The 72,089-nt window shown below is 42.1% G+C and overlaps 3 protein-coding genes across 5 annotated transcripts in view; 2 read left to right on the forward strand and 1 right to left on the reverse strand.

The window, feature by feature from the left end:
• The first annotated feature begins 545 nt into the window (after nt 1–545).
• Nucleotides 546–43,013, forward strand: lingo2b (leucine rich repeat and Ig domain containing 2b). 3 transcript variants are annotated; one of them, XM_047611913.1, is made up of 3 exons: nt 546–840; nt 28,766–28,915; nt 39,628–43,013. In XM_047611913.1, exon 3 carries the CDS (start codon nt 39,671–39,673, stop codon nt 41,537–41,539), a length of 1,869 nt encoding a protein of 622 aa, XP_047467869.1. In that variant the 5' UTR covers nt 546–840; nt 28,766–28,915; nt 39,628–39,670; the 3' UTR covers nt 41,540–43,013. The 3 variants fall into 3 exon arrangements, with proteins under 3 accessions (XP_047467869.1, XP_047467867.1, XP_047467868.1); XM_047611911.1 differs by lacking the exon at nt 28,766–28,915; XM_047611912.1 differs by lacking the exons at nt 546–840; nt 28,766–28,915 and adding an exon at nt 36,858–38,042.
• A 20,038-nt stretch (nt 43,014–63,051) lies between these two features.
• The window catches only part of c9orf72 (C9orf72-SMCR8 complex subunit), a 17,682-nt gene continuing 8,644 nt past the window's right edge, over nt 63,052–72,089 (forward strand). Inside the window, exons 1-6 of the mRNA XM_047611773.1 lie at nt 63,052–63,216; nt 64,364–64,845; nt 66,224–66,319; nt 66,949–67,013; nt 68,841–68,913; nt 69,558–69,674. Of these exons, the coding sequence (XP_047467729.1) occupies nt 64,399–64,845; nt 66,224–66,319; nt 66,949–67,013; nt 68,841–68,913; nt 69,558–69,674 (798 nt within the window). The 5' untranslated portion in view covers nt 63,052–63,216; nt 64,364–64,398. The remainder of the gene's footprint in view (nt 63,217–64,363; nt 64,846–66,223; nt 66,320–66,948; nt 67,014–68,840; nt 68,914–69,557; nt 69,675–72,089) is intronic.
• Nucleotides 69,687–72,089, reverse strand: part of LOC125024099 — a 4,612-nt gene continuing 2,209 nt past the window's right edge. The window contains exon 4 of the mRNA XM_047611774.1: nt 69,687–72,089. This exon is cut by the window's right edge and continues 483 nt beyond it. Coding sequence (XP_047467730.1) covers nt 71,693–72,089 — 397 coding nt within the window. The 3' untranslated portion in view covers nt 69,687–71,692.

The raw sequence follows: 72,089 nt of genomic DNA on the forward strand, positions 1-72,089 counted from the left end.
AGTATGACCCACTGAGGGTATGTCACACCACACTATTCGTCCACTTGTATCGAGTCTTGGGTTTGTTACTGTTATTTTTTTTTTTTATACAGTTTGGTCCAGTTTCCACAAAAGCTCCATGCAACGCTCACTTAGACACCTGAGAGTGTTGACATCCCTCATTCATTCATTTTCTGCAACAGCGTGTTTAGAGGGTCACTGGGGGCTGGAGCCTGTCCCAGCTGTCATTGGGCGAGAGGCGGGGTATGCCCTGGACAGGTCACCAGCCTAATGCAGGGCTAACACAGAGACACTCACACCTACGCCAGTTTCGAATCACCAGTTAAACTAATCAGTGGTATTTCTGGCTAGGCTTCACCTGCTAGGTAAGGTCAACACTCCATGGTGCTGGACTTATTTTATGCTTTTATTTTGAAGGCGAGGCCATCCTAGCCCATCCATAGCCCCAGCCGCTGCTGGCTTGACGCACCACTCTCTCTCTCTCTCCATCTCTCTCTCTCTCTCTCCATCTCTTTCTCTCTCTCCTCCCTCTCTCTACACGCCGTCTTAGCGCGGTGCCGATGCCTCGCTCAACCTGGAGACGCCGAAGGGAAGGATGAAAACCGAAGAGAAATCCTGATTTAAAATAAAATAAATTAATAATAATAAGAAAGAAGATTAAAAAAGCTGTTTTTATAGAGGTAGTATTTTTTTTCCATGGAAGACAGAGTGGAAGGAGACCAACTTAGAGAGGGGATTGCATTCACAGTCCGCGCAAGTGCGTCTTAGAGTGTGCGCCTTGGACTCCCTGTGATGGGAAACGTGAAGGTGGATTTTGGGATGTGGAGGAGCAGGTAAAAGGTAAGACTCGCAACACTTCCTCTCCCAGCAGCTGCTGTAAAACTACCAGCCCCAGAAACGGATGACTGAAATATTTTGGAGCTGCCGCTGCTGTCAGTGCGTTGCCAAGATGAATGAAAATCTCTCATGTTCACGACTCGCTCATTAACTGGCTGTTAACTCGCGGGAGAGAAAAAAACAAAAAGACACTTGGTTTCATCAGCAGAGGTGTATAGGCGTTGTCTGTGCAGGAGGTGTTTTTTTTTTTTTTTTTTTTTTTTTTGGAGGGGAGGGGAAGTGGATGCGAGGAAATCACATAAATATATAAATAAATGAGAAAGAACAAGAGACCTGATGAGGTCCCCGTGAGGTCTGTGTTCGTGATGAATGAAGGCAGAGCTGTGCCACCGTTTGGGAGGTGATGTGGTTGTTGAGGGATGAATGGGAACTCATCTGTGTGACTTTTTTTTGCGTGTGTGTGTGTATTTTTTTCAGAAACTGTTCAGGGTGAATGGATGAGTTGACGCCTGTGGATGTGGGAAAGAAAATGAATCTCCCCCCACTTAAGATTGTTGCAGCACGCTGGATAACATGATGACACCGACACACTTTGGTTCGATAAAAATCCTCTCTGAGCGAGGTGGTGGTGATGGTGCTGGTGGTGTGGTGGGTGACACCATATGAAGTTGGCAGCCGGTGCTCAGCTGTGAGTCAAAGAAGTGGCCCTGCAGCAGAGGAACAGTCCCTTTTTTTTTCATCTTTGCACCCTCCTTTCTCTCCCTTTTTTGTGGTCCAGGATATCTAAAAGCCTGCGGGGATGATGTATAGTGTAGATACATCCTTTCATGCGGATGAGTGCCTTCCCAAAAAAAAAAAAAAAAACACCTCACTTTACGCACTCCTGTCCTGACCTCAAGTATGAGAAACAGGAGTGAATTATAAATGAGTTATGCTCCAGCCAAGGGACTCTCCAGCCACTGCCTCTTGTCTGACTTCCGTGGCCATTAATTGAGGCTGTACGGCAGCCTGATTGTGTGCAAATTTAATCTGGCCCTCCCCATTTTCATAATGGAGAGCAAAGTTCTGAGGAGATGGCCAGAAAATGCATTTGTAAGCCATATCTGGAGATAATTAAGTAAATTGGGAAGGAAACGAGGCAGGAAATAGTTTGGTGACCTGTGGCAAATAACTGATCACAAACATGGAGTTTAAAGGTAGGTTTTTTTGTTTTTTTTTTAGAAGTTTGTCACGTGATGAATGCGTTCAGGTGTCAGGGAGGACTCCTGTTTTTTTTTTTCGACAAGTGCCGCCCCTGCTGTCTCCGAGCAAGAGGGATGCTAATGGACGAGAAAGAGAAGAGGATACAGGCGTTACCGCTGCAAGACTGAGAGAGAATGCGTGTGTGTGTGTGTGTGTGTGTGTGTGTGTGTGTGTGTGAGAGAGGCGTTTCCATGGCAACCTGTCAGGGGTGTGTTTGGTCCCCGGAGACATTGAGGAACAGAGATGGGGGGGGGGGAAGAGAGAAAGGATGAGAGATGAGAGGAGAGGCGAAAACTGTTTCTCGTAAAGGGAGAGAAGGAGGGAGGGGATGGAGGAGAGGGTGGTGGAGGGAAGAGTGAAAGGTGGGATTGCCCCCCTCCCCGCCACCTCCTTTCCTCCCTCCTTCCCTCCCTCCATCTCCCACCTCCCGCCCCTCAACCTTCTATTGTCTGTTTTCTCCAAACCTGGCAGGGTTCTCTCCGTCCTCGCACCACTTCCTCTGCTCACTTTGAAGTAGCGGGCAGGGCTTGTCGTCCCTCTGTCACCTGGGAGGATTTCACGTCGATTATCAAGTGCATGGAAGTGTCCAAACTTGCTTGAGCGTCTTCCACTGACGTTCCTGTGTCTTAATCGGCCGCGACAATGCCCAAATTCTTGACTACCACAGCCTCTTGTGCTTGTCGCTCGTTTCTGAGTTGACGTCTCAATCCATGTAACTTCGCACAAACCAGCTGGTTGCTTTTTGCCACTTTTACTTCCATCACACGGTGCCAGTAATTTAGAGGAGCAGTGCCAGTGTTTGGGTTTTTCAGTACGTTTATGGCGTTAGAGCTCCATTTTACTTTGACTGCCTTCTTTTCTGGGTATTAGCTACCATTACATTAGAAATCCAATCAAACCAAATGGAAGTGCCCAGGAATAGATGCCAAAAACTCTGGAACTGACAAAGTAAGAATGTTCTCATAAAAATACAAATCCCACATGTTGCGGCAACAAGTGTGGACTAAAGACATTGTTTTATTTCTGTGTTGACAGCAGATAAGGAAGAAAAATGAGGGGAGAGAGGTATGCACCAAAGTTTCCCAACAGACTTGATTCAGGAAGGTGTGTGGCGAGGCGAGATTATTATTACATCAACAAGACAAGTCATGACAGAAGAGTTTTTAAAGGACCATTGTGTAGGATTTAGTGATGTCCATTAGCAGAAAGCTGCGTATTAGTGCATAATCACTAGGAACTAATGGACTGTGTGGTGTTAGGACCTTTGCATGAGCTTTTTCTTATATATGCAGGGAATGAGTCAACAGTTCAGGCTTTCATCAATACGCAATATGTGATAACAAGAATGCAGTACTTGTTAGATTGAACTTGGCAAGTTGGACACTTATCCATTGTGTAATGGGAACAGCAGCCTACTTGATGGCGCCAGCAAAATTCATTTTGTGATACCTATCTATCCAAAACTCAGTCAAGTAACCTCCTGATGCATCCTTGATAAAATGTGTGTGACATTCGGCTTGTGCGTGGTTCTGTGCATATTTTGAGTTGGCTCACTACTTCAATGAATAACCAAACAATAAAACAGTTATCAATCCCATGCAATTCCCAATCTCGCCAGTAGGTGGCATTGAACTCTATGCACAAGCCCTTTAAAATGAAAAAAAAAAAATGGCCACAATTTATTTAGTGAATGGAAATAAAAACAGAATTAAATTTATATACGGTGGTATGACAGTATATACATATATATATATATGGTTTCAAATGGTGTCAGCTTATTCTGTACCAAACTAAAAAGAACTAAAATCGATCCACTTTAATTATTATAAGTATCAGAGAAGCTGTTCTCCAGATACTAGGCTACACATTGAACACAGATGCTGAACATAGTAATCCGTATAACACACACTGATGTAATCCAGTTCATTTGTCATTGTTACCCGGTCGCAATTGATGAATTTTACAGCAAACCTCTGATCAATCACGTTGATTCTCAATGAAAGCCTGTAGTATGTGGGCAAATTATGAGACAGTCAATATCCTGGAGGGGTGTCAACCTTCTTCTTGGGATATTTGCATGCATATGATCTCGTTCTGCCACAATCAGCCATCCCGACAACAATAAACCAGCAGCTGAACGACACCATTATTACCACAAGGATTTGGCAAATTTACACAGAGCGACATTAATTGCTCAATAATTACCCTGCGAATCTTAATTTTTCTACTGCATAAATAATTAAGCAAATGTTGTTCAGCTGCAGCTCTCAAATCCCGGTTGTATGAGTGTCTCACCAAAACACAAACACAGTATATTACTATATAAGGCAGCACTGGACTTGACATTACCAAGTGGGTCCATAATAAGTCAAATCGAGTAACACATCACAATAGATTATAGTGGATTTCATGCATATTGTGAGTGTCTGCTTGCGGATTTTAATATTTAAACCCTGAAATATTGTTGAATTATGTTGAACAGAAACAACTAAAAATGCCATGGCTCCAAATAAAATGCAAATTGTATCATAATTTATTCAGATGCTTACCTTCGGGTTTCAGATATGATGGTAGTAACTGGCCTTCAGGTCACTGGGCCTTAAGGGATCTGCATGTTTATTGTGAGTGGCAAAAAAAGTCTCCTCTGACTTAATGTGACTTCACATTGGAGAAGATATGGAACGTAGAATACGGCTTGTACAGTATCTGTCTTATAATATACTGTAAGATTCTGAGCATATTTGGTCCCTGTGGTGAAATATCAATAGGTATAAATATCTTTTACGACTGGACTTCAAATTAAAAGGCTCTGTAGCTGTGAAGGTGCAGCATAGAGGACTATTAAGCGCAGAAGAAGGTGGAAGCAACAGGTAATGAACAGAGAATGAAACGGAGAAGTAAAGAGGCTTAATGATAGCGCTCATGCAGACGTTTTGCAACATGGTAAAACAACCGACTTGAACCGTCAGATGTGCTATACGAATAGATTTAATTCACAGACGTTTAAATAAAGACAAAAGATTAAGAAGCAGCAGGCAACACGCGACTAGCGTGACAGAGCAGGGGGTCAGAATGATGAGACAGTATGGCGACTTGATGAATCTCCACGCCCCTATTATGAATACAGATTCGCCCAAAGTAACAGGACGGTGAGCTCCCTCCAGCGGCACATTAGGGATTCAGCGAGCTACGGAGCGCTCGGTTGTTATTGGAGACGAATTTTTAGTCTGACATGGAAGACAAGGCTAGTCTGTGGGGCCCTTTCGCTGGAGTGTGATTAGCATTGCAGATGCAGGCTTCTGTAGGCGGCCGTTTCAACAAACTCAAGGCCCCCCCCCCCAACCCCCCTCCCCTCCTCCCCCCACTCCGGCCATCTCCTGCAAATGATTAAAATGTAACAGTGGTGCGTGGGAAACACACAAGAGCAGAATTATGCTGCAACACTCAAAAGAGCCTATTTTTTGCTCAGCTGTTGATGTTGCGCCTCCTCCAGCGCGCACTTCTCTCGCTCTTTCTCTCACACGTAAACACACACAAGGGCTCGACCCACATGGGTTTTTTTTTTTTTTTCAATGCCAGAGCCAAAATTATCTCGAAGCTGCCAACAGTAGCTACGGCTTTATTTTCTGAGGGGATTCAGTATCAAGAATTAATGTGGGAATGTGAAAAATAAATAAATAGATAAAAGGAAATTCTCAGTTCTTTCCTAGACAAAAGACAAGTGAGTGGTGGGGAACTGTGTAGAAATCACACCGCTGAAGCTTTTAAATTATCCTGACAAAATGAATGATCATAATGACTGACATAATTATAACAATTATCACAATACTAAACAGCACAGTTCATAATGACAGAGATAATAATGACAGCGCCGTCCTCATCCTTATATAATCCAGATCCATTCAGGCTGTTGGCCTCTCTCAGACAGCCAGCATAGTATTGGCCAGTTTTAAAGTAAATATGTGATCAATCAAACTCCACCAGACCCGTTAGTGTTGACAACCGTAAGAAGCTGATTCTTAATGAAAGCCTGTAGTATCAGAGCCATTTATCAGGAAATCAATACACTGTACTGGTGTCAGCCTAGATGAACACACACACACAGGAACACAACATAAATCCACTGCTACTGCAGGTTACAACAGCTCCTTCCATGAATGTGCTAAATGTAACTAATCTTGAAAAGATGTTTTCCCTTTCTTAGGAATTTCTGCCCTTTTCAGTGATTTATCCACAATAAAGCCCCTTCAACGCACCGCGAAAATACCGCATCGTCCTGGGTCATCCGTTGATCCAGGCCAGAAAATCCTGTGAAAATGCACTGTTCTCTGTGTGAAAGCGGTATAAGTTAGCTACCAGTTGGTTTTAGCACACAACATAGAAAAAACATGCGTACCTAAAAATGTTATGCATGTGCCACAGCCTGAAAGTGAGCCAGAATTTCTTTCTGGAGTCACTCTTTTGGGAAAGGAGTGTGCCCTGGCAAAGATCAAAGCCAATAAAATTGTTTGGGTTGGGCTACGAGTGGTAATGCACAGAATGCCATGGACTGTATCTTGTTTACAACAAAATGGCTGCCATTAGAAGTGAGATGTTTAGTTTCCAATATTGTGTAGTGGAAATAGCTTTAAAGGACTAACTGCCATAAGTGATTATGACATTTGTCTTGTTGCTCAAATTAGTTGTTTTACTATCCAATTCCCTGTGGAGGTATTTTTTTTCTCTATATCATTTGAAACACTCTACATAATGAAATCCAAATGGCATGTTACCGGTAAGATTATCTCACAATTCTTTTGCTCAAGTTAATTAAATTTAATTTTCAATTAGCAAGAAAGTTAGCACATGCTGTGGCATTGCTAATTCACAAAGCTCATTAGCTTGTTATAGAGTTGCTGAAAATATAATTTCAAGTAACTCAGTAACGTCCATTATATTAGATTAGCTTCAACATATAGAGTGAGTTTAACCGACTTAGTGTGTTTTCAGTGACTAACATGATTAGAGATATAAGGAATAAAATGTTACACATTTCTGTTTATGGCCTACATTAGTGTATTCACTTAATAATTTGCGTTCAAGCCGTACAGTCTCGGAACTGTACAGCTGATCTGTGACCGGGAAAGCTATCCTGATCACAAAAGACTCCTCTCACCCCCTCCACCACTGCTTTCAGATGCTGCCATCAGGCAAATGCTATAAGGTTCCACTGGCCTGGAAAAACATCTTTTAAAAAAAAATCTTTCATCCCCTCTGCAATAACCACACTTGACAAACATAAATAGACACATGCTGCTGTTAGCAGCCCCCTCCTTTGTTGAAGGCAGTGTGATTGTATGCATTTCTTTCTCTGTTTTATAATGTTTGTTGATGTTTTTATGAGCCTGTCAAAGACGAATTCCCGTCACTCGTGACAGACAATAAAGTTTATCTTATCTTATCTTAGTTTTAGCGTGCAATGTGTTACTCCTCTGTGACTAAACGCTTGAATAAGTAAATACTTTGCACTGTCAGAACGTTGTAAGAAAAGCAGAATCAGCCAGTTATGTGGCTGCAAGCTAATAGCTAGCTAATAGCTAGCTTTAATACTAACTCAGTAATATAATTATTAAAGATCATATAACAGGATAAACTGGAATATAAATATAAATATACTTATGTTCATAAAATATTGTGATTGAACAGTAGCCTATTGCTGCACTTCTTGCAGATTTCTGGCTTATTCATCAATTCATTGACAGTAAAATGTCACACGTCATGCCCTGAAGACAGTCCTGCAGTCCTGAACAGTGTCGACTCACTGCAGCGCACTGCATTAATAAGTTATCAGGTTATTTGTTGCCCTAATGCAAGTCAGTCATTTTTGTCCTGTACGGCAGCAGGCTATAGACCTCAGTCATCAGGGCTCCCGGTTGCCGTGGCGACTGACTGAAAACTCCTTTGAGGCGCTAAAAGTCAAAATGTTTATAAGTGTCTGTCACTCTCGCTGCTATATTTAAACATGTTCTGCTCCCAGCAATGTCAAGAGCACATAATGGCGCACATCCTTCCCATTGAGAAATGAGAAAACACAGCAACAGGCAGGTCCCCGGAGAACGCACTCCTGTAAGAGACGCCAGTAAAATGGGAAAAAGGCTTTCAGCACAATGGAGTTCTCAGGTTAGCGTGGGTTTCCCCCTCCTCTGGCGCTGAGGCATACCCAGAGGATGTTTGCCATTAGATTATTATTTTTTCTAGATAATTTAAAAGCACGGGCTATAAAAGGAACACTAAATTCATCGACACAGTAGTGCAGGTAGGTATTAGAGATATTCTGTTCCCTATGAATTTAATTTTCTTGGCCTGGTTAATGAGGAGTGTTAGCTAATGAAGAGTTTCCTGGGTAATTAAAGACCTAAATATCGAAAAATGACACAGTTTAAGAATGTAACAAGTGTTTTGTTAGACCACTATAATTTATACCCAGTATCTCAACTTAATTAGACTTAGCCAAAAAGCTACAGTAGCAGTGGCCTGAAAAATGAAGCGGACATAACCTGCAGTTCCTTGAATGGCCACTCGAGGCCCCAAAAGCCTCAGTGTTAAAATGCCAAAACTAAGAGCTGAAATAAACACGTTTTTTGATCTCCATAGCCAATTTTCTAGGGCACACACAGTTTTATTTTACAACCCACAATGACAATAAAGTCTCCTGTGTCGTAAAGTCCTGCATAATTAAGAGCATGGCTGCTTTGAGAGACAAGTTGGTGCCCTCAAAGTTTGCTAGCTGTCCATTGCCTGACAAGCAAGAAAAATAGAAAAAGAACACTTCACAAACTCACTCAAGATGTGAGATGTTTGAGTCTTGTTTATATAAATCTCTTGAAAGGGGATTGTATTCTGGTCTGCTGGTCTACTGTTTTTTCCCTTGTGCTGTTTGGTAAACTCTACTGGTTTTTGCAGCCTAAACACAGGGTGTGGCCACATCTAGTAACAGGTGGATTCTCTCACAGGTCGCTAGCTGTCTTCCATGGCCTGTCTCACCTCCATTTGTTTTCTCATTTTTGAATTAACTAGGAGATGGTTGTAGACTGGCCACCGCCAAGATGGCGATGACCGGAGCCACCATACACTGAGCTTCAAATCTTCTTTTCAGGGATCCAGTGGATAACGTCATGGGGGACTCGTAAAATGGATGGTGGATTTGTAGCAACACTGTGGGCTATACTTTTCTTAACTCACTAGCTGAATTAGTAGTAGTTTACAGTGGTAGCAAAATAAAGTCCTTTTACTTTAGTGACATTAGCAGTAACTTATAGAGGGAATTCTATTGAAAAAACATATTTTTGGCCATTAGTTTTTTTAGTTGAATCTAGTATCTGGAATTAACAGCAACCACAGACCTCCAATGGTTACCTTTAACTCCCACTGTGTATCAGAAATGACCAGATGAGGTTAAAAAAAAAGTGTATATATGTGTGTGTGTGTGTGTGTATACATTTTACATTTTTTATTATGGCATAAAGACATTGATTCTATTCTTTCTGTGGACTTTGCCAATGGACAGGCTTTGCTATAAACAGACTGGAGAGGAAAGGAATGAGATGTGACATAAGGCAAGAGCCAGATTTGATATGAGAATGTCAGAGTACCTGCCCACCCTCCCGCCCTCATCCTCATCTCTTTCTATTCTCGTATTTATTTCAACAGTGAGGTCCGTAACCCTGCATCTCCAGGAGCTCTGCCTGCATCTGGCCCACATTCTATCATTAGCTCCCCCAACCTCTCTCCCGCTGACACCCTCCGTCTTTGCCACTGCAAATTTACTTTAGTCACACATACAATAAGAATGATCGAAATGCATGCGGGTAAAACGGATCACACATTTGTGCAGGTGACAGGAAATAAAAGCCTGGAGCGGTGTTTGAAACTAAAAACAAAAGCAGGCACAAATAGGCGAGGGGAAGGTTATAAAGACCTGAACTGAATTAGATAACCGAGCAGAAACAATTCCAGAAGTCACCGGGGAGGCATTTTGGAATGTCATTTCGGTTCCTCGAAGAGCAGCGAGTAAAATAAAGTTAACCTGAGAAACAAAGAACGGGAGCGGTGATAGGTGAGTGGGAGCGTGATCTAAATGACATGCTATGACTTTAAAAAATAGCAAAATGTGAGTCCCACCATTTTTTAGCCTGAGGAAACAAATGCGGCCGTGCTCTAACTTTCATATTTTCAATTGGACTTTCTAATGTGTTTGCAGCAGCAGTGAAGATAAGTGGAACATTGTAAGACGACCTCAGTCCCATGTCTGTTATCATGCAACATAAAAGGTTTTATAAACTGCAAAATAAAATTCCAGTAAAAATGGTCATTGTACACATCACGCTACCTGCATCGCTAGGGTGCAATAAATGACAGCGGCGTGATAGAAAAGCACAAATCAAACTGATTTCCTGACATCATATGCACGGTGATAAAAGCAACTGCTGATTGCCTGTCATGAATGATAGAGGGAGCGAGACCGCCTGCTGTTGCACATTTCAGAACAAATATTGTTTCAATCTGAGATGGTCAATATGGCTCTCTTCACCTCGCCGACAGGATGCAGGATGTCTTCGCTGGAGTGCGCAGTAATAGCTCAAATAAAAACAAGACAAAGCGCGATTCTAAACCGGGTGGTTGTTTGGGGGTGGGGAACCAAAGAGTGACGCGTCCAGAGAACACCTGCTATACTGTAGTAACGACACTGTCGATACGACTTGCTCAGTGAACTACCATCTTAATGCGTCCTCCACATCATTATAAAGCACTTCATAGAGCCAAAGGCCATTAAGCCCACAGTTGAGCGTCAGACTTGCATGTTGCGGAGCCTGTGGCCCCTCATCTGTCCGGTTGCATGGACGCCAACGCTCCGACTCATCCTCTGTCTGAGAGCACACTCCTTGCCGTGGGGGTCGCTCGGCAGCTTCAATGGCTTTGTAGCTTGACAACGTCAGCTCTGCATGCCCTGCTATGGCTGGACCCTTCTTTGTGTCTGAAAATGAGCGAATATGCTCTTGTGAGCTAATTAGAATTTCAGGTTGTATTTTCCCTTTCAGTTAAATTTTAGATTTTTTTTTTTTTTTGTCAATTTAGTTCTCCGGTGTGGAGTATTTACTGGTATCATATGCGTAGATAGGAGTACACCGACTCATTAATGTGCATTCACCACATGTGTGAACCACCCTCAAACTGTTCTTAACATCTGTCTCTGTTTTCATTACCTCGTTACCGCAATCCGATCACAAGTGGCCATCTTAAAGTCGTGAACTCACCCAGGATGCATTGAGATCACACTTGAGTGATCCAATCTCAGACCACATTCGGAGGTGGTCTGGGTTACATTTGACCACATTCCTTTGGTAGTGTGAACACACGAAGACGGTCACATTGAAGACGGCCTACTGAACAGAGGGGCTCTTGTGTACTTGGTAATTGCGTAATTATTTGGAAAAAAACACACAACCACTATTGTAAAGGATCCCCTGAAAAGGAGGTCTATTAAAATATTCCTGGCATTAAAAAAAGACACTATCTGGGTGTGGTTAACTATTGACGTGGTCTTGTTGATGCAATAGACCCCTTCACAACGAATTTTGAGGGGCAGGGCTTAGCTAGAAGCAAAACTTCTCAAACAATATAGCCTGTAAACACCGGTTAGCATATTTCAACGGACTATTTTGGCAAGAATGGACAAGGAAAATGCATATTTGAGAGAATATACTAATACACTCGCTCTTTGAGACTGTGAGTGTTATTTCGTCTGACTGATGGGACTACATTCGCAGACCCCTACACTCTCACTCACTGGATGGGCGATTTGACCAAAGGACACAGAGGGGATGAAGTTTGATCTATCTTTATAAAGTGAAGCCTCTCCAACAAACATATTACAAGAAGTAAGTGGAACCACTGTGGAGGGTGTTTTAAATGCAACTTCTGTTTGGACTGAAACATACAACTAACGTTGCGTTAGCATTAGCATTAGCATTAACATGTAACAAGAATCCCCCAAATAATGATTAACTTAACGTAATTTCAGTTAATCCATCCATGTAACCCATAACGTTATCCAGACTGAAACTGATGATACATTAAATATTAATCTTATCTTACACCAAGTGTGCACTTTTACTGTTTCAAACAGCATATCAGTGACAATAATTTTAATCAATGAATAAATATTAACTTAGCCTGTGTGATTTTAAAGTGACAAAGAGCTTCCAAAATATGTATCATCCCCTCAAGTCATGGTGCAAACATGACAAACAGCTGTTCGTGATTCTGATACAGTGACAGAGATCTATTAGAGACAGCAGATGCTACAATATTCAGCTGCACTCCAAACGATGTCTGGGTTGATTTGCATACAGAGCACGAAATTGAGATTGGATCTCAAGTGCTGGTTGGGGACACACGTGGGGGTGCATTCTAATGCCAGGTGTGAACGCAGGTACTTGAAGCTGGCCACTTGGGATGGGACTGCCCAGGTTGGACCTTAATGCAAAGTCTGAAAATGACCTAAGAGTTAATTCATCTCAGGCTGTTTTATGTAATTATAACGGTTCATTGTGACTTCCTCCATTGAGACAAAGTCACGTGAGAGAGTAGTTCTTCCCAGTCTGTCAGCCAGAGGAAAAATAATAGTTTAAATGCTTAATATACAGAGAAATGTCCCTGTGGAACTTTTGTTGCAAAAAAAGTTGGTGTCACCGATGTGGGTTGAGGGCCTGAATATATCAAAGATGCCGAGACAGCCGCAGATGACTTTTCATCAATAATTTTCCCTTTATCCGGCTGAGCAGAAAACTTATTTACAGTGTAAGACCGGCAGAGAGGAGGATGACAAAGGAGCTGCCCAAGTAATTTCATTCAAATTCCATGCACCTCTGTTGTATTGCGGTGGCAGCAGGAATCTCATCAGCAGAATCTCAAAGCCTCTGCAAAATAAAAGTGAAACAGTTGGCAAGGTGCGACAAGAGACGGTGAACTTTAAAGAGGAACTCAACAGTCCTGTTTTCGTACTGATGAGAGGTAGGGTTTGCGGTTCTTTGGGGATACAATAGAACAGAATACCTGCCGAAACCCAAGATTGAACCAGGGACCTTTAGATCTTTAGACACGATGTGGTGTCAAAGGAACCACACCGCTGGACCAACGAGCCCTTAAAGAGGAAGGAAGTCAGAGGAAGTTAAAGTTGGCAGGATGTTAACCAGAAACTCCCAGCTCACATCAGTTATGTGGTTTCTACAGAGCCCACAGTTTATCTCTGCAACAGACCTCCACCATATTCTACCTTACTAAGCCCACACTTTATCTTAAAAGAATGAGCCTGCTACCATGTCATTCGAGTCTCATCATCAACCAATACGGAGAAAAAATACTTCTGTATGGAAGTGACTAGTCCTACAAGTAATCAGAGCCATTTTGTTGAAAACGAATTCAACTCCATGACGTTCAGGTGAAGTCTATGATTATGTCACCGGTATGCTTCTGTCCATCACCGCATAAAGCCCATCACAACAACTGGATTGGCCCAGAGGATCTTTTCCGGGTTACAACCAGTTCTCAACAGGGAGACTCCAGACTAACATATTTTTCTTGTGGCTGGGGAAGCTAAGCCACTCAAACCAAGTGGAAGAGTAGAAAAACAGATGATGATGCCACAGGTTCACACAAGTTTGTCGATAAAAAAAGCTTGCAAATGCTTTCAACATTCGCAGTTTCCAATAAATCATGCGTGACAAATTCCAGTTTGTGTGTGTGCAGAAAGTGTGTTTGTGAACGGTTGTAATATTCAGGCAGAAATACGGGACTTGTGTAACTCCACCAATGAATTTTACAAGTTTTCTGCTTTATGTTTGAGCACATTTTGTCCCCAAAGGAACTTATTTATTCTACATATGCATTATTTTCCTTTTAGCCATAACTCATTTTTATAGGTGCACAAACCTGTATTGTTTGATTTACCACAAGGCAAAAGCACTTCTGAGCACAACCTTACAAGCTTAAAGCAATATCTCTCTCGTATGCTGAATAAAATTATTATTATATACACGTATGTGAACGTAGCCAGTGATTTAAAGCCAAACTCTTCTTTACAAATACAGCACATCTAATGAGAAAATCTAAATATTGGAACTAAAAGTGTCAATAATACTGAAGAAAGAAAATGTTCCCATGATAGAAAAGAGAAGTCACTTTCATCGTTGATGATTTCTGTTGCAAACATAAAGCTTTTAATTATAATCTCATGTCCCTTAAACCAAACATTTCTTATGACATCCAAATGAAACACAATTGAAATTGTAATAACTAAAAAAATCAATTCTCAATTAACAATATACGTATGTTCCACAAATGACAATTTTTTAGACAATAAAGCAGAACCTCACCAGCTTGCATGTTACAACCCCACACTGAGATTTAGACTGACTCAGTTTATACATAAACATCTTGCAGCTTTAGCTTGAGCCCAGAGATTTTCGAAGTGATTAGTTGTTTACGATGGTTTTCCAAAATAAATGAATTTGTAGGACACTTGGAATCCAGCTGGCAAACACACCGGAATAAATCAGAAGTGTTTCACTGTGTGACGGTGGAGGAGCACAGAGTGCTTTAGCGAAAGACGTGTTTCTGCAGAGCAAATATTCCGGAGCCGTCTGAATGTTACATGTGAACTCGGAGCGATTTTGAAGAGAACATCCTGACTTTGTTGCCGTTTCCTAATCCCGCGAAAGGCGCGCGCTTTCCTTCTTGCCGTGTTTGTCAGCTGCTTTCGGGGATTAATTAGCATAGCAGCGTTGGGAACGAATCCGCAGCGGCAGAAGGCTGTCCCCTTATTTCACACACTGTTAGCGGGCCTGCTCGACACTCGCGCAAACCCACAGCTCAAGCAGGGTTCAAACAGGAACCTGCGACTCGCGTATTACACGCACCTCTCTGTGAAATTGTACCATGAAGTGGACTTTTCACTGGATGGAAACAGGCTGAATGGAATGGAACAGGTCCTGAATACAACTCACACATGAAGGAAAAAAAAAACATCTCACAGTGTCATGTTATTTAAGATTAGGTGTTAATGTTGTTATAATTCCAGTGAGAAAGCACTCATTGCCCTGTGCAAAAAAAGAAGTGTGATTGAACGCGTACAACCATTAGAAACCTGTTATCTTTTTCTCCACAAGTCTGTAACATGTTAACAAGCAGGTGTCATAAATATGCGTTCTACCTCCTTTTTTTTTTTTTTTACACTTTTTTCCTCTCTGACAAAACTCCAATTAATAACCTATGGGTAGTTTTTGTCATCAGTGGTGCCAACGGTCATTAAAGCAACATTACACTGCAAAAAAGGCACCGGCTCAATAACTTACCCTGGCTTGTTTCTATCATTTAAATCGACTTAACATAATGAGTTAAGAAATTTCAGCTGAATTTAATGAGTTCTTTGCATTCAAAGTTAAGGGCTCAAGCCAATGCAACGAAATGGAAATTTCGATACGTCAACCTAACCTGACAATGAGTTTTTCATTGGCAAGTGGATCAGCATGAAGTGACCGTGACCGTTGGTGTGCTAGCAATATTAATCCACTGAAAAAAATAGTAGTAGTAATTATCATAGAAGATCTTTTTTAAAGTATATCAAAAGCTGCCTTAAAAACAAGAGTTAATGTAGCTTGAAAAGTTAAATAGTTAGTTAAAGTGAAAGTAAGTTTTATTTTATTTAACGCACAGTGTCACACAGTAAGTCATCTCAACTCAGAGGTTCAAACAGTAAATGGCCAATAATTAAGCAATTTATATATTTTACCTTCCTGAGTTGAAATAAAGCTTTTCTCAATGTTGAGTTTACTTATTTATTTAAGGCAGCTCTCAAATTAAGTTAAACCAACCTGAAGTTTATCACGTTGTACCTGCATCTCCTCAAGGATGGCAGTGTCACTAATGTTCGTATGACGACTAAGGCGATATGTTCAATGACGTGAACGTGTATTTATTTTTATTTTGCCGCTGCTAAACTCGCTTGGCAACACCACCAGTCACCATTAGATGGCAGCCATTTATAAGTTCATCATCTCTGAATAGAAAACAAACTACTTTTAAATGAATGAAAGAGTCAGAATCAATACATTTCTTTGTAGGAGCAGCAAGTCCAGAATAAAGAGCAACATCTACAACATAGGTCTTCAACAGGGGGTCCGCGACCCCTAGGAGATCTGCAGAGGTACTGCAGGGGGATTGTAAAATCTTTGGTTGATCGGACATTTTTCATATATATATATAAATCCCCCACAAATTTTTAATTTCTTTATATACACATTAACATGAATTCAACAAGTTTTAGGAAAGACATAAATGGAGGCAGAAGACGTTACCTTTCAGTCAGCACTTCATTCATTCAACAATACAGGAGCCGTCTCAACAGTTTCACACAGAGCGCCACACTAGACCTGTCAATCAAAGCCTCCTGTACACAGTAGGCCTCGCCCCTATTGCTGCTGTGCTAATCAGGGTGTTACCTTGTCACTTTATGGAGAAATCAGCTATGCTTTTCTTCTCAATCAGCTGGAGGGAGGAAAGAACTTCCACAGCGCTAGAAATTTTCCTGCATTCTGTTCATCTCCTGTCTTCAGATGTTTGTGCACCTTACGCATGCATCACTTCCTGTTTTTGCAAATAAAGAAGAATGCACAGTGGCGTCTTGTATCAACCACAGTATTGTACGCCGACGCTAAAAATGTCTCAAACTGGAAGGGTTGCTTTGGATTTCATAGGTGACGGAACCTTCTCCCCTTTAATGGCGCCGTAGCCCGTTCTGTGGCTCAGCGTGGGATTTGTTAGACATGGAGGATTCAACACGAGGAGAATTCTGCTGCTTTTTTAGCCGCGTTTTCCTCAAGTTCAAGTTCTCGCATGAGAGCTGTGAGATTTCACTGTGAGACACTGGCAGTGTTGTACAATATCTGTCAGCGAATATATTTAGTGGCCTTGTGCTGCAATTTCCCCGCTCACACCCATTTGTTCTTAATTGGCTCCTTTGCTTTATACTTTATATTCTGAGTTCATTTTCCAGAATGCTTTCTGACTTCCCCCAGAGATAGGTTGGGGCCGTAAAGGGATCCGGCTGCATCTATAATTAAAAATCAAAGTAGCAGAAAAGAAAAGTTAGTTTCCCACTGCAAAAACTCAGAAAAACAAAAACACTGAATAACATGCAATGACATGCTCGTTAGGCTAATTGGTGACTCTAAATTGACCCTAGGTGTGAGTGTGAATGGTTGTATGTCTCAGTGGTGACCTGTCCAGGTTGTACCCTGCCTCTTGCCCGACACCAGCTGGGATAGGCTCCAGCAACCCCCGCGACCCTAGCGCAGGATTAAGTGGTACGGAGGAAGAAATGAGATGAGATGTTACACCCCGTGTCAGAGAACCCACAGATATCTGAAAACTAGTGTTGTAGACTTGAAATAGGTAGATTTGTACTGATGCAAAGCAAAACATGAACAGAAAATTTTACACAATACCAATAGTTTCCTTTCCACTAAGTAGTTTAATTTCCCTCCACTGTATTTTATCTGAGGGCGCACGCGCTCATAATAAAACAATAAACGAATCAGGTTATTATATCTGTTTGTTAAGACATGAAAACATTGACAGAGTAGCTTACACTTCTGGCTTCATCTAAAACATTTAGCCTTTTTTGTGTTTTTGAGCACTGGGCCCTCTTCATTCAAGCCATTATAACTCGCTACTGACATTTTAAGTAATAACTTAATGACGCTATCTAGTCCGAAGCCAGTGTTGGCAGAAAAAAAGCAAGCCGTGGTTAGATTTTAGTTTTCGCAAGGCATGTCCAGTTTGCAAATCCCTGTCAAGTGTAGTTCTGTTTCAGTTTCACAAAAACGTTACATCCGCCGTTCCGTTAAGATATCTGCACAGCAGCCACTGCCAGACCCACCACATAAGGCACATGTAGAAGAAAATTAATTAGGCAATCCGTCGCCAACTGCTCTCTGAAAAGTAAGAGTATGATTTCTGTGAGCAACTAAGTGGTCGTAATGTTTCCGACCACTTACCAGCGCTAATGGAGCGCTAAAGTGGGGATGGGGGAGGGCGTGGGGGGTGGGACTACGGGGTGGTACTCAGGTTGCCAGGACGCGGGCTAAGTGCACTGAGTGTTTCGGCGCGGACACAAGCTCGATCACTGGGCTTTTGTGGTACTTGTGTGATAATTGGGGGACGCCACTCATCTCTGGCACAAGGCAATCAATGTTAGTTTTGTGTTGTGCGACTCGCTCTTGTGAGTACGGCGACGTACAGGTGGTGTTTTTAAGAACCTTTGGGCAAGAAAAACACACCGTTAATCCGCAGATGTGCATTTCTTTTTTATTAAAAAAAAAATATTTAAAAAAAAGTAAATTGAAGCTACTCTACTGCATGCTGTTTTACAGGATGAAGATAAGCAGAGTTTCAAAGAAAAAGCAAAAATTGCACATCTTCTTCTTCTTCTTCTTCCCTTAGACCCCCAACACTGTGATCAAAATGGACCCCTGGTAGCGCTGCAAATTTATTAACTTCCAGAAAAATGTCGGGTGGCTGCAGCAGCTGCCACTATTTACCGCACTCCTCCGCGTTTCATTGATAGGAAATAGATGGGGTGCTAATGGATGCGTGCCACCAGTAGTCCTCCATCCAGTGTAAGACACGGGCTCTGCGGCAGAGGCCCCTTTTGTCCTCAGCTTCTCTGCATTGATTTCCTGGCACATGCTTGTTTTTCTTTCGGAAAGGCACAATTTGTACGATTCGTAATGACGCCGGAGCTCAGGCGCCGCATGCGGGCACAAGCGCGCCGTTTCTCCTTGCCAAAGAAAAAAAGTAGTTGAGCAAAGTGATATTTTGTTCGGCTTTCTCTGCTGGATTTATTTATTTTTTGTAAACAGCTTCCCAGGGGATTTGCTTTTTAGGATACCAGGCGTTTAGATGACTACATGGGGGGAAACGGTTTGTTTAAACACCATAATAGGATTTCTCCTTCCTTCCAGCCTCACACATTGAGGCCCTACCATTTTCCTTCTCGCTTAGGCTTTCAAATGGATATCAGACCGAGCACTCTTTTGGAATATTTAAGCGTGCATGTGGATATGAGCTGGCCTGGGATTTCAGTGCATTTAGTGAATGTTTGACTGGTTCAAGACAGCTATGTTCCCAAAAGAATTTACTTTTGCCAAACACAGGCAGGCATTTATGTGGCAGCAGTGAAAGGCAGGTAATATCCAGAGGAGGCATCCAGTAACCTCGCGCACAATTTGATGCTCACACGCCAAGGCCATGTGTGCACAATGGGCCGTGAACACATCACAGGAGTCACAGGGAGCCTCAGGTTCTCGGTGCTGGCCAAAAAAAGTGCACAGCAGCCAGCGCTCTGACTGGAGAAAGAGTTTCACTTAAAGACAAGTCACCTTTGGGAGGCAAAGTCATCTTTGATTGTTTGTGATGATCCGTGTTGAACTGCAGCAGGTCTAGGCAGAATATGTGTCTAAAATAACGCTGCTGATTAGAAGAAAATTGTTTTTTCCATTTGAGAAAGCTTTTGAGCCATTTGCCAAGTTAAAATGTTAAACATTTACAGACGGATTTGCGGCTCTCTAACTTTACATTGAATACCTATCATTTCTGAGCTTTGACCGGTTAATATCGTCGGCACTCTGAAGATGCTGGAGCACTTCTGCAGGTTAGACTAGCCCGAAACTTGGTTCAGTCATGGCTTAAAGCAATTAAGATCTTAACCATATGTATATATGTGTGTATGTTTTGGTCATTGGATTTTTCTTTCAAAAAATATATTTAAAGTTTTTTTTAAAAAAAGAGAGCTTAATTAATTTTCATTTTAAAATTAAAAGCATTTTCTTAATGAAAATGTTTTTTTTTCTTGCTTTTAATTTTCTGTTTCTGAAAGCAATATATGAAATCGTTTGAAGACAAAAAATAAAAAACTTTTTTTTATTGTGCGACCGGAAGTTGTTGTCTTCGAAGTAAGATCATGTATTAGTACGACACTATATAACAGAAGTTGGAGGACATGGATCGTTGTTTGTCGAAGCAATAAAAGAGTGTGTCTCAGGGAAGACGACATGACTACAGAAAAACTAAGCCGCATATTTCAGGTCAAAAAACTAAAAATAACTACATATAATCAGGGAATAGTTATCTACTAGCTAACATTACTCTCATTGGCGGTTTTACACAGTGGCCAACAGGGGCCAGTGCCCCTGTAAAATTGCTCCTGGTCCCTGTTGTGGTCCCTGTGCTGAACGGATAATAGATTTATTAATTTGTTACGGCGACACGCGGTGGCTCGAAGACCGGAACTCACGCGACGGAGCGTTCTACACGGACTCCTTGAAATGCTACACACACGTGTTACCTGCTTCTGAAAGACCGGCAGCACGAATTTAGAAGTTTGTATGTTAAAGTGAACAGCCCTGCATGGATTACTGCAAAGAGACCAAAGTTGGAAAACGATTTAATATCGTGACGTCAGGGACGACATAGCCGTCCGTTATCCGTAATCCGTTTTTATTGCGTTGATGACATGTTTGGGAAATGGGTGAAATAACCAACAGCATGTAGCCTACTTGTTTCATGAAAAACTCGAATAGCCTTCTGAGAGTAGACATTATATCCTTTTTTTCTTTCTATTTTTCCTCCTTACTGTACAGAAAGAGTGAGATGATGAGTGTGATTTAGATGAAGATAGCGTGATTGTACATTTACGTTTCATGCTGTGAAAGAACTCTGCATGTAGCTAAATGCTTAGATTAAAAATTGTCATTGTACAGATAGAAAGTTTTATTTTATGCAAAAACACAAATCTTATTTTACAAAAAGACAAACATGGTTTCAAGGCTTATTGAGCACATTTTATTTTATGTTTATTGAGACAAAGAATATTTATCTTATTGTATTAATACTTAATGTATTTTGTTTTAACTAAACATTTTGAATGCTTAAGTATTGCCCTGTTTTATTCTTATATGTGCCCCCCTGAAAAAACACTGGCCCCACCTCGGCCCCACTGGTAATTTTGATCTAGAACTGCCACTGATTACTCTGATATGTGTGCAGAGATTTCTGCAGATGAGAAGCCTTGTTTTACCATGTCAACAATCACGCAGAGTAAGGTTCCAAAGACATGATAGCCTGGGCTAGGGAAACCACAGATAGAAGTCATATATTTGGGCGCTCTGACCAGAAACACATTACCCCCTCATACGTGCTCTTACTTTGAAAATGGCAACTTCTGGCAGTTGCAAAATATGAAGAAACGTGTGCTTTTTTTTTTGTTTCTGTCTTCTACCGATTTTATTTTTGATTTTTTAGTAACACAAAATGAAAAGTTTTGTTTATCCATTCTTGAGCCTGATAAAGACAATTTTTTTTAATATCCTTTTTTGAACGGAAATTCAAATGACCAAAACATACACAGATGTGAAATATGACTCCTAATGTTACATCATGGCAGAAAACATCACAGGTGTCAAACTGCAGCCATGGGTCAAAGACTGATTGTTGTGTCTTTGCAGATAATTTTGGGACCGTTCTGCCATATTTTATTTATAACTGCACCAAAAGAGCATTTTGTGTCTGCTAAACTTTGATTTGCACCTATGAGTGTCTTAGTCTCCATAGCAACGGCTGACAAAGCTCATGGGTGCTGCGGTATCTGCAGCTGTCCATCGTGAAAAGGAGCCGGCCAAGGGTGATTTCTCAGAAAACAAACATGGAATTATTAGAGCGAGCGGGGGAAGCATCCAGGAGAGTCGTGTTTTCATGTGTTAAGCGACCTAAAAGAGTGAGCAGAATACAACGCGAGCTCACCTGGTTGTGCAGCCACTCTACAAACTTCAGAGACCTTAGTGACACAGGTTTGATTCCAAAAATAGAGGGAATACAGAGCGAGGTAAAATGCTCGCAGCACCAGCAGGTCTGTAAGAGCGTGATTCAGAGACGTCTGCTTTCCGAGAGACTAAAACATTTATAAAATATGGGAAAAAAAGAGCAATTTTGTGAAGAGTATGATGTAGCGACCATTTTTCAAAATAGTCACCGTGTATCCAAATGAGGAAAAACAGTGGTGACTCAGCCAATGGCCCAAGGAAAAAAAAAAAAATGCTATGCAATAGCAATGGGGGAGGGAGGGATTGAACTTTTCCCCCACAAATTTAAATTTCTTTAAATACACATTAAGATGAATCCAACATATTTTAGCAAACGGATGAATCATTCAGTGATACAGGAGCTGTCTTAACAGCGCACTGTTTCACACGGAGCGCCACAGGGTACCTGTCAATCTGCCTCCCGTACACAGTAGGCCCCGCCCCGTCGCTGCTGAGCCAATCACGAGGCCGCATATCACACGCTGTCAGGTTCCTTGCAATTGGCTGAGAGCCAGTTCAGTCCCCAGGTGAAATCCCAGAAACACGCTGCAATATTGGCAGAAAAGAAGCAGTAACTTTTATCATCAAGCGGTTCAGATCAGATCAACCAGATCGTTTGGACGGGCTTTGGAGTGGAGTTGAATTTGTTCACAACAAAATCGCCCTGATTGGTTGTAGGACCGTACAATTGCTTGAATTTTTTCTCTGTATCGGTTAAAGTGAGATCCAAGTGGCGTGCAACCAGACTCCTACTCTGAACTTTCTACAGAGGCTATTAAACCACATTTTGTACCAGGTGTCAACTATGTCCAAGACTGCCAATTTAAGGCTTTTTAGCTTTTTTTTTGGCGAGATAAGCAGTGTTCAGAAATAGTAGAGTTAAATTCGTCCCTTTTAAATTCTTCCGTCACACGCCAACTCCCTGTTCCCATCTAGTTCAGCGAACTAAGAGACTGTGAAACCAAGCGATTCTCCTGTAACGGTGCTCACGCTGAGATGGTTCGATTTAAACGCATCTAGAAGAAATATGCACCACGTGAGGACAATAATAACTTCAAGCATTAATGCGGGGCCCTTTGGTGTTTCAGCGAAGCAGGGTATAAAAGAAAATCTGTTATTCATAGTGCATAGAAAGAGTTGAAACACAGTAAAACTGGGTATGTTTGGGCCTCAGGGCAGTTTTCCACTTTACTCATTTGTGGTCTGCTAAGCATATGCAGAGCTACAGATGAGTACTTTCAAGGGGTTTGAACAAGTGCTGAAAACTCAAGTGAGGACGGGTCTGGCCTTCAACTCCTGAACATAGCGTATGCGGCAGACCCGCCTGACCGACGCCCGCGCTCCCGCTAAATGTCCGTCACGCTAGCGCGGACAGTGGCGCGGTGCCAGGCTCTGTCAGAAGGGCTTGATGAAAATTATTCTTTTTCCCTTTTCGCTCCAAAGTCACCTTGGCTTGTCACGCTGACTTGAATTCGTTTGGAGTGAATTCTCGGGAGTGACAGCGGAGATTGCTAATCCGTCAGACTGATTTGGTGACAGGCGAAAGTGCTAATCCTCCCATGTTATTCAGTGCCAGCTAGGGCCGCCTAATCCCTCGCTGAGGGTCTGATGTAAAAAAAAAAGGGAGGACGCTAACTAAACGGCTGTCTAGGAAAATGATCAGAGGGTCCGGGGGCACGCTTGTGCCTCCCATACACGCTGATATCAACATAACCAATATTTACTGCTGCCCTGTGTATTTTCCTCTAAATATCTTTTGATTCTAAGCCAGATACTTATTCATGAGCTGACAAACTGCAGAGAGGAAAGATATAGTGTACCTCAGGCAAATGGAGACTATGGTCTGGATCTTAAGCAGGATCTAAGATGCTTCAGGTGAGGTTTTTCAAAGTAACAGATAACTTGTTTAGCTTTTTTTTATTCATCTTTTCGGATATAATTTGAAATGCAAGTAAGCTTAACTGTCAGGGATCACGACTTGCGATGAGCTGACGTTTGATTCGAAAACTTAGCTGGAAAAACCTTGTCAGAAGTTGTTTTTTCGCTCTATATTCTTTTGCGGTCACCGGAGGAAGCAAGTAACGCCGCTGCAGCTTGTTTCTCTCACTCGAAACCCTAAAACACCGACTGATCCAAAGCAGCATGTTGCGGCTTCGGCACAAAACGTCCGCGTGAGTTCAAACATCTGTCTGATAAACTCGCTGCTCCGGAGATCCTACCAGCGTTCGGGCTTTCATCAGATTCTTGTTATTAATAATTGCGAGCAGGCGGAAATTACTTCCTAGATAAATGGAGCCAAATTTACGGAGAAAATATCAGGTCCCATGCTGACATAGTTTGTAAGTGGAAGAGACTTTCCAAGGCATGAGAGGAGTGTGAGTTCTAAGGAGGAAAAAAAGGGAAAGGGAATGAGAGTATATTATAATTGTGAATGCTTTGGCAGCTAATCAGAAATCAGTTTAAAATTAAATCTGATGTTAAGTGAATACCTTGGTAGAAGTATCTTGCTCTGAGTTCAAATCCCTAATGTAAATTCAGATTATGTTGCCATCAACTGAAAATTGAGTATGCAGTCACCAGCGTGCTGACAGGCATGAAGTAGCAGCTAGACGCTTTTGAATCTACAAATCATTTGGGAACTTCTTTTGAAGAAGTAGTTAATCACCTAATTATTAGCACTCTGATCCGCTTACACTATTGTCGACCGTGGGCCTCTCATTCAAACAGATGAATCATCTTTTCTGTCTCAATGAGAGGGTTGATTCTCAGAGACAATGAGCCTCAAACAGCTGATATAAAACGTGTCTAAAAATATCATTGAGTCTCAAGCAGGAAGGTGGAAACAGAAAAAAAACATCTCAAGATTATTTGACATTTAGGGCATAGGTCTTCATCAGGGACTCCACGACCTCTAGGGGGTCCACGGATGTACTGCAGGGGGAGTCGCAAAATCTTTGGTTGATTAGACTTTTTTTTTTTTTTTTAATTTCCCCCACAAATTTAAATTTATTTAAATACACATTAAATGAAGCCAGCATACACTCACCGGCCACTTTATTAGGTACACCTGTTCAATTGGTTGTTAACACAATCAGGTCTGCAGAGAGAATTACTGGCCTACCTTTCATCCAGGACCTGTACAGGTTCAGGAAGCAGGCCGGTAAAATCTCCACTGACCCCTCACATCCTGGACACGGCACGTGACCATTCCCAATAACTCGTTACATTTTGTACATACTACTGTTCATATTCATACTGCTCATATTCATACTGTTCACATTCATGTTCATACTCATTGTATATACTATATACAGATGCATAGATGTATATTCTATTTTTTAATTCTGAAAGTCGATTTTTGTTGTACAGTTTGTCTATTCTTTTTTCACATGTTCTATTTTTATGCTTATTGAAGTGTTGTTGTTTTTTATTTTTTTTATTTTGTTGTACCACTGAGCAAGTGATCTAAGTCAAATTCTTTGTATGTGTTCACATACCTGGCCAATAAAACTGATTCTGCTGCAGTGCAATGCATTGGGCATGTAGAGGAGATCAAGACAACTTGGTGAAGTTCAAACCAGCATCAGAATGATGTATGATGATGTATAGTTGTTGGTACCAGACAGGCTGGTCTGAGTATTTCAGAAAATACTGATCTACTGGGATTTTCACGCACAACCATCTGTAGGGTTTAGACAGAATGGTCTGAAAAAGAGAAAATATCCAGTGAGCTGCAGTTGTGTGGATGAAAATGCCTTGTTGATGTGAGAGTTCAGAGGAGAATGCTCAAAATAACCCAAATAACCATTCTTTACAACCAAGGAATGCAGAATACCATCTCTGAACGCAAAACACATCCAACCTTGAAGAAGATGGGCTACAGCAGCAGAAGACCACACTGGGTGCCACTCTTGTCAGCTAAGAACAGGAAACTGAGACTACAGTTCACACAGACTCAACAAAACTGGACAATAGAAGACTGGAAAAACGTTGCCTGGTCTGATGAGTCTCGATTTCAGCTGCGACATTCACATGGCAGGGTTAGAATTTGGCGTAAACAACATGAAGCATGGATCCATCCTGCCTTGTAACAACGGTTCAGGCTGCTGGTGGTGGTGTAATGGTGTAGCCACAGTCTACCTGAGTATTGTTGCTGACCATGTCCATCCCTTTATGACCACAGTGGACCATCTTCTGACGGCTACTTCCAGCAGGATAATGCACCATGTCACAAAGCTCATATCATCTCAAGCTGGTTTCTTGAACATGACAATGAGTTCAGTGTACTACAATGGCCTCCACAGTCACCAGATCTCAATCCAATAGAGCACCTTTGGGGTGGAACAGGAGATCCTCATCATAGATGTGCAGCCGACGAATCTGTATGTCATGTCAATATAGACCAAAATCTCTGAGGAATATTTCCAACTTGCTGACAGTAAGCCACGAAGAATTAAGGCAGTTCTGATGGCAAAAGGGGGTCCAACCTTTTACTAGCAAGGTGTACCTAATAAAGTAGCCATGAGTGTGTTTTAGTAAAAGGATAAGGGATACCTTAATATTAAATGCAAAATGATAATAATAATGTATGTTTATAAACAGCACTAGGCCAAGTTTAATATAGAACACATATAGTAGAGTCCCTGTTTAATCTCTCCATCAGTTTGGGGGTTTGTTATAGAACCATGATTTAGGGCTATAAGCTTATTCACCAAATTATTTTCTAAAAATTATATGAGAATATCAATGTTACATAGTCATGTATTTTATATAGCCCCTTTCTGCCTTTTGGTAGAAAAGCGCATTACAGTTCCAATGACACACCCACTAGTTCATTCAGGCACACAAACTTACCAGTGCCAAATCCTTGGAGCAACTTGGGTTAAGTGTCTTGCTTAAAGACACTTTGATATGTGGTATATATACTGTTAACAGTCTGGTTTGAGGACAGTACTCTCTACCTACTGAGCCAACTCCACTCTTAAGTAAATCCAGGTTGGGAGCTTAACGTAAACAGATTGCTGGGCTCTGCCTGAGGTCTACCGGCACCTGAAAAGGTCACAAATTAACACAGATTTTCTTCATGTAACAAAACCCATCAGGATGACCATTTCTTGAGCAAAAGCCCTCAGGCAAGTCTCACCACTTGGCAGCCATCTTGGTAATGCCCCAGGCAGATGTTTTGGGCTAACAGGACAAGGCCACAATCTAAATCATCGGTTAGGAAACTTTTTTTTTCTCACTGAGACTCCCTTAAGCTTGGTTTATGCTGCTGCAGTAGATCTCCATAGAACTAATGTGGGTGGCTAATGCTGTTTTTGTTGTGTGTCTGCATTGTTCTGTAATTGCACGCTAGTCCGTGGCTAATTAGCTGTGTTGTTTTTTTTTCTGTGTACTTGGAACAATGGTGACTAGAACTGAGCAGATCGTGTTAGAATTGGAGCTATTATATGTTGAACAGATACTTTTACGGAAGTTATTGCATTTCAGAACAGAGAGAAGATTTTGTAGGATATTACGCGTGTGACTACACATAATAGGAACATTTCTGAGAAAAAATGGATTTGGTGACAATGACCATTGCGGTTTGCTTCGTTGTGACATGTAGCTACACCGTTCAAAGTTCTTCTGAAAGTGCTCCTGCGCACTCTGGAAGCCAGACCTAACACACTTCCTCACACACAAATTGGTGGTGGAAAATTGGTCTGGGGTTACTGCGTTGGGAGCAGATTATGCTCTTAGGTGGGCTTTATGCAGTAATGGACAGAAGAGTAACAGTGACATTGTCCTCCATGTCATCTAAGCGCCGTGGATTTGGCTTTGTTCACAGCAAAATGGTTCTGCTTGCTTTTTTCTTCTTCTCTGTATTGATTAAACACACCCTATAATGAAATTCAAATGGCATGTTAGCTCCTGCTTACAAAGGCTGAACCAGTTGTGAAACAAGCTGTGTGTGTGAAGATTCTTAGTTGTACAGGTCATGGTATTGATCTAAAACAAAGCTAAAACAAAGGCAACTGGGGTAGCTTGAGTTTAATTAAAAGTCCTTTCACCACTCACAGAAGTATTCTCCTTGGTTCTTCTTGACTTGTTCAACAGCAGAAGCCTCTTGGAGCGTTAATGAGGATGTCCAGTTACCTTTGCTCTTCATTTGTTTTAGATGCTCAACCATGTGCTTTTGACACCACCAAAACATCACTGCCTTGATATGTTTTCCAGTGTGACTAGCAGACAATTCACTAACAAGGACCACGCCTTAGTGGGAGCAAGGTAGTTTATTGGTAGACAGGATGTGAGGGAAATCGATGGAGGGATCAGAGGGGTCAAGGGAATAGATGAAAAGGGTTGAAGGGAAGGGGCGGAATTTGTAGATGGATGATGGTAGAGGAGCCCAGCAAGTGAGACTCGGGGTGAAGGCATGTCTCGGGAAGCTTTGACTCCTTGTCCCCCTCGTTCCCGTAAAGACAGATGGAAGAAGAAGAAAATACAGGGATGGAAAACTGAGACAAACGGAGAAGGAGGGGGTTAAGACAAACCTTAATACGTGAGCCCGGGAAATACAATGACATGAGCTGTGGTCTTGTTCCTGAGCTTAAGTTATAGTAACTTAATTTGGGGATGGGCAGGATATGTATCATTCAACCGCCAACTTTGCTGTAACAGAATTTTCCCATAGATTTCTATTTATTTTTCCCTTGTCCTTTCCTTGTCCTTATTTGTCTCCCTTATAGTCTTGAATGATTCACTTTCTTCTCTGGTGATGCCCAGACTCCCGGAATCATCGACCAAAACAATATAGACTGCCATACTAAACTTCACCAAGCGAGATTGGACTTTATGAGTTACTACCGGTTCCCTCTATTTCCAGTCCTTTTGCTAAGGTAAGCTGATCATCTTCCAGCTTTCATATGAGCGAATATGAGAGCAGTGTTGATGTTCTTACCAAATTCAGCAAATATTCCTTTCACGAGAACGAGAGCGAGTTCAGTTTAAAAAAGGCTACTGCATCACACTGCCCTTACTGACCCTCATCAAACTTTCAGTTCTTGTAAACATAACAGACAATATGCAGTTAGTCATTTATGGTTCAGCTTCTTAAAGTAAATAAAATGCCTTATTTATGAGGTACCTTGCTGTTTTTGAATGAGGGCACTTTCCATTGTTCTCATTTCCACTGAAATCCTGAGAAGCATCTGTTGAATCTTAAAATCGAGGACCGACTTAAATCAATACGCGGGATCGATCGGAGCACCGTATAATTGCAACAGGCCCCTACTAGGACAGTACAAATGCCTCCCATGTGCTTTGTGGCAAACATAAAGATGTTGACAACAAGAGACCTTCTAATATCAGCCGACTCTGTTTCCCCTTTTATTTTTAGAGGTAAAGAATAGATGTAAGTTAACACTTGACCTTTGCAGGGAGCACCACATCTTGGTCGGTGCGGTTTCTGCTTCACGAGGAATGCAAACTTTTGAAGTCGGCCACTGATTCCCATCTCCTTTTGGAATGATTCAAAGTGTGAAGACGGTCGAGTAAAACCCTGGGCCTTATGTGGGGCTATTTTGGTGTTGTTCGGATTTCACACAAGCTTAACTGAAGATAATCCCAACCATTACGACAGCTGCAGCGAGCTTTGCGTGGCGCCCCTGCAAAACTACAAACCAAACCATAATGCAGTTTTGAAACGAATTACCCAGAACTTGTTTGCGCAGGATACGATTACTGGAGTCGGGGGCAGGTACAAGCTAGTATAATGTGCTAAGACAAATCTCATTTTGGTGAATGAGGAAGGGGCCTGTGAATCAGTGGTGGTATACATATACCATGAAAAATGGATGAGTTCTGCCTACCGAGACTAAAATTAGACAGAAACCTAATATGGAGAGTGTCCTTCAAGTAACACATTTATAAGGAACAACAAGAGAGGGAGAGGGCAAGAAAAACCAGCCATGCTGCCAACACTTCCCAAGCTAGGTAGGGGAACGCAGCGTTCAAAGTCTGATTAGTCCTTTTATTGGAAACCTAAGCAGCTATTGAAATAAAGCAAGGCCATCTTTTCCAGCAGTCATCACTCGCCGCATGATTACCCTGTGACTGAGGAAGAATATAAAGTGGGGTAAAGACTAAAGCAAGTGTTGCATGAATATTGATACACACATGATGGTACGTCTACGTAGATGAGAGGTAGATAGCATTTGAAAAAAGAGATTTTAAGTAGAGAATTAACTTCTTACATCTAGTTCCTTAATTAATCTGGGAGGACCTTAATGGATTTTTTGGGGTTCTTTAGCTTCTGGAAAAAGTAGCAGAGGGTCAGTGGGAATAAGTATCAAAAAATTACTCACATTCTAAAGAGCAAGCGAATCAATTGAAGGTCTTTTCTATAAATGCAATTGTAGACCCTTGCTCTAACCTTGTCTAGTTGTTAATGGTTTCTTTTTTTTCTTTTTTTTTTGAAGCAGTAATTGCTCTTTGATATTTAGTCACAGGTGCTGTTTAAATATAGTAAGACCAGCAAGGCTTACACACTGTTTAATCACATGTTTGCGACCAGCAGTGATGGATTGAATGGATGGATGAATTTTACACACATATTTATCCCACCTTTGTTTGGCCACTGCATCCCAGTTGTGAATTTCATGATGTATTCGTTTCATACCCCTTTTTCGTAATAAAACAAAAACAGTAAAGATGTCGTCCATAGGGTCAACTTGAAACTTTTCTTAATTTGATGACATTTACTTCAGACTTGTGCAGCCATAAGTAAATGTCAGTAGGTCTGATGTATTAAGATTATGATTACAACTTTTACATAGAAGAGATTAAAATGTGGGACCAACATGCAAAGTAGCCATTATATTCATGATTCTAGAAGCACATCTGAAATGGGCTTATGACTAAAAAATGGCTTCATACCTCTCTGCTACAGTAGCCTGGCATGGAACAGCATGGAGCAGACTGACCAAACACTCAGCCCCTAGAGGGGGCTCTCCATGTTTTCAATGCTGAAATGACATGCCTTAGGTTCTGTGTAGAAGCAGCTACATAGGTCCTCCTACCTCAACGGTACGTCAGGCTCAGTTCTCATCAGAATATGTTAACAGACCACTGGGATTTTATTTTTTGGGTGTGTTCCAACCACTACACAGAAAAAAATAGTTCTTTTTACGTCACAAAAAAGTGGGTGGAGTCCCTCCAAGAGCGTTGTGGGACTAAAGCTGGAGGACATTTATCTTCAAAGCATCCTTCAAGTTTTAATAATAATAATAATAATAATAATGCATTGCTTTTCCATTAGAAAGTGGCTCAGAGCGCTTACAACTGAATCCATTAATCATTCGCTCACACCCTGGTGGTGTTAAACTACCTCAGTAGTCACAGCTGGCCTGGGGCAGACTGACGGAAACGTGGCTGCCAATCCGCGCCTACAGCCTTTCCAACCACCAGCGACATCACTCACTCGCAATCATCCACCAGTGGAGTTCATACTGGGAGCAAGGTGGGTTGAGTGTCTTGCCCAAGGACACAACAGACAGACTAGGGATAGAACGAAATCGAACCGGTTATTGGACGACCACTCTACGTTCTGACCTACTGCTCAAGTCTTAGAAACTGTCCCACCATAGAAATTATACAGATAAGATACTATTTGCATTATTGAGGATATCGTGGTAATTATCTGAGATTCCCCTGTCAGTCCTTGCTTTTTCTCATGTCCTGGTTCTGCTTTTAATAGATCATATTCAGCTCCAATTCAGTACAATTATTCATCATCAGTGGCCTCCATCTACGCCTACACGCAGAGCAGTCATCATCAGGACCTGCTAATGTGAAAGAAAATGCCGATTTGTTGTGAAGTGGTAGCCCAGGTGCTGCCCAATTCCATTAACCTTTTTCACTGGAGACGTTTTGACTCGTCACAGCAGGACAGCCCAGATGTATTTGCGACCGCAGCTTCACTTAATGGAAGTGGTCATCACCATTAATACACCTGTGCTCTCCCCACTGCGACAAATCAGAATGCATGCCATGAAAAGGGTCTGTGACTGCAGCGATGAGCCAAGCAGACGCACTTCTGTTTCACTGCGGCCCTCCCGGGTTAACGCGTGTGAACTTATTTTACTTTTGCAGTGGGAGCATTGCTGGTTTTACACAAGTAGTTTTTAATCAGTAGCATCCGGTGAATGTATTCATGTCACACAGTTTAAGCAAATTTGTGGCCTGTCTGTTCAAGGTTAAATTTAAGCGTGACAAACGGGAAGCTGTGTCGAACACTGCACACCCAGCTGGTCGAGGAACGCGGATGCTGCGTTACAGAGCACGCCGGCGTCGGTGCTCTTCGCTTTCGGCTGCGGAGGCGCCACGCGGCCCCTCCCTCCGTCTGTCAGACTAACTGGACTTTTGTAAATCCAGAGACTGCAGGGTGAAGCAACGTGTCCCCCCCCCCCCCCCCCCCACCCCCCCCCCACGTGCGCGCAGCATCGCGGACGCACGACGAGCCGCATGGTGGAAGACAGGATGCGCTGTTGATAGCTCAACAAGCCACCGCTTCAGAGGAAACATGGCCAGTGGTGCAGAAAGGAGCTGTTTAATTGGCTGAGTTTGAATACACAGGCTCTAATTAGCCAAGAAGAACACGGCTCAACTCCCGAGCAGCATCCTGAAAACTCCTTTGACATTTTGCACTCCGCAGGGTGGTCGGTGGACGTGCAAGAGTGCCACAATTCCCAGAATAGAAAGTGCATTTGGCTTGTTAGTATTTGCAGTGAACACACAGCGAATTATCATTAGACCGTGCTCTGGTCACACCGAAAGCAGAGAGCATTGGGGGATGTCTGCCCGCATCAGTCCACACCGCAGCTGTTTCACAGCATAACGTCCTGCAGCTCCTCCGCCCTATGTAGCTTTTGTCTAATTGTATGCACGTAAAAATCAGCTGGGAGTTTAATGTTTCGTGCGTGTCGATACTTGACTAGAATATGCTCCCCTCATGTTTCCCTAATTTGGCGTGTCAAAACAAAGTTAGTCTCCAAGTCGGCGTCACAAGATGCGAAAAGAGATCCGACGTCCTTTCAGGTCATTTATCACGCGGCTTGTGTTATTGTGATCGCACTGCGACAGTAATCGGCCGCATGTGAACTCTCTCGTGAAATAATTCCATTATTCATGCCCGCCGTTATATGTGGAAATGAGCAAAGCAACCCGGCCCGCGTTTAATATTTAAACACGGATAAACAATGGGATGGGGGAAAACGTTGTGCTTTTTACGGCTCCAGTGATCCGAAGTGACAAATGAAAACTTAAAAAGAAATAGAGGCTTTAAAGAAAAAACAAGAAAAACGAGCAAACGCTAAATGTGCGATAATGGCCCTCACGCAGGTTGTGGCGGGAGGAGAATGATAACGGCCTCTTTCAAAGGAGATTTGGGGCGTAGCAGCGACGGCCGTGTGAATGAACCCAAGGCCTCACGTTTGCGTGTCTGCGAGAAGAGGGGGGAATATTTATAGTAAAGATTATCCGACACCGCGACCACAAAAATGACCCACAACTTCTGTCATAGCGCTACCTGTGAGCGCTTATATTGCCTCAACTGTGCTACTAGCTCAAACCTGCGCTCGCAAAGCGCCAGAGGAAGACAGGTGTCAGACACTGCTTTGTGGCCCTCAGTTCTTCCATTTGGAGTAGTTTTAAAATCGCAGAGTCCAATTAAGTCCTTCTCAGCCTAAAACGTGCTAGCGCTGCTCCTGTCAGAGGCCACATATTTGGTAAGTGGTGTAATAATGAACAGGGATTTAATGGTGCTCGTCTTGACGGATCGGCCCGCAGATTAAAATCAACACGAGCGCTGAATGTTACCAAGATTTGCCGCTCGCTGGAGCTGTAATCAGTTTGTCGAGCTTTACTCAGTTAAAAATCGCGTTTCAAATCGCGGTCATCTCAAGAAAACATTTTTTTTTTCTGCTTTTCTTATCCCATCCCGTGGCTCTGATTTCTTCATGCATTTCTGCTTTATCTTCTGCTCCTCTCTTATTTCCCCTCTTCTTCTCTCGCTCAGCCTCTCAGTGACTCATGCATCTCCCCGCAGCTCCTTTTCGGGCTGTCAGATTTTCCACAGTTTTCGCTGCGACTCTTAATCCAATTCAGAACCAAATCCCAAAATGCTCAACCCCCTCGGGCCGCCCTTCTCCGTAACATTTCCCCCAAAATTCTATGGGATCGTGCATGTCTTCCCGTGGCACGGCTGGAGGAGCGCTTCTAAAAATATGACATCAGAGCGAGGAGACGGTCACTTCGGCGCTGTATGTGTGCCACCTTGGTCGGCCTGGGTCAGGTTTCAGAGCCGTGGCTCTAAATAGGCCACTCGAGCACAGTCGTATGTCAGTGATTGAGATTCATTAAGCGATTATCTGTTTAATATATTCATCAACTTTGAATTATTACAGATGGTAATAATTGTCGTCCTAACATGGTGCCCCCTAGAGGCCTCTGTTCTGGGGCCAGACTGTTATTAAAAAGAATTCTCATCGCTTTTAAACTTTTAAAGCGATTGAAACGGGATTGCAGTTCCTCGAATCACCACTTGAGGCTCTCAGTCGTCTTGCGGACTAAATTTGGTGCGTTTCTTTGGGATGGAAATTAAACTTGGGGTTTGGGATGAAAATAGATTAGAGCTCATTTAAAATACTGTGTATATTTAACTGGTGAATATACAGTTAGTCAAATATTAACTTTTCTACTTGCTCTGTTTTGGTCTCCACCAACTCCGGAGAGAAACACTTTGCCTGTCTGCCTTGTCACCGGCTAGCTAGTTAGTTAGCTTTTTCTGTCTGCTCTTTCTGGAGGTTAACTCATCAAATATTTTTGCTGAATACAGCAGCCTGCCCGTCCGACAATTTACAGGTTCACCACCCTTAAACTGTGCAAAAACCGTAGAGGATATTTATGCGTAGACTTTATGTCTGCATGCGCCCCGGTAAATCAGCATGTCAGGCTTTCAGAGTCTGATTAATAGTGGAGTGGTTGCAGGGGGGTGAAGTAAAAGCTCACATCATTAACAAGTCATATATTAGCCATTTATGTGGATTTTATGTGTTAATGAGTAGATGTTTCCGACTGAAGACATCAACAGGCTGTTAAGGAAGTACTTCTTTTCTGTTTTTACCTAAAAAGCGTTGCTGTAATGATTATTTATTTAAAACCAGTCGAATTCATTCATTACATCCGTCAGGTTTACATCAAGGCAATACATCAGAGCCGACCTGTGCATCACTGTTGCCGAAACAATGGATGTTTCGTGTCGGCAACAGTGTCTTTTATAGGTAATTAATCCACCCACACCCGAAGGGCAAAGGACACTACTTTTAGGGCACAAACGTTACACATTACGGCCAGAGGAGGCAGGTTGTGAGAGAGGAGGAGGGAAGGAAGCCGTTTATGTCGCATCGGAAAACAAATGAAATCTCTGAACAGGCGGACGGAGACATAATCTGCCATCAGTTTACAACGCAGTCTTAACAGATGTCTCCCAAGAAGGTTCAAATCACACTTCGGAGCCTCTGGCTGATAATGTGCCACCATTCAGTGGATAGAGAGAACGTCTGATCCTTCCAATCATATGTGAGTATCTGGTTGTTAACAGACCCCAGTCATGTGAGTTTCGGGTGGGTAACGCCCACGGGTGTTGCCATTTAAACTTCCCACCAGTGTTGAAGCTGCTTGAATGAGTGGGTCTTTAATGAATCTTAGAAATCCAGTTGCCTTTGTTTGAGTTTAACGCTGAACAAGCAGCTCCAACTCTACAGTAAAACAATCATCTCTCAGTATTAACACACTTTAATGGTCGAATGTTTGTACAGTAGCCATAATACGGCTTTTATAGGGATGTATCCTTCTTTAATAGTGCGTATTCCATATAAACAGAGAGGCAGTACCACAAGACAATCATTGTCTTCCCTCTCACGTGACATGAAAGCGATTTACATGGAAGGTAACTGCAGAGGTGGGTGATAATTATCTGTGAGAGCTCGTGGCTACCAGTGACCCGTTTTATCCTCCACATAGACAACGTTGTTCATTGTTAATCTAAATAGTACTGGTGCAGCTTGGTAAAGGTCACGAAAGCCGCGCTTTTAAACATCTGCAAATGCAGCGTTAGATGTGCCGCTCGGGTTTTATAACACAAACCAGTGTGTCTGAAAGCGTCTCTTAGCTTTGGAGCCGCATTTCCCTTGAACCCAATGGGATTTACTGACTTTTAAACATGATGGAAATTACTTTTTTTCCCCCCAATCTGCCTTTGTGTGCTTTCAACACCTGTCAGTGCCAGGATGTGTAAAAAGCTTTTTTTTTTCTTTTTTCTTTTTCTTTTGCTATGAAAACAGAGCCCTCATCGACACAAGTTGGTTAATCTTTGGCAAATTGTGACCAGCTGCTACGAAACACACAGAACAAAGCCACATTAGTTTCTGTAAAAATATTGACTCTTTCTTTAAACGGTGCCACAGTTAGAAGTGGTGATTAAGTGATTTTAAATTCTAGCAGCTGCTCCTTTTCCAGTTATTCTTTGATATTTAAATTGTATTACAATTTACACTGTCGACCTTTATCAGGGGCCAGCCGTTTTGGGGGGTAAGCAACATGTCTCAAAGCCAAACAAATTAAAATGCAAAGAAAGAAAGAAAGAAAGAAGGCAGCTGGAGGACAGTGGGCTCAGTAGGCCAGTTATGGATTGGGACATCAAACAGACTGCTGGTCTTTTTAGGAGAATCAAAGCCACATCGTTTCTCAACATTATGCACTCCTACAAGCCCAGAAATATTATTTTAATCCAAGGACTTCATTTAGAGTCTGCCGGGATTTATCTTTATTTCATCAGTGTCTGCGCTGTGAAATCTGGACAGATTTTGATTCATGATGTGATACACTAAATGACAGGAGGGGGCATTTCTGCTTCAAACTGCACAAAGTTGGCTTCGGTTAAAATTTGTCTTGCGACTCAAATTGCGGACGAAGCCAAATAATGAAAGTGCTTAAAACAGCACAAAACAACAGCCACCTTTTTTTTTTCTTTTTTTCCCCCCTTTTTTCTGACACGAGCTTAAAATCTCACTCTCCGAGCCAGAGCCGTGATAAGACTGCGCGCCGCCTGACGTACAACTCTCCAACACATCACCAGACCAGTTCCCTCACTGCAGCGGCAGCAGACAACTGGACTGTAATTATTAAACAGAGGCATGGAGGAAGGGAGGCTGACGGGTGAAAGGCAGACTGATAAATACACAAAGACAGAGGCAGGCTTGAGGATGGATAATAAGGTAGAGAGACACGAATAGTTACCAGAGCGCCAGATGGATGGGCAACAAGACAGGTCGACAAATAGCAAGGCAGTCAGGATGACAGCTCGGAAACACCTAAATCTGAGCTCGTCTCCAATGAAATCAATGGAGGTGAATTTCTAGGAATATATTCAATTTGTACGTTGCCTCAATGAAAGCACTAAATGAAAATTTATATTTAAAAAAAAAATCACCCTCTTTACTCAGTTTCATCCTTTTTTTCATTAATGTGATTGGCAGACTATACAGAGCGGATGAGAGTACGGGTTTGTAGTTGCTGTGGCAACGGCCTGCTCTTTGTTAAAGGCTACATTCCTGGCATCTGATGTGTCTGCGCCGCGATCGATAAAAAAAAAAAAAAAAAAAAAAAACAGCCTGCGGGGACTGATGAACGGACCGGGGATTTTGCCTTTTGGCCAGGCAGGACCGGGGAGGGAAAAGGAGTCAGGCGGGAGATGTGCGGACAGGAGGACGGCGGGGAGAGATGAGGCAGCGGTAGACAGCAGAGGGATAGAGAGAGGGGGGGAGAGATGTGGAGATGCGAGCCGTGCAGACGATGAGCCGGGCACAGGGTGGAAGAGGAGCGAGTGGAGAGAGTGCGTGCGCCGCGGCTCCTTCTGCCTCATCTCGGCTATTTTCCGAACGTCACTCACCTCACTATCAAAGTAAGGTACGTGTCTGCCTGCGCGCTCATCACCTGCTTACCTCGGCAGGGCTTTGCTCCGGGAGCACCCCGAGAAGTCAAAAAGACGCCTTTCATATCTCCAACATGTTTCTCCGCCCTTTTTACGCTTTAAATTTCCACCGCTCGCAGACGCGTGGTACGTTTTGCACACCTAATTGGCAAACATAGCCATGAGCGGAATGCAGATAGTGCTGGTAATGAGGCAATTATGGTCAGCCCCTCTGTCTACACAGCCATCTGTCAATTCAACAACCTGTGGCTGCTGGAAGGTGGTTCTCTGTCAAGGTCTGTCCAAGCCGCGGAGAGGCTCGGCTCTCGGAGACCGGAGTGTTTTACAGTTGAACTCTGCATGCGTCTCCTCATTACACTGTCGTTATCTCTTCTTCCTCTAACCCCCCCACCCCCTAACACCCCTCCTCCACCCCCCTTTCCCCCTCCCCCTTTACATCATGCAGTGACTGGAAACCTGAGACACATTTCAACGTGTTAATGAACACAGTGTGCAAAGCAAATGCAGAATAAGAAGAAATAAATTGAAAAATCATCACTGCAAATTTCACCACCCAGTCGTAAAAACACTGAGAAGCAGTGACAACGAGCTATATTCTTAATTGTATTTATTGCTTCTCGGGTAAATTTGCAGTGTAGCCGTCATGCAAACGAGAAAAGGCTGCCACGGCCGTACACTTTTCATTATCGTGAGCTATGGATATGCTCGCCATGGAGTGGCTGCGGAAATGCCAAGTAAATTAGCTTTGCCACAAATGTGCGAGCTGAATCAAACGACTTTAACGTGAGATTATATGTAATGTTTGGTCATTAAGGGGGGAAAAAGGAAAAGTAAAGCAAACATAATATGTAGAAGAAATTATCTGCCAGAACAGACTGGGAACATAAAGTAGGAGTGGGAGCAACAAGGCAACAAAGAAGAGAAAAACGCGCCTGTGTGTGTATTCAGTGCACCAGTGAGGTGACTCATTATGCTGATTACTTATTAAGGTCTCATATACATTTGTTTCCATTCATGCTGGTTGCTTTGTGTCGGCGAAATGCTGCTGTAAACTCATCGGGTTCAGCGGTGGAAGCAAACACGAGCTGTCGTTTTCTCTCCTTCTTTTGTTCGAATATTAGTTTGAACGTTTGCCACATACTCCCGCCCACCTTAGCAAGATGCGCCGTCATATATGAGGCAAAACTACCACACACACGCACATGCACATGGGTACCACACTCTAACGAGGATCGTGCCTTGCCATCGGGCGGAAACGTCTTCAATCCTCACGAAACCTCTCCAGTTAGCCCGCAACCTTTTGAGCTAACACGGTGATGAACGTTCACATTTTTCCACAGCTGATATTTCTATTTCTTGTGGTGTCTCGCCCTGCTTTGAGTTCTATTATATCTGCCTTGCCGGGAAAAGGGACAGTTCATTAAAGGAGAAAAGACTTGGCAGTTTGAGCAGCCAAGTGTTAAAGGTCGAATATGTGGGAGTGGGAGGGAGGAACAGGCGCGGACATCCTGAGTTAAGTGTATTCTAACGTGTCTCTCGTTCGTGTATTGTGTCTTGCAGGGCTCGTTCGTGATGGTGCTCTCTGTGGACAAGAAGCTGTGCCATGACAGAGGCCAACGCGGGTAAAAGAGACATGCAACACCCAGTCCCGCACCACGGCCACCTTTTCCTGGGCGGGGCCTTGCTGCTTCTGCTGGCCAGCTCGGCTTTGAGCTGCCCCGCCCGATGTGAATGCTCTGCCCAGAGCAAGTCAGTCAGTTGCCACCGTAAGCGTCTTCCCAGCATCCCCGAAGGCATCCCCATTGAGACCCGCGTCCTGGATCTCAGTAAAAACAAGCTACGCGTCATCACGCCAGACAACTTCTCCTCATTCCAGCAGCTTGAGGACCTGGATCTCAGCGACAACCTCATCACCGCGGTGGAACCTGGCTCATTTCGCTCCCAGCTTGCCCTCCGCTCGCTCAACTTCCGCAGTAACCTCCTTCAGCTGGTTCTTGCTGGCGTGTTGTCAGGCCTGACCAACCTCACCCACCTCGATCTGAGTCACAACCGACTTGTGGTTCTTCTGGATCATGCCTTCCAAGATCTGCGCCGGTTGACATCCCTGGAGGTGGGCTATAACGAACTGGTTTTCATCTCTCAGCGGGCCTTTACCGGATTACTTGGACTTCAAAGTCTGACTTTGGAACGATTCAATCTGACCGTGGTCCCTACAGATGCTCTGGCACATCTGCACAATCTGGTCGAACTGCACATGCGTTACCTGAGCATTAGTTTCCTTAAGCCTTTCTCTTTTAAGAGGTTATCTCGTCTCCGCCAGTTAGAGATTGATTTCTGGCCTTCGCTGGATACCCTGCCTCCCCTCTCACTGCACGGCCTCAACCTGACCACCTTGTTCATAACCAACACTAACCTGTCTGCCTTCCCTGGGGCGGCATTGCGCAACCTTCCCTACCTCACACATCTCAACCTATCCTACTGCCGCATTCAGCATATCCACCAGGGAGAGCTGGGTCAACTCCCACACCTGGTGGAGCTCCGCCTGCAAGGGGCGCAGCTGATTTCTATAGAGCCCTTTGCTTTTATGGGCCTCAAATCATTGCAGCTCCTGGATGTGTCACAGAACCGCTTGGACTCCCTGGAGAGGGGAGTGTTTGCCTCACCAGACAGCCTGCAGAAGCTCTGTCTGGGTGGAAACCCATTAGTGTGTGACTGTAGATTGCTTTGGCTGCTCAATAGCCACAAGCCTCCCTCTCTGCAGATTCTGGATGTCCAGCCTGAGTGCAGTGCGCCTGAGCACCTCCTGGGGAAAACTCTCCGTGACCTTAAGGAACCTCTGGTCTCCAGGTACATGACCTGCACCAAGCCACGGATTGGACCCAACACGACACAGCTGCTGATGACTGATGAGGGTCAACCTGCTCGTTTGAGTTGCTTGGCAGAGGGTGCGCCTAGGCCCTCGGTGGTCTGGATTACACCTCACAGACGCTACATCACAACAAAGAGCAGTGGCAGGGTGGAGGTCCAGCCAGATGGTACTCTGGAGATCAAGGCAGCGGAGCTGCATGACAGCGGGGTGTACTTGTGTATTGCCAGTAACCCCGCTGGCAATGCTAGTCTGTCCGCCTCTTTAGCTGTGAAGAGCCAGGGCATTGGGGATAGATCTCACTATAGCAACAGGAGCTCAAATTATCTGACAGACTCTAACAGCACATGGGGGAATGGGACAATACTGTACAACATGACAGTCCCTATTGACATAAAGACTATCATTATATCTACAGCCATGGGCTGCCTGTCCTTCCTAGGTGTGGTTGTCTTTTGTTTCCTGCTTCTGTTTGCCTGGAGTCGAGGGAAAGGACGCCATAGGAGCAACTTTGATATCGAGTATGTACCTCGTAAATCCAACGGGGCAGCAGCAGACGTGACAGAAACCAGCGGCCCACGGCGAGTCAACATGAAAATGATTTGAAAATGACGCAGAGTGACACACATGATGGCAACGTCAACAACACAGTGCACACATATCAGCCGATAAAAATGTTTTTTCTATCACACAGTGGATTTGTGACAAACGAAAGTGATGTACTATTATAGTGGGTGTCGATATGACGGTAATCTAGTGATAAAGTGGACTTGTGAATATAAAAGTGATATATGAAAACCGTGGACGTGTTTATATGAAATAATGTTCTCATACAGTACACTGAATATAAAACTATAACCAACATATCAATATGGGAGTGATAGTGTTGCACTAGGCATGTGATTCAGTGGTGATGTGATGAGTTATGATGTTGTCGACTCACCGTGACATCAAGGTGAAGGAGGGAACCGCTGGGAGTGACAGGGGACATCTTTGCGTGGCAGTAGACCTATCATCGCTGCGACATGTCAGGACTAAATTGTCTAATACCCATCTTAGCTGCAGTGTGAGAGGTGTGTGTTGTGTTCATGTGTGCGCGCGTGCGTGTATGTGTGCGTGCATCTGTGGGCGCATGTTGCATTTGTGTGTCTCTTTGTGCATGTGCACGCATTGCCTTTCTTGTCGGACAGAACAATTAAAGTGAATGATGGGGTCCAAAGCATTTTTCCAGGCCTTTGCTCTTGTTCGGTCATGACAAAACAACGGTTATGATACTGTCGAGTAAAACAGAGCATTAACTATGTTTGTATGCAAAATCCCAGTTAATATATTCAAAAGAAATGCTGCATAAATTTTCAAATAGGTCATTGCCCCCCTTGGAATGACTTAAATGAGGATTTTTATAAACTCAAGGAAATGTAGTTACAGTGTGAGGCCAAAGCTTTGTCTGTACCATAGAGCTCACTTTCCTGCAAAACAAAATGTTTTTCCTGAGAAACGGCACTGGTCAGAAGTGTTATTGCTCTGGAAAGGCTTCTAGCTGTAGAAATGGCATGTTAAACCCATTTTATAACATAATAAATCACAGGCAGATTTTCCTGCCAGACAAATCCCTTGATATGAAATAAAAGAGTCGGTGGCCAGACACAATGGCAAAGATTTACTGGCCGGTGCCCTCTTTGGGACGAGACAAAGTTGAGCTTCACAGATTTATGGGTTGAATTCCCGCTCCTGTCTCATTTTTTTTTGATCACGCCACTTCAAGCTACCGTGTCCGGATTCTTCCCTGGGGGTACCATGGGGTCCTGGGTATTTAATAGATGGCGATTTTGAAAGTTGTAGTGGAATCTTGTATTGTTTTGTTTTGTTTGTTTTTTTGGAAAATGTTTTAAATGTTTCGAGAAAAAAAAACAAAAAAACTGTAAAATGATTAAGGGCAATTCTTTGTAATGCAGGGACGTGGGTGTTAACTTGTGTGATCCTGTTGTGATAAAATGTTCAAGGTTGTATAATTGTTTTCATATGACAAATTTATGGGTATATTTTCAAAAGGAAATAAATCTTAATCATACCCCTAAAACTGGAGTTCTCACAGTATTACCTTTTTACAGACTTTACAGTAGTACTTGGGTTTATGATATCAAAATAAGACTCATTTCAGGTGGTGACAGCATGTCATATATAGCTACTTAATACTGACATTATTATTATTATTATTAAAGTGGAAATTATAATTAAACAGGTACAAAGTGATGGGAGAGTGTTTTAGCTGCATACTTTCTCAGGAACACACTGGAACACCAGTAATTTAATTTAATTGCCAGTATGATGACTTTTATATGGTATTGCGGAGCATTTTAACAGGAACATCTATCTGACGTTGGTCAGTTGATCGATTCACTTTGGTTTTGATGATTTGCAATAAAATTCCCAAATCATAAACCCTAAAGATGGTGCTCAGACTTTTATTCTAGCACCATGCTTAAGTTTTAGTTAATGGTGCCATATATCTTGCCAACAGCTGGACAGACTGTCATGAAATATGGTGTCAGTGTTCCCCTTCACGGTCAGTTGGAACGTAATGCTTTAATTTAACAGTCTGCCATTTGAATTTGTGGATTATCCTTGGATTATGATTATACAGAAGCATTCAATTTCCTTAGCCTACTTGGGTTATTGCTAATTAGCATACGGTAGCATGCTAGCGTTCCAAAGAAAAAAAAAAGCTGAACATGGAAAATTTTCTGACTGCTAAAGATAACTGTGAGTTTCAGCTTGCTGCGGTTTATAATAGATCTATTCGTTGACTGTACACGATGATGAATTCTCTGTTCCTGAAGAGCCGTTTTGAAGCTCAGCGTAGTGGCTCCGGCTGCCGCCATCTTGGCTGTGCCTGCCTTCTGGAAGCGCTGTCACGTCTCACAGTTTAACACGACGCAAATTATCAAACAAATGCACTCCAGATAAAGCATTGTGAAAGAGTAATCACAAGAAATTTACAGTTGGACTATTACTATTTGTGCATATATGATGAAATGATTATTGATATATGGAAGTTAAACAGTTTAATGGAGGTTATATGCTTCAAAATCGACATCTGCACAATTACATCCAGCAAGCCTCTCTGCTGCATGTATATTTTACCTAACCTGTGGTGGCATTTTTACTTGTAATTACTCACCCAAAGGGATTTTCTTGGTGTTCGGCTAAAAAGAGGCATAGGCCATAAGGCTTTGAACCATGTGTTCATCTACTGTGTATCAATAAAGCACCACTTTGGGTTAGTAAAATAATCACCCTTTTTGAATTCTATTTAAAGGCGATTCGTTGGCAAAAGTAATTTTGGTAGATGTTCTTTGGTCCCAGAAGAGTTAGTTTATGCATTTTGAGATAGGAACAAACAAAAGGTTACTGCAGTCTCCCTCTCCCTCATTAATAAGGACATTGTTAATTTACATTTTCCATCTGAACTATTTCATTTGAGAAGTCACCATTGCTTAAACCCCTCTGACTTCTTTCCAGTCCCGCCATCCACCTTGAGTGTCTAAGTACCCAAGTGTATGTCTTCAAGTCGGGGCTTAATTTGGAGTCATCACATTGCTAACACATTTCTGCTTTCTGCCGTTCACACTGATCAGAAAACACCAAATCTGGGCCACATGAAGAAAAAATAAAACACCAGAAGTGGGACACTTTTAGATGCAGATGCGCCGTGTCTGTAGCATAAATAGCCTGCGAGCAAGCAGAACGTGTTACATCTGGTGACTAGACACCTAGTTAAGGTCAAAAATCATGTGCGTGTACATGGTCCAGGGTCATGTCAATGTGTAGTCATCCAAGCTGAAAGTCAGATTAGCTGCCTTCAACGCTGCCCTCACGATCGGATAAAAAGAAAATGTAAATTCTGCTTCTTTTTCAGACAGTCCCTGACGCTTTAATGCTAATGGTAAAAGAATGTCAGTGTGTGTGTGTGTGTGTGTGTGGGTGGGTGTGTGTGTGGGTGAATGTGTGTGTGTGTGTGTGTGTGTGTGAAAGCTCACAGGGAATCTTAAAGTCAGGCTCATGTCTTTATGAAGACAAGATCAAAGTTGCTCCAGAGGCTTTTATTATTATTATTTCCATTGCAGTTTTCCCTTCACTGAGATATTGCGCTAAACAACGAAGGGAAAATCTAATAAATCTATTATTCTTGTCTTTGGAAGACTTCCGAACCACCGCTTTAATGATCTGAACTGATGGAAGCTAACAGTGTGGAATTTATACGGCGGTGTAAAAGACTCGGCCCAGTGAGCTGTCAAGCTACAACAAGTTATGAGCAAATTTTTACGCCTATGATTATAGAGCCATCACATATGGTAGTAAATATACAAGCACTTTCATGGAATTAAAACACTCGAGGAGTGTTTCGTGGTACTCAAGTAGAGATGTTCACACTCTGGGCTGTGAACCCCTGGCTGAATCATTTCATACGTCATAAAAGATGCTCATAAAGAATCTCTCACTGCCTTGCAGCTACGTGGAAGAGCGGGAACCAGAGTCTATGAGTCCAGGTGCAGCTTCAGGGTGAGTTTAGACTGAAAGAAACTTTGCCACGCTTGGGATTTTGATTTTCCAAGGTTAGGGTACAATATTAGACCAACGATTGAAGCAAAATGTTGTACCATGACAAGATATTTTAGCATGGAAGCTAGCCCAAGCTGTAAGGTTGGAGTCTCTCCATTGGGAACCAATTATGCTCTAGCAAAGATCAAAACATTTACACGTCATCTAAGCACCGTCGAGTTGAATTCGTTTACAATAAAATGGCTCTGATTGGTTGTTGTATTTGGTTGTCGGTACTTTTTTCCCTGTATCAGTTGAAACATGCTCCATAATAGGATTCAAATGGTGTGCTTCCAGGTTTCTGAGAATTGATTCTACCTTTTCCCCTCAAACTACTCTACGCTTTGTTGCTTATTCGGTCTTGTGAATTGGGTTGGATTGCAGTCCTAGTCTAAAAATGTACATCTATAATCTCCCATTGTGACATTTTCCAAACTGACCCTGCCTCGGCCGTGTCACCAATCACATCGCTGCTACATTTCACTGTCTGGCTCCTTCACAGTCATGCAGATCGATAAAAAATATTGGAGTTTGGTGCTGAGCCTCTCCTCAGTGCCCCGGGGCTAGCTGATGATGTGCAGACGATAATGAAAGGCCAGTCGCTAATCGAGCCGGCCTGAAGAGATGGCAGGTTCATGGCACGCAGGACCCCAAAGGGACCTCTGAGGGGAGTTGTAAAAGTGTAATGTTACAGCTTGGCAGTTTTTTGACGGTGCGGGTGTTGAACTCATGTAATATAGCTCCGTATCAGCATAGCTGAACTAATTCTCCTCGGCCCGTCCATCAGCACACGAGACTTCCTTGCGTTTACAGTGCACTGTTGCAGATGATAAAAACTACAAGTGATTAAATACTCCACTTACTGATCTGTCACTTCACACTCTACTGCAAAACTTACCTTACAGATTTTTCTGAATGACACATCTCGAGTTCAGAAGTAATAGCAGATAATAGAGTCCCAGATTTACAGCTGCGTTTGCGAGTTCTACGAGTTTCTTGATATTCTGAGAAAAATGAAAACATTCACACGGGCTTTATGTGTCTTTTGAAAGAAAAAAATACCACCTTTATCTTCAGACAACTGAGAAGTTAAGAGTAATAAAACACGACCTGGCTCAATTTAATATACTCAGGGATTTCAATGTTACCAAATCAGTGCAACACAGAAGTCTGTAGGAGGCTGAACAAAGGTTTCTATGCGTGGATGGTATTAGCCAGTACACCTACACCGACACTGGCATATGTGAAGCAAAATAATCTCACGCAAAGCAAATTTCCACATTGTACTTTTCTTTGTCAGTGTGTTAAATTGACACATTAGGTGTGTGCTAGCCAGTGGGGACTGTGTTCCATTGATTTGTTCAAGAAAACTCAATAGCAAAGATGGCAACTAACTCAATCTTATAAAGGCTGCCCACAGGGGGCAGACGCCAAAGAAGACCTTTCTGAGGGCTCCTACACACTTCTCCTTGATGGGCCCTTAAAGAAAACCCTCGTTTCATGTTTTAAAGCTGCTCCTGATGCCCCTCTACCACTTAATGCGTGACGGATGTCAGAAATGAAAGTTCTGGACGTCACTACATCAGGGACACCTTGCCTCAAACACACAGACTCTACATTTTAGCATTTCCCCCCATGCTCCCAAACTGTCAGTGAATTTCTCGCTGTTGTTTATACATGAACCACATACCAACCCGAGACAGTGTCTAGTTATTATAGCTTAAATTCAAGAACAAGACCACCTGTTGGTACCAGATCTGCTCACCCAAGAGGAAGCCGGTGTTTCCAGATGACGTCACGACGTAGGCATGTTGATGTCACGTCTTCATTTTATTACTTTTTTTTATGAATAATGTGCTGTCATCAAATTGTTTGTGCTTTTTGGAAAATTAAAAATTATAAATAAAGACTTTATCGAGCTAACTCTTCCAAACAAAAATAAATTAAACTCGTGCGAGTTCTTCACATGAGAAGTGTGATGTCTCACAGCGTTCCGATCCACACGTAGAGCAGAGGACGAGTCTTCATCGACTCAAAACACAGCTTTCAAAGTGAAGAAAAGCAAATATGATGAGGCATAAATCGCCCGCGGTTTTCGCCAGTACAACGGTGAGTAACAAGGACTGTGTTGTGTGTCTAAAAACATTCACTTTTCATTGTTTCAGACAGCACATCCAGAGCACTGGACAAGCTGGGAGATTTATTCAGAGAAAAAAAAGAAAGATGTATTTCTCACCTTGCCTCATATATCGTTGCTTGTAGAGTTGCTCAGGGTAAAACAACGCACACTATAGCAGAGGAATTCCTTCCCTCTTGGCTGATGAAGCAACGTTAAGCTAAAAGCAATTCCCCTGTCAAATATTACAATGCAATGCATTTGTGATATGGCAAAGGATACAGAGGAGGAGCAGGTACAAGAAAGCCGCCACTTTCGTACTGATCCGTACGAATCCGTAGTAGAACTGGGAGGATGTACGTGTCCTACAAAGGAGGGGCCATGCAGAAACACTTTGGGGACCAGTGCAGAAAGAATTCCAACTAAATCTAAATTAATTTTACTCTCTCCACTGTTATCTCCACAATGCTGTTAAGGATGTCCAGGATAAACTGGCCTCAGGTGTTGGCAGTAATCCTCCAGCTGGGTGCCATAAACTGCAGAGGAAGGCGTAATGGAAGTGCTTTTTAATGTTGTTTCATGTATTCATTTTCAGACAGTGATTTGTTTTTTTGTTTTTTTTTACAGTGTTTCCATTTCCTACTGTCACACATTACATTTTTAATTACATCCATTTTACTACCTCAGCGTTTTTAAGTCTTTTTCAGATTTCCAGCTTTTACGCTCTGTTTCATTTGAGGTGCAAATTAAATTTTTTTTTTAAAAAATGCACATATAAAAACTGATGTTTCCTTTTTCAGTGGAAATGCAATTATGCTTTATGCTGCAGAGCAGTCTATTTTATTCAGACCGCCAGTGACGGTGAACTCGCCGTCAGCTTCCCCCCCGTTTAACCCGGCTCTGGTCAAAGTGGAGCTCCACTCGGCTCCTCTCTGTGGATCCGCCCCATTAAAACACAGCTTGTGGCAAGTGTCAGCGAGAGGTGTCGTGTGAAAGATGAGAGCAATAACGGAAAAGAAGCGCATCACGTTGCGTCAGTCGTCCACCCCGAGGGCTGGGACCGAATTGATACATCGTCTGAAGCTCTGGAGGTTGCGAAGGGTTCGCTGTGACGTCATTTTACAGACTCTCTCTTCTCCCCTCCCCTGGGTTGTGTTAGCCAGGCCTGGCATCTGGGAACAGAACATAACATGTGTATAAAAAAAAAAAATGACGGCTGTGTGCTCGGAGGCATGCGGCGTGATTTTGTGCTGAGGCCGTGGGGAATTACAGTCACATTAGAGGTGCCCTGTGGGTTTCTCTCGCAAACCCATGTGAACACTCGCCCTGTGGGCAGCCCCTGTAAGTGTTGGAGCTGGCTTACCCTCAGCAGCACTGCAGTGAAACCGAGAGCTGTAACTTTATTTTGAAAGATAAAGGATGGAGAGAAACTTGTCATTTGCATATCATCATATCTTATCAGTGCACGGTAATGTTTTTTTTTTTTTTTTTTTTTTTACTGTTGCATTGCAGTTTGCCAGAAAGTGAGATGAATGATTATAAATGATTAATTTGCGAGTTAAGACTCCCTGCGCCGTTTCCTCCTGCAGATACTAAATCACAGAGGAAGGAAAGCAAAGCTAGGTGCTGATGAATTCAAACATTAATTCTCCTTACAACAAGCCTCCCAGTCAGCTTTAAATAGGCCCATTGTTCAAGTGAAATCCGCTCTCACAAGACGCGGTCGTCTTTTTCATGGCAGTGTGCTTGTCAGCGAGTCGCCAATTAATTTGGTGCATTCCGGAGGGCTGGCCGCGGGCGGTTGGCTTTTCCACCAGTCGCTCGCATTACGACGCGAAACGCAAAGGTGTGACCTGCCTACCTACCTACCTACCTGCCTACGTACAAGGGAGCTGCGTGGACTTCTCACGAGATCTCAACCACAAACAAGAAGCGTGTAATTCATTTACCCAGAAAGCTGCTGTACGTACCTACCCGAGAAGCATCCACCCTGCGTTTAAGCACTGCTTTCATGTCAGTGGTTCAAGTGATGAGGCAGAAGTCAGCGCCTTTACCGGATAAAGAGGTCGCGGCCGTGCTTAGAGGGTCAGGAGAGCTAATTAGACAGAATGAATGATGGGGGACCTGAGGGGGTCAATGCAATTACCAACAGAATGAAAGGCATGGAGATAAACCCACAAGATATGTGCTGATGAAATTTTAATTTTAAATTCCACCCTCCCCTCTTTTTTTTTTTTTTTTTTACTTCAAACCGTCAAACGTGTGGCATTAACGTCAAATATATGCAAGGCTGCAGTAGGTGGGTTAAGCTGTGGAACACCAGGAAGCCGGCTCATTACCACACCGTGCACATTCTGATCATAGTTTGCGCATCGGCTTGAAGGATGAATGGGCCTCCATTCTGTCAGGGAATTTATGGACAACGTGAAGGATGTGTAGAAATCTGCCTGCTTGCCAGATGAAATGATGAGCCAAAGATCCGCAGTGCATCGGTCTAACAAGGATCACCTGCACCCAAATATATACGTCCCTGTCTCAGCGGGCGCTGCGAGACGAGCTGGAGCTGTCACTTCAAGCTCGTCTGGGGCGAGAGGCACCCTGAATAATCATAATAGCCTGCTCAGCTTTTTTCCCAAAACAAAAAAAAAAGGAAAAGGAACAGAGAGAAATAAGCAGGAGAGGTGCCGGGGCTGCGTGTTTCGTGTCGTCTGCTTGATTATTTGATCCGGGATAAAAGACGCACGGAAACCCAGGCGGCTGTCTCCGCTTGGCTTGCTTCCAAAGACAAAGATGTTGTGAGACGACTGGGAGTCCCTTAATGTTTTGGCTGTGTGTAGGAAGGATGTCTGGAGGAATTTAAATCTGCACCAGGCCGTGATGGACGCTTTACAGTGTCTGCAGGCACAATGGTAATAAGAGCAACAGGGCAGAAATGACCCCCTACAGAAAAATCTCTACATATAAATCAGCTCGGTGAACGCAAAACAACAGTTTATGGAAAATAAACCAAAGAGTTTGGGATATAGGTTGGAAACAATGCACAATAACAAATTACATAAGCTGGATGACATGTTCCATAACTGATAATGTGCGTCCGCGTGAAATGTTAATGTTAGCCAATAAAGACGTGTGGTCAAGAAGGTCAAAGGCTAAGTGGACATTAGTGCCACGTAAGCTCAGATATGCTGGACTCAACATGTTCAAAGAGTACAATGAAATCATTCAACCAAATTTCATTTTGGAAAAAAACAAAACAAAAATAAATAAATAATGGAAAAGCAAATGTATTATTATTATTACCTGACTGACACACACACACATTAACTTTACTCCTCTAAAAACCAAACTAGTTTCAGTGTTTAGTTCAGGATATTAATGTTTTCTTCTCAAAATTTACCAGATCTATATCGGATTTTCTGTTTGTTTGTTGCTCATTTTAAGAATCCCCATTCGAAGCATATTCGAATATTCATATTGGAATCGGAGCAGAGCTACTGCAGTGCTTTAGTGGAAAACAGACCAAATATGCGTAATTAAGTGGCAGCGTTGGCACGCAACATGTCGCTCTGCTGCTGTACGTGTCATGTCAATTTTTACACAGGTAACCTTTACTGAAGAACATGTGATATCACAAATTATTTCATGAGGTGATCAGACACGGTTTATCATGAAACCAGTAATCGTTCAATCCCTACTATAGACCTAGCCAGTCATCTGGCGTTAAGTGTGAATGAGACATCAAGACGTCCGAAATGAATGCAATTCTGTGGACGCGTACAATACTGTGTATTGGAAAATGAAGAAAGACAAAAACTCAAAAAAAAAAGGTCTCCACAGAAAACTAGACGAAACTCTGCCTGGCGGCTCATGTCAGACTCCTGAATGTAAAGCAGCACCTGAGTGCCACTGGCACTTAGGTGCAGGGAATTGGAAAACAAGTTGAAAGGGTTTGGGGAAAGCTTTGGTCTTGAGTTGAGAAAACCTTCGATGGACAAAGCGAGGCCCTTAAAAGTCAGCGGGCTGCCGGTGGAGCTGGTGTTGGTGGAGGATGCAGCTGGATGTGTTGAAACAGATTCTCTAGTGCAGACGTGGGCGTGACTGGAGAAACTTAGGGTGGTAGAAGCTCTGGGTGCCGTGGGAAGACGTGCTAAATGACACATGAAAGGCGGACGCGTCTTGTCCCAGTGTGCTGGGCTACCGGAGGCAGTAAACAAACAGGACGTGTCCCATGGATTTATTTATTTTCGCTAGTATGAACTGTAATTTTCGGTTTACTGTTTAATTATTACTCAGTTTGGGATTCCTCGTCAGAGAAAGCGACTTCAAAACAGCCCACGAAAGAGGACGTGTCCTTCTCATCATGCATCGCCACACCCGGAGAGACGCAATGAGTAAATGTTAGCGGCAGATCGTTGGCTTAGCGCACAAATGACCAGAAAACACGAGTGTCAACAAATGGCACGTAATCCTGGCTCACGGCACGACAAATAAAGCATAATGAGCCTGTGAGGCGTGAAATCCCAACGCAAACACAGGCATTAGGTGGGCGCCTTTGAGCCAGTTTATCGCATCATCACGAGAGACATTAGAGCAGCGGAGATAAAGAAGATGCACGGGCAACGTTTGAAATTATGAAAGTCCATAAAAAGCTCGTTCTACGGGAGCACGCGGATGCATTTGAAATGGAAATCGATCGAACCTGAAGTGATGCAATAAAAACCGAAGAGCTACACAAGATGGTGAAATGCTAAGGGGAAATGTGGCCCTAAAGCTAAGTTCACACTATTTATGTGTATTTTTTTATTTTTTTATTTTTTGACAAAGACTTTTCTTGTACTGGAATCTAGACATCTTTGAAATCTCACCCAAAAGTTCCAAGCAGATTCTGGCAGGTTGTGGGAGAAGAAAGTAACATGAGGTTAAAAAAAAAATGTTCACACCTCAGTTCGGATGAGGACACGATAAAGAAAGATGTAGCCAGGCTGATGGTGGTCCTCTGGCGTTCAGACGGAGCAACCCAGGGAGTGAGATTCAGGGCACGTATTTCTGTCTCTGTGTCTTCGTCTCTGTGTTTTTACAGTTTTTACTTAGCACCGCTGCCTTTGTGCTGGCTCTGGGGACAAGAGGACGCATTCTGTGAAGCATCTTGAGACCGTTGGGGTTGTTATTGACACTGTTCAACTAAAATTAGAACTTTTAGACCAAGGAACCTTTATCAGGGCACATAAAAGTCTGCTTCAGACTGCTGGTTCTTCTGCGTCGCCTCCATGGTGTGAAGACCAACCAGTTGTGGCCAACTGGGTCGCAGAAATGAATTGGTTCTCAATGCAGAGACAAAAATAGTGTAATTTGTTTAGTTATTTTGTGTTATCACAATATTGTAAGTCAGTAAGTTGTCAAAAGGATTGCAAAGCCCCAGTGAGTTTATCTGAAGAAAATGTTCATATTTCTAGTGGTACAGTTTTTCCAGCAGTTATATTGTTGCCAGTGCTTAAAATTTAAACCACCCTACTACATAAAGTATGCTACATTATATTTATTTATCTTGCATTATAGTCATTGACGATGTGCAATGTCCATTTATAACCGCCGGCACTGTCACTGAGAAACCAGAACACAACATCCTGTTAACGCCCCTCCTTCTGATCACCCTCTGATCTGAACCTATCTGATCATCCTCGCATCTCCCCATCACTCTGTGACGGTCTGTACAGTATCTCGCAGTAGTGTGAGTCTGTTTACTTGTCTGATGCAAAGTGCTTTCTTTTTTTTTTCTTTTTTTTTGACTCATTATAATGATTGGCCCGTGGCAGCGAGCCACAGTGCAGCTGGGCGAGAGAAAATGAGGTTCTTTGAAGTTGCCTCTTTTGAATGGCAACAGAGATCGCTGTTGTTGTGCCTTGTCTCAAACCTGGAGCCCGCTTTGAAACCGCACAAAGGGATCAGACTTATTACAGCCCAGTAACCTGCCTTCACTTTGCACCTTTTTAGAACACCGAGGAGTAATTGGACTTGGCAGGAGAGCCGCCGCGGACCATGACGGAGTTTGGTTCTCCGCACTTATGTGACTCATCGGTATCATTTTTCTTCACTTTCCCACATTATTTGCAAATCTATTCATGTCGGTCTTTTATATTCCTTATTCACATATGGTTCCCAACACAGCATGTGCTCCGTACGTCTAGATTTACCACGCAGCCGCTGTGTTATAATTCCACATCTAACACTGCTGTTTGAAGGAAAATGGAGGTTATTTCACAAAGAGGGCAGAGTTTGGTGGCAGAATGAGGGAAGCTGGGATTCATGAAGACCCCCGAGGATGCTCCGAGGGCAGTTTTGCCCCATTTCTCTCGGCCATGTAGGTTAGCGGGGAAAGGACTGATGTTAAACCGATCCTAATGGATGCTGGCGTTGGGGATCAGGCTGCCGGCCTAGACAGCAACAGGAGCCCGTCTGTCTGTCTAATGTCAGATGAAAAGAGATGCTGTGCTGTCAGGGCTCTCAATCGCATCTCCCTGAGCAAAAACAGTGACGCTAATGAAGTGAACCACAGACGCGGAGATGCAGCCACAGACTCCATAACCTCAAAGCTTTTAAGAACAGATCGCTGCTCAGTCTTCCAATTTAGCTCTTTGTACTTAAAATCCCCAATTAATTGTATTAGCAATTCATGAGGTAATTATAGTGCAAAACACATTACAGATCCATTTGAAATGACTAACTGGGATGCTATTGAGTGACTAGACTGTCTTCATCAAGGCTGCAAAATTAGCATTTTTACCTTGAAGCAGTTGATTTTTTTTCTCTGTATTAGCTGATACATAGATATTAATACCTAGACCAGGCTGGCCCATCCCTATGTAACACGCTCCGCAGTGTTTTATGTGATAGTTTTGATTCACGTGAACACCCACATATCACCAGATGTGTCTGCTAATCACAGTTCCCTTGTATTGTTTGCGCAGCTGCACTGGCACGTCAACAAACCTGAAAAAAACAAGTGAACGTGAAATTGGACTTGGAGGAAAAAAGCACCAAAATGAAAAAGTCCTGCAGCACAGATATGGCCATGCACAAAGAATAGCTTTGTTTTTTAAATGCATTGTCCTAGCAGCAGATTTTCACATTTAATAGTTTGTGTCAAAATGCAATAATTTTAAAGTGACAGTGCAATATTTCTCCATTTCCCATCTGACAACACTGACTCCCCGTGATGAAATCCAAAGACTTAAGTTACATAAGTTAATGAAAAATGGACCAATATTCATAAATGGAATCCTCAAAGAGGGGCTAAAGCTTAGGTCTTCCACAGGGGAGTTACTGCGGGGGTGGGGTGGGGGGGGGTTGCAAAATCTTTAGTTGATAAGACTATTTATATATATATAATATATATATATATATATATATATATATATATATATATATATATATATATATATATATATATATATATATATATAATTTACGATACAGGAGCAGTCTCAACAGCGCACCGTTTCACACAGAGCGCCACACTAGACCTGCCAATCTAAGCCTCCTGTACGCAGTAGGCCCCGCCCCATCGCTGCTGAGCCAATCACGAGTCTGCATATTACACGGTGACTTAACGGTGCAGCTGGTAACATTAGGTGTTTACGTCAGATGTGTTTATGTTTACACCAGTTGCATGGCCACCTTACTGTTGCATATGTTTGAAATGAAAAAACTATATTTGTACCTGTGTATTATTTGAATAACCTAATATTGAAAATTTTAATAATAATGTATATTTATAAATAGCATTATGTGGCCAAGTTTAATATCGAACACATAATCATTGACATCCTCCTCTGGAGATCATGAATGACCACTAAAAAATGAAATGGCAATCCAGCTACTAGTAGAGTTATGAGATATTTCCTTATGAGCCAACCAATAAACTGTTCCTAGTATGAGTACGATGTTTTGCACTGTGGGGCAATTTAATATTCACAATCCACTTGAGTTCCATGCCATATATTTACTGTATGTACTGTATACACAGATTGGTTGGAAAACTTTTGCAGCACACAAAGGTAGACCTTTTCACCCAGCAACACAGCAGAGACGAGTCATTTTCTCGCCATCATTTTCTTGAGCGCAACATATCCTCGTGGATATCCACATGACAACACTAATGACCTTTTGTGCGTGCGTCTGTTGTGCAAGCGTGACAGGGAGGAAGGGATGTGCAGCACAGACTGTGACAAGCTCCGTTCACACAACATCCCCCTAATAACCTTCCATATAGTGTTGTGTATTTATTATTCAGGACTTTTCATCCATTTAATCATTTACTGATGAAACATATCACTTCCCCGTTGGCTTGGGACCCCTTATATACGGTACATACTGCGTGCTAATGATGACTAATGGGTGCATTTCTTCATTAACAATATCCCACACTCTCTTTTTCAGTGTAGGTCAGCTTTGGTCTTACGTAGTCAGTGTTCTGTCAAATGTACAGGAGGCTGGAACAAGCTATACAATCATTAGAATGAAGGTAATTACAGGCTTTGAATACACGACTGACTGATAAATATATGCGAAGCTGTGAAATAGAAGGTTTTGCGGAGTGAATTTTAGAGTTCGGATAACTGACTGGTGTCTTTTTTCTTTTCCTTTTTTTCCTCCACGCTCATCAAAGAGGGCTGTGAACGGTAAAAAGGCATCACAGACACATTTGCCTCCCACTCATTAGGGCGTATACGCATAAAATGACAGCTGAAGACAAGCGTGCCGCCGAGGTCTGATGAATGACGAGCCGGGATGAAAGTGGAGGCATGAAAATTTTAAAGTAAAACCTTTCCGCTGTCAAAGGGAACAGAGTCTACACTGACACGGGGCGCGTTTCTGACAAAATTAGAAGGGCTCTGGGAATTACAGTATCATTTTTACAGACAAAGAGAGAATGAGGGTAGAGCGCGCACAGAGAGGCCACATGCGCTGGTTTTAATTGCAGTCTCTGCAGTGGTGGACGGGGAGGGTGTGGACTCGCTGTGTCCATCCTGCTCTTCTCCTAGCCAGCTGAAAGGTGAGCACACGCTCGAACTTCATGCAGCCCAACTAGTGTCTAGATAAAAATGCTAGCTACATATAAATGACTTAAGCTTGCTCGCTGAAACATTAGCATTAACTTCACAGCAATGCACAAACTAAAAATTTATATAGTACCAGTCAAACGTTTGGGGAAAATTGTTTCCTGCATTAGAGGTGACTCTGAATCTTCCTTCCACGTAGCAGTCCTCCAAATAGAGGGTATGCGTTGACGTCACTGCCACCTAGGGCCATACCCCCCTGTGTGGCAAAAACACAGTGGAACATATCAGTAGACACAGCGAGATAATTGGATGTTGGATATTAAATCATATAAGCCATATGAACTAGTATGGATTTTGAAAAGTGGATTAGCATCAGTTTCAGTTAGTTTAAGTTAGTTTTAGCTCATTTCAGTTATGATAAATGTAGCTAAATAGAAAAGATGCTAATGCTAAGAGCTTTACTGAGAAGTAACCTTAGCCATAAAATACTGTAGCGTCCAACCAAACATTAAAAGGATGATTAGGAGTGATCGCAAATATTCCGTTTATTGTGTTATTGTTATTTATCATTGGAACTGAAATAGTTGCTGTCGGCCATAACTACGCCAAAACAACAACATCCACAAAGGCCTCCACGACGTAACTTAAGAAGTAGCTTAAGGTATGATATCATCCAAAAAATACAGCATAAATTGATATTACTTGACACTAAATGTGAACCACAACACCCGGTTTCGGTGCCTGGATTCCAGTTGTTTCTTCATAATGCAGTGACCCATTTGCTTCTCTTTTCTTTGGCGGTCTGAGATATCTGTAAAAATATATCTCTAACTGCTTTTCAAATCTGTCTGTACAGTCAATCGCATAACAGCTCTTCACCTTTTTTTTTAAATTAATTGTACAATTTAGACGCTATTAAAGCCTGTGATTCAAACTAATGCCGCTAATCTCCATGCTCACCTGTCACTTTTTGCCACTCAGTGCCCGTAACCATGGAGATTTCGCTAGCTGTGATGTCACGTGCATACCCTCTATACATTAAAAATGAAAATTACCAGAGTAACTGACCTTCATGTTGTAATTAACTATGGACTGTCTTTTCTCTTTGCTTAGTTGAATGTTTCTTTCCATAATGTGGATAAGAACAGCATTTGAATGCACTGTAACCTAGAGTGTACCAACGCCCACCTCTGCACAACACAACTAATGACGTCAAACACATTGAAAGGGCAGGGACAAATAGACTCATCACAAGTCACACATTGTATTGAAGTTCCTTGGTACCGATTTCAGTGTTATTTCCGCATCCATTGGTGTCCTCGGTAATAATCTAGTAGAAAATAAAAGAAAAAATGAATGAATGAGAAGCTGTCTCCAAACTTTTGTCTGAACTTTTGACTTAAGAAAAACGAATGCTGGGCATACATCAGCCTGATATAAGGACAGACAGGAAAGCTACTGTGGAGTCTGGGTTTGCTGGCCATCATTAGAAATAATGGTGGAGGATATGGATGTTTTCAGTCCACAAGGCGGTATACAGCAGCAGAAAGGCAAATCTTACATTTAGTCTACATATGTGGGGAAACAGAGTTAACAGCTAGAGCTGTTCTTTCCAAATGTAAAATAAAGAGAATTGCAATGTGTTATACACACCGATCAGGCATATCATTATGACCACCCGCCAAATATTGTGTAGGTCTCCCTTGTGCCTCCATAATAGTTGTGACTCATCAGAGAATGGACATGGGTCTTCTGAGGGTGTCCTGTGGTGTCTGGGAACAGGATATCGTTAGTGGGGGCCTTAGGGTGATATGTGTTGAAGGAAGTGGACTCTGTGGACTCTGTCTCATAGATACTTGATCAGTTTGGGATCAAATCTGTTTGGAGGTCAGGTCAATACCTTGTGCTGTTCTTCATGTTTTTTGAGTTGTTCCTAAACTAAAGATGAGTGCTAAGTAACATCCACATGAATGCCAGGTCCAAAAGTTTCCCAACAGAACATTGAATTGTCACAAGATGGTTAATGATATTAACTTCTTGTGTCAGTGGTTTTAATGGAAGAGTAGATCAGTGAGTTGTGATAGTCTGGTGCATGCAGTCCATTTTCTTGAATGGCCACAGTCTTATTGTTTCACAGGCATTTGTGCTGATGTTTGTATTATTAGCAACAGTCCTGTCTGCAGGCATGGCTTCATCCTTTTCTTCCCTTGGGGTGGGCTTCCTGATTTGACTGTTTTTCACTCTCAGTGCTAGACTAACCTAACATTTGTTGTCTCCATCCTCACATTTAACAAACAAATGTGGCCACAAACCATGCATAGGCAATAATTATTGTAACTATTTCTTCAAAGCTAGCTGTGTCAAGTTAATACAACCCTGTTTGTCTTTGGCTGCTACATTAAGAATGAGCTCAGAATACCATAGGCTGGATTGTCTTGTTGTACATCTGTAACAGCTGGGAAGTAAGACCTCCACTAGTGGCACAAATACATTATGTGCAACAAACATAATTGTCCAAGCCTCTTTCCTGGACCAAGAAAACCTGCAAGGAACAAATAATGCAATCACAGTGTGCTAACGTAGCCTGTAATTGGTTATGGGTCGGTAGTTAGGGAGCCTGATTCCATCACTGTGATGTCTGCAGTCACCAAGGGTCTAAAATAGTACACATAATCTATATAATGTGTTTTTACCATTGTTACAAGTGGTAACAAATTAGATTTTGCAAGAATTTGGAAGAAAAATTCAGGGGTCCAGGAACCTTTAAGTGCTTTTGAAGATGAAAAGAACTGGAGCATGTACTGCCTCAGGTACGTTTATGCTGAGGGGCAGTGCATTAGGACCTTTTTAATTGGCCATGATTACGTTTTAAATAAAGACAGTGATGGATTTCGACAGCAACACTCAGCTTGATGTACTGACAAACGAAAAAACAAAGAAAACATGTTGCATTAATGTTAAACTGGTTTTAAAGAATATGCAGTTGCAAATCGTTGAGACTTTTGAGCCCTTTCTCTGAAAAATACAGAGAAGTAGGGGGGGTTGTTGCAGTAGTCAGGCTGTGATGCTGTTCACAGAGTGCAATCACATCAGTAGGGTGGCCAGAGGGTACACAATTTGGAGTGGCTGTTGACGGTCAGTGACCTTGAAAACTTCAGTTGGAGCCAACTTTTCTCTTTTTCTTTTTTTTGGGGGGCTGACTGGCCTCACATTATTGATGAGCCCCGTATCAAAACAAAAAAATTGACTGTGGATATTCCGTCGTACAGAGGAGGCCTGCCAATATGTAAACGCTGAGTGTACTCAGAAAGGCTTGTTCAAAGAATTCTTCAAGATAAAAATGTAAAAACTTGGAAAGACCAGAAGAAAGACCAAGGGAAAGATGTGACAGGGAAAGAATGGATGTGCTAAGGCGAGTTTGCATTCGCACCGGAACAAGGTTTATTGTAGAGGACAAAATAGTGACTGCATACCGTAACCAGAGAGGCTTTAACAGAATAATTTGACACTCTTTGAAATTAGTGTCTTTGTTGCTCAGAGTACGCCGTCAATTTTTATATTATTTAATATTTATCTAGAGTATATAGAGGAACAAGGACTAGACAGGGACAACACAATTGATACAAAGCATCAAGGCCAAATGTGTGTGTGTTATGAGTGTGTACTGGATTTGGGAAAAAGTACAGAAATAACTGAAAGAGACAAAAGGAAAAAAAAATAAAACAATGGTTATTATGAGGATTGTAGTATTAATGCTCACTAACACTAATCACGAAGGCTATGATTATAGTAATGGATGTATTTTTATCTCTGTAATACAGTATTTGTGTAATATTACAATGATGGGTCTTGTTAAAATGATATTATCAGTCCGGAGTGGAACAATTGACATTTGTTTTTCTTATTTTTTTACTTAGTAAAGTATTTATTTATTACCTTGAAATTGTGTTTGTGGTCAGACATGTAGCTGTAGCCGGAGTTGGTTGCCTTCAGCAACAGGAGATTTGTAGTCGGTCGCCTGTAGCTCTTCATCTAGCACAGGGTTCTTCAACGTTTTTCAGGCCAAGGACCCCAAACTGATAGAGAGATTAAGTAGGGACCCCCTACCTACCGTATGTGTTCTATATTAAACTGAACCTAGTGACAAAGTGCTATTTATAAATATACATTGTTATTATAATTTGGAATTCAATATTAAGCTATCCCTTATCCCTTTACTAAAACATGTTAGATTTATGTTAATATATATTTAAAGAAATTTAAATTTGTGGAGGGAAACTAAAGAAAAATATATAAAAAATGTCTAATCAACCAAAGATTTTGTGACCTCCCTGCAGTACCTCCACAGACCCCCTAGGGGTCACGGACCCCTTGTTGAAGAGCTATAATCTAGCAGCTCACTGTGGTGGCTCGCACTTTTTCTAACTGCATTTGCCATGACTACTTCACAGTAAAACTTGATTTTGCCATCTAAATGCTGTTTTGTTTTTGCTTTTGTTTTTTTGTAAAGCATCCATAGACGCCCACCCGTAATGTAATATTTTCATCTCTCAGTATTCTTTTACCGCATTCAGCCACGTGGACATTAATTTAACAGTTGTTGCGTTATTTCAAGATCTGTCTTGTAGTTACATCAAGCTCATGTGGGATGTACTGCATCTTGTTTTTACATAATGTTTCGGTGTCACTTTGGCAATAGAAAACATGCGTGTAGACTGCAGAAACTGCAGTGACAAGAGAAAAAAGGAAAATGATACCAATCTCAGATGTTTGATTGTAATCAGCAGCCTCCTAGATTAGCTTTGTATGGAGAAAACATCTCTGTAGTTTGGTACAGACATGATTTTTATTGAATGGCGCCTTCTGAGGTGAGGTATATCCAATCGATAAATTTGTGGTAGATTGTCTGGATTCTTACAGGCCAAATGTTTCCGCACTTTGTCAAAGCAAATAGCTTTCATCAGCATTTATGAAAAAATCTCATGTAGATTGTTACTTCATGAGGTTGAGAAAGCATGACTTTTCCAAGCATTTTTATCTTGGCAAAGCACTAACATGTCTCTTAATATGTAAAACTCTTGTAATGCAAGGAAACAGAGCTGACAGCAGTTTGGCTTTAAATTGTACAAATCAGCCCAGAACAACTCAATAGACAAATTAGGACAATAGGGGAAAGTTAATGATTTGTGAGGTAGATGCGACCTACCCAAGATGTACTGATCGATCGATCTACTGTGGCTTAAATCTCATCAAACCGTTTACTTCTGGGAGGTGGCTGTGCAGCAGGAGGATACAGTATAATGTAGAGGAGGTTTATGAAAGGATTAGGTTCAGATACCTGGAAAGCCTATAGAAGATTGGTACTTGTAGCATAGCTGTTAGTTTACTCGGTGAGATTTGCGGCCTTGGATTGCAACGGGCCACAAGAGGCCAGGGGAGAAATTGAAAGTTACAGCTAAACAGAGTGAGGAAAACAAGCCGCCGCCTGTGGTCCGATGCATAGAAACTGCAAGATGGAGGCAAGGATTAAATAGAAGTAAAACTGAGTGCACAGTTTTGAGCTCTCGGTGTAATTGTGTTACATAATTAGGGCTGACTGTTTGCAGGAGCAGTTCAGCCCCTGAATTGCTGATGAGCCATTTAGAGCCAACAGCGCCAGCCGTCCCATTAGTGCCTTGCTGAGACCATTAGGAATAATATTGTGAATTAGTGTGTATACATTGTGTGGATGAATACACAGTGTAGGGAATAGGTGTGGGGCTATTTGGAGCCCTACAGTCATTCCACCAAAGTCCTGTGATAGGAAGGGGCTGACTGGAGAACACACCAACTTTGCTGATGTGTAGCATAGTGTGTACATGTGAAGGGAGGCAGTTCTTATTTTTTTTTTTCATGCAGTGCATGAGCCTCTTCTTCAGGCGAACCCAGAACAAAGGTGCTCAAAATGAGGAAATGTCAAATTCATTCTTGAGTAAAATGAATTATATAATCATATCTGACGTCTGTTGGTCCAAAGTTGCCCTGGTAGAGGTCTGCAGCTGGGCATTCAAGGGAGATATGGAGCAATTATTTTTTTATAATTAAAATGAGGGAAAGAGGAGGGAGTTTTGGGGAAAAAAACGTCATATTTTGAAATTAAATGGCAAACACAATGCGCGCCGCCTGTAGAAACATCCATCTGCATGACTAGTGTCCATGGAAATGAATTTAAGTAACTGGATTTCGGTCGGGGGCCGCCAGGAATGAAAAATGACATCATTGGCTCGCGAGGCACTGCCCCGTCTCTAGCGCTAGAGGCCGCTATTTACCACTGTGGGTCATTGACGTACGTCTGACGTACCAGGAAGTGGGTTGAAGACCATAATAAAGCTGCTGCTGGCTGATGACTATTAAATTATACATGCTGTGGCAACGGATAAAAATACAGTGATGACTTTTCATTAACTGTTGAACCACTGTCTTCTGGAAAAGCTGTAAGGCGAAGTAGCACCAAGTACGCCTAATAAGTAAGTTTAGCGCTGTCATTCCTTTACTATGTCACAGAATTAGGCTAACGCTAGTTAGCGGGCTAGTTATCTTTTGGCCGATTAAACACTAAAGGTTATTTCGTTTTTTATTTTTTTCCTTCTCGCCTTTATTAAGCTATATGTGTGAACTACCAACATAATTTAGTTGAAGTTTACAATGCATACATATTAGGTGTGAGAGTGTTTACTTTCGGTTCTGATCTGTAAGACAGTGCAGCGCCATGGTCCTTTGTAAAATGTGTCAAATTAAAGCCACGCGCTTACTGCGGATATACGCATCGATTTGGAAATACGACAACCCACAGCTGTAATAAACAGACGCTGTTGGCAAATTCGGCATGAATATCATCAGCCTACTTGCATATCAATGTCTTAATTGGCAGTATGCATGGCGTCATATTTCTGATATTACAATCAGTAAAAATAATCTAATAAGCAATTTATACGTTAGTGTCCGGCGGGAGTAATACAAGTAAAGTGATTATTATTTTTCCTGAAGTGAAGTTTAATTATGTTAAGTATGGCTACCGAATTCCACAGAAGACCATGGGGACTAATGGGAACGTCGAGTAATCTTGTTACAAATATGTATTTCGCCTGAAAAAGAAAGGAAATTAAAATGCCCCCTTTTTTCCATCGACTTTGGCGAAACTGCCCTCCCCTGAGAAAACACGAAGCTTTTTGTTTTTCTAACCTAAGAAAGAGAAGTGGCCTTTGGATGTGGTTTAGAAGTGTCAGGTGGCTTGAGCAAAATCTCAAACAAACAACTTTCATTTCCGCTTAAACGTTTTGATTTAGTTTTTTTTTCCCCCCCCATGGGGAAAATGATTTATTAAATACTACATTATATAGTTATTTCTAATCTGACAAGTGACATATTATATTGGTTGTTTTAGAGACCCGTGTGATTTATTTGCTGGATTGAACTACTTTGTTGTTATTGTATCTTATCTTATTTTATTTGTAATTTTATTACATTGTCTTCAGCTGTATGCAACGAAATTTTGTTCTTTATACACCCTGTGCATACAAATAAAGTTAGTCTAAGTCTACTGTAAGTCTAAGTTTACAATGGTGTGTTTTACTGCCATTCACTTGACTGTTATCGTCTGTGTTTATGGTGTAGGTTTATCATAATTCAGTCTTGGGAAGACCTTTTCAATGTCTTCTGGCTGTCCACCGCAGTCTCCTGCCGTGGCGAAGTCTGAGGTAGCAGTCGAGGGAGAATGCCCGCTGCTGGCTGCCACCTTCGCCTACTGGGACAACATCCTGGGTCCTCGGGTGCGCCACATCTGGACACCGAAGGGCGACCAGTCGATGTTCCTCAGCGACGGAGACGTCACGTTTCTGGCTAATCACACGCTTAACGGGGAGATCCTGCGCAGCGCCGAATGTGGCGCCGTGGACGTGAAGTTCTTCGTCCTGGCGGAGAAGGGCGTCATCATCGTGTCTCTCATCTTTGATGGAGAGCTGAAGGGGGACAAGAACACATGCGCCCTGTCTGTTATTCTGCCTCAGACGGAGCTGGCCTTCTACCTGCCCCTGCACACCATCTGCGTGGAGAGGCTGAAGCACGTCATCCGCAAGGGACGCATTTGGATGCAGAAGGTACCAGTTGTTTATGCCGATCGCTCAACTTCTCCCTCCCGGACTCTGTATTCACACAGAAGCAGCCAAATTATGACCCTTTATACTCATAACACCTACCTGAAAACCCGATTTATCCTTAGTTTTTGATCTTCAAGTAATCTATCACATTTATTTTACCCAGTTCTGGATTGCAGCAGCACTGGCACAATAACACAGTGGAATAGGTTGGCTAATAGGGTCTGAGGGCTGCTACACTGAAAGCTAGTGAGCAGGTAATAACGGGGTTTACAGAATAATGTGACACACAACACTTGAGAAAACTAAACGGCTTCAAAATGCATCACCATTGCAGACACGGGGCTTTTCATCTCGCTCCTATGGTCTGCGTCTTTTTATCACCCCCTTGTATGAGTTTTACCTGAAGTATTAAATATTTTAGTAGGAGATTTATTTAGCTCGGTGCACCTGCTGCTTTTGGTGAGTCAGTGTTTCTTTGAAGTCATAGCCTATATGGATCAGAACCGTAATTACCAGGTGTCATGTGGCTTGCAAATACTTAGTGTCTTTAAGATATGTTAATACAGCACTTTTATGGCGACGATAAAGCTTTGAAAACCGTCAAAAACAGTTGGTCAGATGTGTTATGCTTTAAGATTGTTTCTGATTTAAGCCATTATTCTGTCTTAGACTTCAGATTGTAATATAGGAACAAAGGTATTTTTTGATTTAACCAGTAATTTGAAAAAAAAGAACTCAGCGATGTGCTCTTTATTTTCATCATGTAGAGAAATTTGCAGAAATTCTGACACAGAACATAAAGAAGCATTTTTGACAACCTTCTTTTCTTTTGCAGTTACAATAAATCTTCTTGATGAGGAACATTTTTACGATGCATCAGCTCGCTATTGGTTTAATGTCATCAGTGTGAGCCTGAATATCAATCTGAATGAATATCAATGAAAATAAGGTGGAAAATGCCAGATTAAAAGTTTTGTGAACAGATTTAAACTTTTCCAGAAACTCTAAATATAATGTTACCATGGATACAGTGTAGCTTGAGTCCTGCTATATGTTTTCTTTACATCTATTGAATTAGTTATTAAGTGTTTTAACATCAGTCAGCTCTTATGTTTTATGTTGACTCAGGTTGTTGTTTTTTAGGGATTTTATTGAGGATTTGACACAACTCAATAAGACATAAACACAGAAAAAGTAGAAGAAATAAGGTTAAATACATTTACGTGGCGCTAATTATGGACCTCGGCAGTTTGAGTGTATCTGTCTCTTCACACCAAAACACGGAGTGCAACATTTATTTTGAATGTATTAACGTGACACTCACCTTACTCGCCTTGCTTCAGAATTCATTTACGCTCTTTCTCACTTTTAATTTCAGGGCTACAATATCATCTCAGTACTCAGCTTGGAGATCGTCCCAATCATGGAGCTGCTGGCGTCTATGAAGACACACTGTGTGCCAGAAGATATAGATGTAAGCGTTCTTTTCCCTTTCGCACGACAAGAAAAAAAGACTTCATACTAGCTCAAATGAAAAGCAGCAATGGCAGTTTTATTTGTATGAATGTAGGCAGAGATAAATAGGAAGACGTTGTTGTCATTCATTTTGCATGAAATGACGGGGTGCCATTGATATCGTTCCCATTTTTAATCCAAAGGCCATCAAGAATCCAGCCAGCTAAATTGTTAAAATGAGGGCATTAATAGAATTGGTGGCAAATCATCTAGACACTACATTGGCAGTAACTGAAAGCAACTGGGTAGCAGTTTGAATGTGAAATTTATAAATAAAATCTCTGAAAAATATCCATCCTTTCATTATTTTTTTTCCCTTTCAAATGGCTTGTGCTTCTGAGAGGTTTGCCTGAACCAGGTTCTTTCTCTGCCTAGATTGCCACCCAGTGTGATTCCGCACATTTGCTCTCTTCTAATATGCAAATACTAGAAGTGCACAAGCACAGAGAAGCTCCCCACTATCTTTCACTCTTGTTTCTTCGCATCTTATTTTCGTTTCAGTGCCTAGCGAAAGTTTCTATCAGCACTTTTGACTTTGTTGTGGCAAAATACTAAAACTGACTCGTTTGTTTCGCTCCCGTGGAGCAGATAAAGGACACTGTGCTAAATGATGATGACATCGGGGACAGCTGCCACGAGGATTTCCTCCACAAGTAAGCATTCCGGTACAGGCGAATAGAGACAGATGATGAACAATGCCAATTTAACACTCATCAACCTCCCAATGATGAATAATGGCTCTCCACGTAGCTGAAGTTATCTCCAGAGAAAGGATGAAAGCTAAATTGGTGTTTAGTGTTGAGAGTCTGCGAAGTCCGTTCTGGCTGCGAAGCTCTAAATTGTTGCGAGTTGAATTGTTATGAGGAGAAGGTGACAAAGCATCTGGAGCTGTGACCTGAAAGGTATTCCTCACGGCCTGACAAATGACAGACAATCTGTGTTTTATTTGATTTAATATTAATATCTGGTTCAGAAGTTACGGGCAACAAAATAGCAGATTCCAAGGAATTCCAAAGAAAGAATGTCAGAATATGTGCTCAGATCGCACACATCCATCTTTAAGACTGTAAATAAACTCTGACACAGTAGAACATTGTGCAAACAGTTGCTTTCTCCAATGATTCGCTGCCTACTGCTGTTTCAGAACCACAGTCGACACACACTTACTGTATGTGTGCGAAGCCTCTCACTCAGTCAAAGAACACATGTCCAGTTCTTTATTATTTGTGAACTAACAACAGTGATGTTTGTTCATTTAGAGGCTTTATAAAGCTCAGATTATAACTCAAAGTCTAGCGGTTGCAGTGAAAGAAGGATTTCTAGTAATAAAGTTTATTAAAGGCTGGTTATTATTGAGAATCACAGTAACCTGACTCCACTTTGCATCCATCAGCATGAACACACTTTTGTTATTATCACAGAATCACACATAGCCGACTCATATGTAATTGAGTAGAATCTATATATATATTGTTTAGCTACGTTTATTAACTTAGTTCCAAAGAGACCAGTGGACAGACGACACCTTTTGTCTCGTCTAGCATTAAAAAGTATTTTATTTATAAATGAGGCAAGACAACAGGATGTCTGAATAGCTGAATAGGCGGTTTGATAATGTAACCCAGGATGCGTGTGTGTTCACGCTCCTGATCAATGTGGTCACAAGTGGCCCAGGCTACCTCTGAATATGGCCTGAGGGTTGAGGTTTCTTGGAATGCATTTTTAATGATCCAATCACAAGCAACCATCTGAAAATGCTGTGGTCGCACTCACATGCTCTGTTTACCAATACACACTGTCAGAAGTTGGGACTAGAGGAACACTGGAACAGCTGCTGTCTCTAATGGATCTCTGCCTACAGCTGTATCAGACACACAGATAGGGCTGCTTGATGCGCGTCATGACTTGGGGATATGATACCCATTTTGGAGCAAGATGTGGAGTCCCATGTTCCGTGTTATGTTTAGTGTAAGAAACATTTCTGGTAATAAAGATGAGTAGAGTCACCAGTTGTTAATAAGGAAATACGCAACTCCACTTGGCTTTTTTTTTTTTTCAATCATATTGGTAGTCAACCAACCACACGCCGCTACGTACATGCTGCACCGCATATTCATATTCAGTAATATGATGAAGAGATCTGTTTACTTGAATAACCAGGTTTACAGTGACAGGATCTCAAACGTGTTTACACTTGTAGTTAAAACAGTACCAAGTGCGATCAGACCACTCAGGATGGATGTTAATGTCAGGTCTGAGCAGGACCCATGAGTCAAAAGCTACGTTAGAGTATTACTAATCTAATGTAACTTTCCACCGGCTCAGAGCCTGTTACTGCTATTTTAAATCCCAAGAAAGGGTTTCAGACTCGGTTCCTCTCCTCTCGGCCGTGATTCCTAAAAAGCTGTCAGTAATAATTAGAAGCAATACTTGTGAAGCTAATTGACTATAATTTGCATCTCCTTGTCTGTGTGATTCAGGGCCATCAGCTCTCATCTGCAGACGTGCGGCTGTTCAATAGTGGTTGGAAGCAACCCAGAGAAAGTAAACAAGGTAAATCTACTGTATTACTGACTGCACACAGGAAGATTTGCAGGGCATTTGCATAATTTTGTATGTTTTGAAGTGCTGTGGTGTTTGTGATTAATGAGTAACCCGTCTTTCTGTCAGGATTTTGAATTTCAGTCCGGCGTCGGATGCACACTTCAAAAAAGAATAATAAACCATATACGCAAATTAAGTTGTGCGGCGATCTGATTTAACAGGGGAGAAGTTGGGAATGGCAGCTAAGGAGTGATACTGTGATGCTTCACACACGGTATACAGTGAGATCTGCGATGTGAAGCAGCTAGTTTTTCCCAGTGAATATCAAACATTAATGCATTAATGCGTAGTTTTATTGCCTTGAGGCTTAAAATTGAACCCCAATTAAATCAAGACATTTTTGTACCTGACAACTTGCCTATAGCCTAATATGATATTAAGGGCTTTAACCAAACATCTGGCTTTTTTATTTTCAGCTCTGAAATGTTGCTTCTTAAATACATTTCATGCTGATCAGGTGGAACATAGTTTTAAAAGCGATACAAGCTTTGGGCATTTTTTTTTTAGAACAAATCCTCGTGTAAATAATTGTCAGTTTTCTGAGGGCTTCTCTTTTTAAACCGCAGATGATTGACAAACCTTTTTTCTTGCAGATTGTGCGCACCCTCTGCTTGTTCCTCACCCCGGCTGAGAGGAAGTGCTCTCGCCTCTGCAGGGCCGACTCTTCCTTCAAATATGACACCGGCCTCTTCGTTCAGGGTCTGCTCAAGGTAGCTACCGGCTCCCTCTCATTATACAATATGATGGTCCTAGAATTAAGGCCTGGATGTTTTGTTTGCTTCTTTGATGTTACCCTCTTTTGTTGTTCCAACCTAATTTGTTTTTCAGGTATTTTTATTATCACACTGCAATTTATATTCATTGTAATACATGGAGCTATTCTGGCCTAAAAAGCCAAAGGCAGTTGTGACACAATTGAGTTATAACAGGTGGTCAATCAGTCCCCTTACATGCACGGGAAAAAAACAATTATTGCCTTAATCGGACTCTAACCGGACAACTTAAGTGCATGTAAAATCGTCTCTACTTATCCGATCAAGACACCCAGATAATGCGATTGGAATTCGGATTTCTCCGGCATGTATACACTTAATCAGACTACAACAGCAGCATGCTCCACAGCCACTGCGCTGGCGTGAGACCGTGGAACAAAAACATCCAGCCGGTCGCAGAAGAAGAAGGTAAAGAGAGCCGGTAGAAGAACCATCTGAGGGATAGTGCATATCTTATCGGCACCAACAGTAGTGCACACATTATGTACGAGATTCAAAAAGCTGAACTGTCATCCATCTGGTTGTTGTTTGAAATACTGGTCTGCCACATGAACCGCGTTTGCTTATTATATGACATAAAATGTCAACCAGAAAGGGGGCTGTATTAACATGATATTATCCCTCTGTAAAGACATATATCGCCATCTAGTGTGGAGGAGGTGGACGTGTTCCCGTCAGTTATCCGATTTTCTCCGCTGCATGTAAACTGGGACAAGGACTGTAGTATAGCTCGATTAAGCTCTGCATGTAAATGCGCTTACTGGCTGAAAGTGGATTTAATTAAACAAGCATCTGTTGTGTAGATCAAATGCACCTCGGGATCATCCGAATGCTGCTTTAATGAACTCATTTATTTCAGAATCTGAAATGTTTTTTATAGGAAGGTTTTATGTTGTCTCAGACTTTCGGACTCCGCAGTAGATTCACCAAGACAGTACGACGTGCAAAAAAACTGTAGCGTGCGATTTAATAGTCTGTGTCAAATTTTTACAGCCCCGTATTGCACGGCTGAATTTCAGTAATTGCCATCGCAATGTTCAAAGTTACGTGCCTCAAGATAAACAGGTGGCGGCACTGATTTTCCCCTCAGGTGCCATTAAACCACAGCAGATAACATGAGATGTTAGAAAACAATGTAGGAACACTGATGGGAGTTTGTTTCCTCCGGCTGTTTTAATTCTGGTGAATCAAAAACTATTCTAATAATTATGGAATATGATAAGGGCTTGCTCATGTAACTACAATCAGGAAATTATGGAATAATAGTGACAAGCCAAAGTGCAACCCGTGACAATTCTTAATTAAGTTTTTATAACTCTGACACATATCTAAAAGTTGGGCCAACACACTCCAAATCTTCATCTCAGCCTCACTACTGGTACTCACTGTCTCTATAGGTCAGTGCTGCGCACTTTGCAGATTACAATCAAATTTGCACCTGAAACGTGTTCCTCAGTAAGCACAATTTTGTGCACGTCAGCAAAGTTTGTTTTTGTCGGCAAGTACGGAAGGAAAACAACAACGGCATTAGCAGAAAACTTCGTAGTGCTAATTAGTTCACCGGTAAAGAGTTGAATGTTACATATCGGCTGTGTTGTTGAGCTCATGCTGGATGTGCCTATACCACGGTTCTTTATTACACAGGGTCAGTTCAATCAAAATGAAGCACAAACATTTTTTTCATGATCTATTACTGATTCGAGTTGTCACAGGGAAAGGGGGACGACAAATTACTACTCACAGTCACATGAAAATCAAAATAATCTGAATGGAACCATTTATTGAAATGCAATAACAATGAAACAAAACCAATAAAGCAACAATTAAATAATAATAAAAAAAAATTCTAAATGAAAATGGTGGAGTTGAAACTACAGTAGAGTCTTTTGTGGGCTCAGTTCAGACCCAACAGAGGCAGTCAGCTTTTTCAACATCACCAAAAAAACACAACAAATTCAAACTAAATAACACAAAATGAAAATTAAATGAATAATGAAAACAAAAATGTAAATGAACTTGAAGTAAAACGAGAAACAATGAAAGCTAAATAAAACTGAATAGAAACTAAATGAAACTAAACTAAAGAAAATGAACATGAACAAAAATGCCATGCACGGAAATGACGCGAAATACGCCACAGAAAATGAACTACATGAATGGACTGCGAAATAAAAATGAAAACAAATGAAACCAAAATAAAACAATGAAAACCCAAATGGAAGCTGAACGCTGGCTGGAGGTTCATCTGCAGTGATTGTAGGTGCAGGTGCAGGTGGAGGGGGTGGAGCCACAGCAGATGTAGTCTGGGTTTGGTGGACGACAGGAATGGGCGACTCCCGTTGCTCTGTTGCA

The sequence above is a fragment of the Mugil cephalus genome, chromosome 17 (genome assembly GCF_022458985.1).
Source record: "Mugil cephalus isolate CIBA_MC_2020 chromosome 17, CIBA_Mcephalus_1.1, whole genome shotgun sequence".
NCBI classification, from domain to species: Eukaryota; Metazoa; Chordata; class Actinopteri; order Mugiliformes; family Mugilidae; genus Mugil; species Mugil cephalus.

Excerpts from the sequence above, each read along its gene's own strand:
- lingo2b (XM_047611913.1), top strand. The coding sequence starts at position 39,671 with ATGACAGAGGCCAACGCGGGTAAAAGAGACATGCAACACCCAGTCCCG.